The sequence below is a fragment of the Conger conger genome, chromosome 8 (assembly GCF_963514075.1).
Source record: "Conger conger chromosome 8, fConCon1.1, whole genome shotgun sequence".
NCBI classification, from domain to species: domain Eukaryota; kingdom Metazoa; phylum Chordata; class Actinopteri; order Anguilliformes; family Congridae; genus Conger; species Conger conger.
Window position 1 is genome coordinate 63,029,528 of NC_083767.1, and position 72,089 is coordinate 63,101,616.

Below are 72,089 nucleotides of genomic sequence, written 5' to 3' on the forward strand. Positions count from 1 at the left end.
TGTTTTTGTAGACTTCTAAATTCATCCTGCTGCTGCCATCAAGAGTTATAGCATCAATAAAGATGAGTGAGCCTCCAAAATAAAAGGAAGACACTTTGCATATTGCGAGAAATTGAGCACTACAGCAAAATAAACCTAAATTAGAAGTTGACTGTCATTTTCTTTTAAGTAACAGGCTATGTAGCTGAACTTCAATTAATTGCCTGTGCTTTGATTAATTTAGCAAGCTGGGATAATGGTAGCCAGCTAAGTAATGAGCTGTAAATTGATCTACGGGGCATCGTTGCAAATTGGCTTGCTATGCTTACCTTGCTTAAGGTGTCCAGGCAGAGCGCAGATTGTAGCCACGGTCACTGCAGAACCACACTACCAAACATCACACAGTTACAGCACAAACTACCAAACATCACACAGTTACAGCACAAACTACCAAACATCACACAGTTACAGCACAAACTACCAAACATCACACAGTTACAGCACACACTACCAAACATCACACAGTTACAGCACAAACTACCAAACATCACACAGTTACAGCACACACTACCAAACATCACACAGTTCCAGCACAAACTACCAAACATCACAGTTACAGCACACACTACCAAACATCACACAGTTACAGCACACACTACCAAACATCACACAGTTACAGCACACACAACCAAACACCACACAGTTACAGCACAAACTACGAAACATCACACAGTTACAGCACACACTACCAAACATCACAGTTACAGCACGAACTACCAAATTCTACAGGCCCTGGAGCATACACGTCATCGTGAACACCAGTACGGACCAAAATATTTAAATAACAAAACAGTGCACACACAACCGCCCTCCCAATACACTTACGATACTTCCATTTTCATTTAAAAATTAAACTTTTGAAAGCATTTCACTTGTGATTATCTGCATATATAAGTACGCACATCATATCATGAAATATTAAGTGTTTATAGACAAGTGTAGGCTAGCTATAGCATTTAAAGCATTTTTAATAATGAAAAACTGGTTTAAGCAGGTGGGTGGCTGATCGGTGTATTTTATTTCCGTAGTGTAAGCAGTGAATTGTCAGAGCTGTGGAAGACTAAAGTCTGGCAAAATAGCCTAGCTGTTGTAAACTCTTTCGCAAGTAGCCTAACACGCACTATGCAACAGGTAAAAAGAAAATGGTTTCACATTTGGCACGTTCCTTCCCACAGTGATGTCAGCAAGGCAGCCGTTTAATAGAATTTTGTATACATATTAGTACTTCGGTAGCCATTTTTCTTTAATGTATTTTTATGAAATGTATCTGTATTTATGTTACTGAGCTAGCTAGTTTGCTAAACCTATCGCGATTATTTTGGGCTGGAGGAACGCATTGGCACATCATAGGAGATGTTATCTGGAATCTCACCATTGGGTGACAACAATAGCCTATCGCTACATTTCCCCTGTCCTTGTCTAACAGGTGAGAAATTGCCTGAGTCCGAGGTGGCATTTGAACCCCGGCCTCTCACTTTGTCCAAATATTTGTTGAACGAACGCGTTACCAGTCAGCTAAAGACGAACTCGCCTCTAGCCAAGGGCAACAATGTTCTTTTGAATTTGAGGGTTACGTCATCGGGGAGTGTTATCACGATAACCTGCTACCAGCCTTCACTTTCACTGCACTTCACCATGCTTACTAGCGAACTAGCTGAGCTAACCATGCTACACTTGCAGAGAGCCAGGAGGTGACAAAAGGCTCAAACCAAGTGATTAGGGGGCCATGCTTCAAATCTTCTAATAAAGCTGTAAATAAACGATAGCAACGAAGCCTAACGCTATTAGAATGAACAAATTAGCTCCTTCCGACAGGGAAACACAGTTCACATCTGACATTAAATGCGAGGCAAAAAACAAATCAGCCACATGTCACACCACTTCTATAGCCTACCATGATGTTGAGGTGAGGGGGTCAAGTGATTAGATCTGGTGGGGAGGTAAATGGTTGGCATTTATATCGTGCCTTTATCCAAAGCACTGTACAATTGATGCTTCTTATTCACCCATGCATACATACACACACACCAAAGGCGATTGGCTGCCATGCAAGGCGCCGACCAGCTTGTCAGGAGCATTTGGTGGTTAGGTATCACTTCGACACAGCCCAGGTGGGGATCGAACGGGCAACCCTCCGACTACAAGACGACTGCTCTTACTGCCTGAGCCATGTCGCCCCAGGGAGGTAAAACAATGTGTGTCTAATGATAATCTATGCCAATATGGGTCTCTATACGATTTCATATATTTTTATGTAACAATAAACTTTGCCAATGCATTTTATATGGCGCGGGACAATCGTGGTTGTAAGATTGACATCGTAAATCTTTCGCTGAAAGCAGGATATTTTCACTTTCAATATTCAATGGATAAATAGCCTAATGATAATATATTGCTTTATTTATTTTTATGTAGATACCGCATAGTGGAAAGCTATGTTCAGTTATCTGGTAGTTTAAATTTGCATGTTAACAAATAAACACGGATGAAGAAGCACCATACAATAAGCCGTAAGTGAACCAACAGCTACAGAAACCTCCTTTGGGTATTTGTAGCCCTCGCTGGCAGTCTGTCGGGGCTTTGGTGTCAACTATTCGCTCTTGCACCAAGCTGGTAAGCACGCGGTAGACCCAGTGTGTGTGAGTCAGGTGCTGGTTTGGATTTCTTTTCTTTTTTTTCTGAGCTGTGTCTTGAAGTCGTGTGTAGGAAACGACAGAGTCCAAATCTCCAATTTGTCGAAAAAGAAATCTTCAGGAGGGAAAAGACACCACGGCAGCAAGCTCTTCAGGAAAATCAGACTTTATTTAGCACAAGTGCATAAAGCTGGACCAAAAACATGGACCTCGAAATGTCATTTTTACACTCATTGTAGGAGTTACTCCTCCTCCAACTCCTCCTCAAACCTCATTGTGGCAAATCACCCACACTGTTCTTATCTTAACTCCTCCCACAACTCCTCCCCCCAACAGGTGCAAACATCATTGTGGCAAATTGGCCAAAGTCTTCATGGTCTGCCAACTGTATACAACTGTATACAAAGTTCAATCATGCTCTGCCAAATCTCTATAAAGTTCAGGGCGCCCCCGCCCTCGCGAACTGCCTGCTAACACACACGTCATCCATGGTTTTTTCTGAGCATACTCGTCACTCTGTATTTTTCCACATATGGGTCACTTTTCTATCACGATCTTATGAGCAGTAAATCATTATACAGACATACTAAACATTTGAATAATATTCTCTTCTAATATTCTTTTCTAATATACAGACATACTAAACATTTGATTAATATTCTCTTCTAAGTGAGTAAATGTACGTTGCATTCTTTGCTCTCATTTCAACAGTTTTCACTGTGGTTTCTTGCGTTTTCATAAGCTCAGCTATAATTAATGTTCTAGGTTCATTTGATTTGATAACAAACAGCGTACATGTGATATATTGATTATAAGTCACTTGCATATAGATACACTTCTGGCATAATTCATCGAGAGTCCCAGAGAAACCAGCTGTACAGGCATATCTTACTCTGCCCACTGTCCTTGACTACACAGTTCGAGATGCCCCCCCCCCCCGTTTGAAACTATACAGTGTACTGTTATGTCCCAGGCCAGAATAAGTACCGGAGGACACAAGTGTAGGTTTTTCTGATTCCTAAATGGCCGGACAGGTTATGATCATGTGCTAAACTCAGGACTTGGGAACGGAACGGCTGTGGCAGTAAAATTTGGCACACGGACTCATGCGTAAAACCAGAGCTAGGAGACCAGCGGCGCATCAGAACACCCTCATCAACAAAGTAAGACACAGACTTATCACATGTCGGGTTTTTCACAAGAGATACACAAGCAGACAATGTAGGATCACTTTTCTGTGCTCTAATCAGCTGTTCTCTATCTACGGAAATTGTCAGACTTTCATCATCAGGCTTTAGCTCAACAGAGACAGGCACATCTTCATCACATACTGAAAGTGAGCTTGGTGGATCGCAGGTACTCATAAAAGAGTCACTAAGATCCACCAAATCTCCAAATTTTCGTGCCTGAGCACGGGTTACCGCACACACAGGAAAAGGGGACGAGTTTGGCACAGCGGAATCAGAGGCACACACATCCACAATCGGATGGTCAACTACCTCGGGAGAGGGAAAAACTTTTCCGCCGGCCAAATCATTTCCGAGGAGAAGATCAATACCGGCTATCGGTAACTGAGGACGCACAGCAACTTGGAATTTCCCTGACACGAATCGAGATTACAACTGAACAAAATGCAAAGGCGCACGCACAACGCTTATTTAACTCCCCACGCCAAAACATCTGAGCCACAGTAGGACTGGGCTGAAAAAGGAAGGACGCCGTCACGAATTAGTGATTGTTTTGCGCCTGTATCCCGCAGGATAGTGATAGGGACTGGCTTTTCCTCACCCCTCCAGAGAAACAAAGCCTTGCGAAACAAATGGTCAGAAAACCTCATCAATTTCGTCTTTTACCGGCTCTGTCAAATTCACTCTCTCCGTGGAGTGCGGTTTGGTTTGAATGAAACCGATTGGAGACGAAGTTGACATTTTTGAACTGCTCTCTTCTTTTAAGAACTGGACAAGCAGCGATGGGGTGGCCCTGCTCATGGCGGTAAAAACACTCACGCGTTCCCACGGCGACGGCAGCAGTGGGGTTACGGTAAAAACACTCACGCGTTCCCACGGCGGCGGCAGCAGTGGGGTTACGGTGAAAACCTTTGGGGGATTTTACTTTCCGGTCAGCAAAAACTGGGTCACGACGAACTGGGGGAGAAAAAACAGTCTTGTGCGTTAACGTGAACTCATCTGCCAGGACAGCAGCGTCAGTAAGGGATGTGACTTTTTGTTCATTTAGATAAATTTCTATTTTTTCAGGAAGCTGATTCTTAAATTCTTCCATCAAAAAGGAGCTCACGCAGATCGTCTGCATTGTTCACCTTACTGGCCTTGCACCACTTGTCAAAAAGCGCACATTTCTCCCTCGCAAACTCTACATTGGTCTGGTTGACAGTTTTTTCACAATTTCTAAATTTTTGCCTGTATGCTTCGGGCACTGGCTCGTAAGCACGGAGGACAGTGGCTTTCACGATATCATAATTTAAACTGTCTTCAATTGTCAGAGAGGTACACACCTCCTGAGCTTTTCCCACCAATTTACACTGCAGTAGCAGAGGCCACACACTCTTTGGCCAATGTAGAGTAGCAGCTATACGTTCAAATGCATTGAAATATGAATCTACCTCAGACTCTCTGAACGGTGGGACTAGCGCAATGTGCCTACTCACATCAAAGCCGTCATGGGGTGTATGAACGGTGGCCTGAGAGGTTACAGGACTGGCAGCTGTAGCGGCTCCGTGCTCTAACTCCAGAGCCTTTACCTTTAACAACATGGCTTCCACCTCCAACTCCTGTTCTCACCTCCACCTCCCTGATACGCAGAGTTAATGTCAGTTCCTCTGTTGTCATGGCAGGTTTACTCGGAGGACTTTCTTGGAGTGGGGCAGGAATACCTGTTGGCTCACCAGCCTCATCTCCCCCTGTGGGAGCAGGCTTAAACAAACCCCTTTCACACAGCTTTGCAATCAGAAGCTCTTTTAACTCCTGCTTCTTAATTGGTGTGGGCACTTGCACATCATAGAATTGAGCAACCAAGGTTAAATCCTTTTTCCTACATTTCTGCAGTTGGATCAATGGAAAACTCCAGTAATTGAAATGACATGTTGCCACCACCACAAAAAGACAAAACTGACAGCCAGGCATGTAGAGAAAAAATTACAAAACTCACTTGACACAATGACAATGGGAAAAAACTACGAACGGACGAGCCCCCAATTTATGTTATGTCCCAGGCCTAGGATAACCTGGGCATAGCATGTGGTGTGGCCCCAACTCTACTGTTCCCAAGTAAGACCATTAAACTGATTTATAATTAAACAAGCAGCCATTTATCTTCAGTTTTCCCAGTTGAGCAACCCCAACACAACAAACAAAAATGTACTTAGAACCTTAGCCCTAAAAAACTTCCCTATAAACATAAAATAAAAGTCAAACAAAAAACAGGCCTCTGACCTAACTCCTAACGCCAAAACAGGAGAAAACTGTAAACAAAGGAAAAAGGGTTCTCAACTTACATTGGGCTGCAACTGCCAACATTACAACCTTGCATACTGAGTTGACAAAGGTCAGCTGCGAAACCACTTTTTACAGAAACACACAGGTCTTGTGTGGGAACAGAGGTAAGGGCAGGAAGTGGCTGTCAGCTGCTATTTAAATAGGTGGAAGCAGTCTCCTGGACCAATCAGCAGCCAGCAGTCTCGTCAGGTGCTCCAATCACAGGAATCCAGCTGCCGCTCCTCTCCACCTGTTAACTCTCTCTCTCTCACACACCCAACAGGCTATAGGAGGAGAGATCACCGTACAAAATTAACACATTATTTACAGTCGTAACAGTACATATCATACTTTAATATGGATACATTGATACACTTTTAGCACACATCGTCGAGAGTTTTGGAGGAACCAGCCTGCTCACTAAGGTGGAGCCTTAGTGATTTTGATAGAGGTGATTTTGACTTGTGATTGTTTTACTATGCTTTTAGGAGGGAGATCTTTTGTTCTGCGAATTTTCCCCTACAGTCCCCGGTCTGGGGTTTCAGTGCTCGTCACTAGCACTTGTTTTGGTTGGGTTGTTCACCCCGTTTTTAAAGGGTCACTTTTATTTTCTTATAGCCGTTTTGGGCTTACCGTCTGATTTGGTCAGAGTTTGTCTCTGGGTTATTTTCTGTTCCCCTTCCTGTTCCGGGAGAAGTCTCCCTCTGTATTGTTTTCTCCCTGTTCCCTTATCTCCCGGGATTTTGTGGCGACCACGTTAGCGTGACCGCTAAAAAGGTACCATCCTTAGTCGCGCCTGGTTCTCCGCCAGTCCCCTCCGTTATAAGCGGGGCCATTTTTTCTTAAGGCAGTCCGCTACAACGGTCACCAGTCCATCGCAGGGTACACACACCATTCACTCAAACACTCATACCCACAGGCAATTTAGACTCTCCAATCAGCCTAACCTGCATGTCCTTGGACTGTGGGAGGAAACCCACATGCAAACTCCACAGAGAGGCCCCGACCGACCGATCGATTCGAACCCAGGACCTCTTCTATCCCCCTTACAAAACTTATCCCCTCCGGGGGATTAGGATAATAGGACATTAGGATAATAGCTCATTAGGACATTAAGAGTTCTAACCATGTTCAAGTTTATAGACTCATCAGAATTTAATCTGTCACACACCGCGCAGAAACAACTTCACAGAGTTTCTTGCACCAAGTGTGAAGTGGTTACCCGTCCCCACCCTCCTGTATATAGCTATAATTTTTGGGGAAAAGTAGCAAAGGTATGTAGTATCTTGACTTGGCCGGGGAGTGGTTGTGTTTTTTTGTTATGTTATTTATTTATTTATTTAGCGAGAATATTATTTGGTGGAAAAACCACGCGTCCTTCCACTACATTGCTCAACCGGAAGTCCCCGTACCTGAACTACATTTTCAGAATAGGCTACATCTCCCAACGCTTAATGTGCGAATCGAAGCAGTAGACATACCGGACAAGCTTGAGTCACGATCTGCAAGAGCATGATTTCTAAAATTACGTATAATTTGCATATAAAAACCGCTAGCTGCCGAATATGTCACCATCGATGATAAAATAGCTAGCGGGCTAACGGCACAACTAACATCGGAGAACATAGCAATACATTAACAGCGCAGGCTACGTCTTCGTAATAAGTCTTCAGACTGGATACTGGATCTTGTTTCATGAAAGGAGAGAAACTATTGAATTTTTGTGATTTTTCTGAGCTGCAAGAAGTTCCATTTGACAACATAGTTTATGTGCATGTATTATATATTATATCAGAGGTCAGAATCAAAGATGACACCCACATTTCTGGCATGTGAAGATACATAAATTAACATAAATCTGGATTTAGGATTATTAGAGTTCATCCAGATCATTTTTCAGACATGAGGAATCCAAATGAATCTTCAGAATCCACTTGTGGGAAAACCTCCAGTTGCACACTGTGTGAGACCATATATATATGAGGCTTTGTGTGAACATACTTCCAGTGAACATGGTCATCATCGTTTTACCATGTTCAGATGAATCAATCTCTGAAGTTCTTCATGTGTTGCATTGTGGGTACGTTTCTGCTTTGAGGAAATATTTGTTTTGAGCAAATATGACTGACTCATGATGCTCCTGCCCCAGTGAGTGTTGAGTCCTGGACTGGCACACTGCCTCTGACTCCACCATGTGCACAGACTCCAGTCCGCTGAGTCCTGATGTAAATCCTGCTTTACTAGAAGATTCAAGCTTTCAGTTTTAAACCCCTTTCATTAACAAAAGTATGAAAAACCTTTCCGGTGCAGGTAATGAAATTGGATGCATGCATAATTTTTAGCTAAAACTTTTAGCTAACTGGGACATAAGGTCAAGCCAATAAAGTATATGATGCAATTTAATTCTTTGCCATCTGGTGGTGGGATGAATATACTGTCTTTGGGAAACTCAGTTCAAGGCAGTGAACAAAAAATAAAGGACTGTCCATTAAGTTCAAATCAAATTAAGCATTTATTATTGATGTGATAGTGCCATTTATACAATTAATAAAAATTTTTTGAAATACATGTCTTTTGAAACACATCAGTTGCACAAAGTGCAGAGAGGCTAAACTAATTTTGAAACCTATTTCAAAAAAGGTGAATGTAGTTTATGTGCAGAATTGTATTGAGTAAACCCACACTTATTCTATTCCACTGAACTTGGCTGGGGCTTTATATGTGCTTAACCATTATGAGTTGTCTGTGAGGGAGAAGAATAGGGCATAAACATTCACAAACTACAGCAGAAGCCAGAATTACTAAAAGTAATAAATTACTAAAATGAAAAGTATCTGATCCATGGAGCAGAATTTTCCTAATAATAAACTTAATCATTAAGGTGATGCCTTAAACTGTTCTATTCTTATTTGGCACACCACAAACTAACTGGGACAAAAAGATGACATGATTTAAACATCATACACAATTTGTATTTAAGAACTGTAATTTGTCTGTTGAATTAGGACTATGTCCAAATCAGGAGTCAAGACATGTGGATATATTATTTGCTCGCTGCTCTTCAGGTTGTTCAGGTTGCCATGGCACCTTCAAGCGTATTGATCTTCTTCCTCATCTTCCTTGGATGCGATTTCAACTGCCTCCTGAATTTCCCTTTTCTTCTCTTCTGATTCTGGAGGTAGCACAGCCATCAGCCCACTCTCGATTTTCTCCAGCCTTTGCATGGTCTTCCTTTCAAAGTTATCTTTATTTTTCATCACAAGATTTCTTATTCCTTTTTCAGCTACCTCACAGGAATCTGCAAATTGTAATCGCTCACTGTCGAACTCTGTGTTTCCGACCTCCAAACACATGAGTTTGCTCAATCTGCTCACTGGATCCATCAGATACTTGTCAGACACCTCAGTGTATGTCCCTGCGATCATATTAACCAGGCTGGCAATGTTGGACGCATAGAAAGCCTGGCTGTAGATCATGTCTTTCAAAAACATTTTTGAAGAGTATTTCAATGTTGTGTTGGATGCCTTCTCACCTGTTTTAGCGAAATCTTCCAGGGACTTGGTCAGGCTGGTTTTCATGAGGTTGGAAACCATCTGGAAGAAGCGCACCAGCTTCTGCCACTGCTCCTTCACCTTTCCCATCGCTTGAAGACCCTCAGACAGAATTTTTATGGTTTCGGAGAAGCCTATCTCTTTGACTTTACAGTTTCTCATGGTGACAAGAATTTCAGTCATCTCTTTCCTGTTTTTCTCCATGTTGTCAGCACACTTCTCATATATGTCCCTCACTTTGTCAAGCTGGGCTCTGCTCTGCTCTATTCGAAAGCGGGCATTATCTGAGGCCATCTGGCCTGCAGACTTGGAGCCTGAACTATTTTCTCGAGTTTGAGATATTTGTGGTAGTGTTACAGGGAATGCTGAGGTATTCGTCGCAGATTTGCTCTTGGTATCAAAAACCATCGCATCTTTCCTCAGAGTTTTCATCAGCCCTATAATCTCTGCTGTTTGGGCATCATTGCGCTCTGCTTTAGGTGCTTGTTTTTCCAGTTTACAGCAGATAGTGATGGCCGAGGTGCACAATGCCAAAGCCTTTTTTTTTGCGCCGCATTGCCTTTCCTCTTTTATTGATTTTTTGATTTCCAGAAATTGGTCCTTTAACCAATTGGTATTTGGTACCTTAGTTTTGTCATCAACTATTTCAGACCAATAGATTTCGCCTTCATCAAAACAACCATCAAGCCTGCCCACTAAGGACATGATATAATTTGATTTGGAATAAATATTGTTTTCTGAGATTTGATCATTTTCTGTTTGCAGTAGTTGCGAAGATATGGTCTTCCCAATATCATTATATATCTTTTTAGGAAGTGCCACTGGGGCAGTAATTATGGATGCAATCCCGGAAAAAACTGATGTGACACTGTCAGCCATTGCTCCTGCAAAATCCATTCCCATAATTGTCCAGCCATCTGGCATTGAGGCCATTGATGTTTTGAAGCTCTCCTGTGCCTCCTCCAGCTGCTTGCTCATGTTATTGAAGGCCAGCTCGGCACGTTTGTTGGCCTCCTCTGAAGCTGCTTGCCTTAGTTCTGATTCGTCAATCTTCTTTCTGACTTCCTCCAGTTCAGCCCCATACACCTGTTTTGCACTGGTGCAACTTTCAAGGAGCTCATGGATGAGTTCAATGACCTCAGTGAACCTTTCCTCTGTTGACTCAGCCAGTTGCAGGCAGTCATCAGCTATGTTCTTAATGTTATCCAGCTGGTCTGGGAGCATGGCCTGCACAAGGTTGTCATCATCCTGGAGAAGTATCTTCACTGCCGTCTTGATGTAGTTTGGTACACTGTTGGTGTAGAGACGAATCTGGTCCATATTCTTGTGTGCCTCATTGAATGCACGCCACCCAGAATTGCACACTTGCATGAGGCAAGCACGGAATGAGTCAGGGTATTTGGCATATTTGAAACCACCGTCTGGGCCCCCTTTACGAACAGAAAAATCTGTCTTGGAGGAGATGAAGATCAGCTCTCCCAAAATGGCTATGGACATTGGTGCTGGTGTCAGGTACTCCTCCCAGTTGGCATACGGCTGCATCAGGAGTTTGGTGTCGTCTCGGCAGTCTGCTGCTTTAGTGAGACCTTTTGTCACTTTAACAATTGAGGTTTCCATAGTTTTTTCCTTCCTAGAGAAACAAAAAACAGTTTGTTACCAACCTGTTAATACAATGCTTGTGTATGTGTGGCCACCACATTGTGACTTAACCATTGGTTGTATGTATAAAGCTTGTTTGTGAAAAGAAATTAGTTTATGAAATGGGGTTGCTGGATGCATGGCCAACTATACAACTTTATAGCTGTATCTAGTAAAGTAGCAACTGAGTCTGTTATTACACTAGAGTTAGACTAGATGTTTGTCTTGTCATTAAATTGTGCCTATAGTTCCCACTGTAATCACCAGAGACGATGGCAAATCACCAGGTGGCAAATGTGAGCACTCTACTGCACAGCTGTTGTGAGCCCACCCTTGCCATCGTGATGGACTTAATTTGCCTAGGCCTACAATTTCTACCCTTTTCTTGAAATATTTTAACTATCTTGTTTTCAGTTAAATTATTATGAATTTTCACACGGTATCACGGTAGCTAACCTACATTGTGACGAGAGTGTTAACCATGTGTTTTACACACAGATTTGCTAAATCGTAAAAATAAAAATTACACAAGGGGCGCAGCCTTTCACAATTGTAGGTCGGAATCTTTTAGTTAAAAGACCTCTGACCTCAAAGCATTCCAGGTTCACGTGCAGCAGGTTAGCTCTGTGCTCACATCTAAGAATATAGTTCTAGCCAAATCAGTAGCTAATCAGCAAAAGTGTGGTCAGCTGTATTTCCAAATGCTTTCACATTTTCTTTTGGTATTTTTTACATTCCCAAATAACTTATGTGCAGCGAAGATATCTTTCTGAGATAATTTACCCTAACCAGCTAGGCGACAACATTGCTTACCAACATTGTTTTGCCATCCATTTACATGCAGAACAGATTTTACTTTATAATAGGTCCCTGTATCATTTATAACTTAATTTATGTTACACTGAAAAACAAAACAAACAAAAAAACATTTTTTTTACATTTCTCCTGTTGCAATGGATAACCTGGTAACCAGAAAACAATGATAATGTTCGTTTTGGCTTTGGGTTTACTGTCTTGTGAAAATCTATCACATGATTGTCCTGCTTTGAACTGGGCTTGACCTATCGTGTTCAGTTTTGTGGTTGCCTTACTTTCAGCAGAAGATAGCTTTGCACAAAATAACTATTTCACCTGAAAGAGTACAGTCGGCTATGTCTACCTTGCTATCTTATCTGCAAAGTTTTGCCGTCGCCAGGTGCAATGATTGCGACGATTATTTATTTTTAAATCCATCCAGGTAGCGTTGCTACCTTTTCCTCCCGGTCTTTTTATCCTTTCTTTTCTGCGACCCACTTTTGTGCTTTAAGGGCATTTTTACACCACGCAGGCGAATGGAAAGAAATAGACCAGACCAGTGAATCCGGGTACTTCTACGTACACGCCGTTCTTGGGGGCAAGTATAACACAGCGGGAATAGGGTATTTCACTTAAATTAGTTATATATTTTGACAACGATGTCCGATATATTGTAAATTATATTTCCAACAAGCTGAAGGTCTTTTGAGAATTTCCTTTCTAAGTTTACCTTTTTACGATCAGTAGTATTTGAGAACAAAAGCTTTATTATATAGGCTACAAGACACGGAGCTAGCTAGCTGGCTAACGTTACTTGACACTGGTGCTGAGGCAATCTGTCGATATATCTACCTATCTATACAAATTATGGGCTATACAACACACGGAGATAGCTAGCTATCAATCGATCAAAAACTACTAATCGTCAACTTAGAATGGAAATACTCAAAAGACTTTCAGCTTGTAAGAAATATAATTTAAAATATAATGGATATTGTTGTCAAAAGATATATTTAATTTAGGTAAAATACCCTATACCCTATACCCGAGAAGGGGTGTGTACGTCGAAGTACCCAGATTCGCCGGTCTGGTCGATTTCTTTTAGTCACATATGAATGTAGAACACAGATCTTTGCATTCGGTGAACCTTAAAATATTTCGCGTTATGGTTCATATTAATAACCTCACTGACATCACAGACTGCAATGTTGGCCTTCCAATACAAACTTTAAAATAACAAATAAAAATGTATCAATATATTTCTTACAATATTGGAGATTGGGGTTGTGTAATTGTTTGCTCATAAGACGATACTAGATGATTAAGTTTCTTCTATAAGAATAGAGGCTGTTTCTAGTCCTAAAACACGCCGCCCATTTTCATATCCCCTGTCATTCAGTTTGCAGCTGAATAGTGGATCAGACACATTCGCACTTGAGCTAATGGTGGGGGTGTTTCTCATCTCGCGCAAACACTAGACTTGTTAATTAGGCTAGCATAAGACTCGGCTCCCGTAGCGTAGTTGATGTCTACTCACTTGCGAATGATCTAAATCAGAAAAATGAAGAAAATTCTGTGATTGCAAACCAAGATGGTTTCCATGGAAAACGGAAACTTTTATTATTTTTTACAATGCACATGCGTAGCCTGTAGGGCCACATTGTCTCATCGTTAAATGTCGAGGAACAACCTGTCTTCCGCAGAAGTTGATTAGGCTACTTTTCTCGATGATCAGAGGAAACCAGGGAACAACATAACCCTTTTTGTTTTTTGCTGAACCTAAAAATATATACACATATAACAGAAAATATTCTAACGATGCATGTCTTTGATATGACTATAGACCATCGGTAGGCGACAGTTCTAGGACATTCCTGACAAAAGTAGTGAGAGCGATTAATTCGTACAATTTCAAACCAAACTGTCTGGGAATGCCATGACTGAGAGAGGAGGCATAGATGTACAACATATTGTAGTCCCGTACTAAAGACAGACTCCGTATAGCCGCAGGTTGTGTAAATCCCAATGGGGAAATTCATTCAGGAAATGTTCTTTCGGCACTGAACTCAGCAAAAGTGATGTCACTCTTCAGCTCTCTTTGTTGGGTTCTTATTCAAAGTCGCTTCCTCCTGAATTTTGACTAGTTTCATAAACATAGGCTACATACGTGATATTCCGTGTAAATATCTCAAAACCTATTTACTGCACACACATGGTTGAAGACTTAGATTAAAGAAGAAACTTGTACCATTCAGACACTTGAGACAGACCAAATTGATGTCAGAGCATGTACATACAGCGTACAGAAAAGTTACACTAAAATACAAATAAGTAGTTTAGCAAATAATATCACAAAATATGATAACGGCGTAAAAACCGGCGTCTTTTCTTTCCCAAAAACACCGCCTTTTACGCCCAATAATTCCCCAAAAAACACTGCGAGATCCTGGTGGGACTGTTCAGCCTTTGATATTGAGAAAGAACTCACCTGTGTCCAAAATGCAGAAGCGCAGACTATTTCTTCGTAAGTCTTCACCCTGAAAGCATATCAGTGGAGCAGTGGACCTTGAGGACCTTCAGGTGGATTTATACTGGGGTCTGTACTCGTGGTGGGAGTGGCTGCCTGCATGAGAAGGGGAGGGGGCGCAACGGGTGTCCTGTAGATGAGACGTGATTTCTCGGAACGTCTTGTTGATTTACATGATATGTTGGTTGGTTGATGGTTATGATCATCACGCTCAAAGTGCACACCAAAAGTGGGCTGAAAGACCCTACAGGGAAGTACAATTTCAAGGGCTAACAATACATTCCCCTGCAGACAGCCGCAGCCTCTCACACCCCGAGAACAGATCCCAGCATCCAGAGCCACCCACAGGTCCACTGCTCCAGTGGTGCGCTTCCAGGGAGAAGACGAACGAACAAATTATCCCACACTTCGATATTACGGACCTAGGTGAGCTCTCTCATTATTAAACAGTAATATCTTCAGTCAAAGGTGTAGTGATCAAGTGTCACCTACAGTGCACTGCGTAAGTTTTTCTAACTTACTTATTTCACATTTACCCTTCTGGTGTATATTGTGGTGAACAGACTTAATTTGGCCATTATACTAATGAAATGGTATAATGTTGCCTTTATTGTGGTGGATACATTGCCACAGAAGTAAATAATTTCAGACAAGTACATTTAATGGCTTTTTGAAAGAAATCAGTGAACTTGTTTTTCGCTCACATGAAACTGGGAGGTAACTCTCGCAGATCAATTGAATATAAGTTCCTATATTTTTTTAAGTTACGGGAAGTGACCGCTAAGGAAGCTTCATGAAATAAGACATAAAAGAACGTCTGTCTATTGAAAAGGCGTTTGAGTAATTTAAAAAAAAGTTTGGGTAAAATACGGCGACACATTAGACCATTTAATTTCAGCATTTTGACCGAGTTTAATGCTTGCTAAACTACCTACCGTCAATGCAGCAAGTGTACTGTCCTGTCCTGCAATCGAGAAGGCGACATTTGGACTGAAATAATGTGTTCTTCGTATTTCTATTCGGGAAACTAAGCAGTTTCCCTTTTACACTCAACAAATCACCTGGAAATCTAACATCCCGCACTCAATATCGTTGTGCACCCAGATAGTTTGTTTCATCCACATACTGAGTTTATTTCAAGGGTAACTTTTGAAAAAAATACAAAGCCATGCACGTTAGCCTGCAAAGGAGCATGTGTGCTCAATAATAATTCATATACACGGCTTTACGCGAATATAATTGTCTGATTACAAATCTATAATTGTGTAGTACAGGGGAAAAAAATATGGAGCTCACTGCATTTATAAAAGGTGCTGTAATTTCTCATTTGAATATGCTTTTCATCCACAGAGACAATGCAGGATGCACAACAGCAAGAGCAGAATTTCATCAGGGCTGTTATCCCACAGCTCAAAAATGGAATTGAGCATTTCGAAACCGTTGCAACCATTCTGCTGGCCTATGATGAGTCAAAGACACTAGCGCTGCAGCACGCTATTGTTCAGGCCAAACAGAGCCTAGAATGGGCAGAATCTGCTGCGTCCAGTCAGCTGTCGCAGGTGGATGCACTCACAGAGAGTCTGACCGCCAGGAAAGGAGAGCTGGACCGTGAGCAGATAAATAAAGTGAAAGAACTGGAAAACTTGGAAACAGAAAGCCAAAGCATAGCTGACTGCATGGAGACGTTCAGAAAGTCTCTAGATGATGCTCGGAGAGCCCGGGATTCTGCTCAGGGAATTCTTGAAGACCTTGAAAGAAAGCAGAGGCAGACTGAGGCCGTGCGGGATGTTGCAATCGGAATAATGTTCATCCCCATCATCGGAACCATCCCTGGTGAGATACTGTAGGAAAATGAAGTGCATTTTTACAATGCCAGTTTCAGTTACTGTGGAATTTCCCTTTTTTTAAATACATTTATTTAAGATTTTTCCCTTTTCTACAAATTTGGTTGCCCTATCTAATCCAATGAGTGTTAGCTGGGGATACACCGCCCACACCCCGTCCCTATGGCGATCCGAGAAGAACACGGGTCTCTTCAAGCCGTCTCGTCTCGTGCTCGTGACCGTGATTCCGAGGCGGCCGGGGTGCTGTTGTGCACAGCGATCCGCTAACCCTGCCGAGTCGCTTGGATTTTTGGCATCTCAGTCTGTTGCACCACCGCGGCTCCAGAATTTCCCTCTTCAACACCACAAACTCGACCAATTATATTTCTGTCTCGTTAAGCATGTGCACCATTGTTGTGTGAGGGAGATTTCTGATTAGAAATTTCAGACACTACTACAGAACGGTGGAAGTATTTATTATAAAATGGAATGTATTTCTGATAACACACTTGCATAACATGCATACATTTGGCTGGGAGCCATCTTCAGGGCAGTATTACAGTGATTACTGCCCTGAAGAGGCAGTATTTGTCACGGCAGGGGAGACAGAGGAACCAGAAGCTGACTCAGGGGTGGTTTAATGAGCAGGTGGATAAGGGGCAGACAGAGCATAGTCCAAACAGGCAAGAGTTCAAAACCAGGTAGGCAGTCCAGAAGCAGGGCAGAGGTACAGAGTCCACAAAACAAGAGAAGAGTCTAGGGAAGCAGGCAGGGGTCATACACAGGAATCCAGAAGCAAAAATCAACAAAACAACAAGACAGAATGCCACAACGGCAAGAGCTTGGGAACAAGGGGTTAGGGTTAGGGTTATGGTTAGGGTTAGGGGGGCTAAAACAAGGGGGCTAGAAAAAGGGGGCTGGAATAGGGGTAAAGGGATAAAGGGATAAAGGGCTCGGGACTCAGAAAACAGGAAACAATGAACTAGCACCATGCAACTGAAAAGGACAGGTATAAATACAGACAGACTAGGGAGTGAGGGTGGTCTGACAAATAAACATCAGGTGAGACACATGAAAGGGTAATATTACAATAACGAGGACTGGATTCACAAAGACACACATATCATATAAACGGCACCGGACTAGGGAGTAGACAATTGCACAGAATCAGGAGATGTAGAGATACGGAGAGACAGGTGCGAATACTTTGCTGAAACTAAGCAAGTAATCAGTGATAGCATAGAAAGACAGAGTTATAGAACAGCGTGGAAAACAAAAAACTAATAGTCACTTAATTTGGGTAGTTTAGATTTAATCATGTAACTAACTGACTAACATTATTACATTACATTACAATGCCAATAATGTAATGTAATGTAATAATGTTAGTCAGTTAGTTACATGATTAAATCTAAACTACCCAAATTAAGTGACTATTAGTTTTTTGTTTTTTTTTGCGTTTTTGTTGTGTCACATCCGACTTGGAATGGGGTGGAATATAATGGTAAAAAACTTCAGTGGCAAGTGCCATAGCAACCTACGGAGAACAGCCGTCCTAAGAACATTTTACTGTTGTGCTCCCATCCAATATAATGATCTACCATCTACCATGATTCATGTGTGAATGCAGCATTAGTCCTAGGTTTTTTATATTGATGGTATGTAACAAAGAGGATAATCGGAATGGAACTGCCTGGGTAGAATTGTAAAACCCTGTACACCTCTGGTGGTTAAAAACAACCTTGTCTTTGCAGGTGCCATCATTGCTGTGGTCTCTCAGGTACAGTTGGAGAATGCCAAATCAGCAATACGTACAGCAGAGGAAGAAGTGGAAAACTCTGAAAGAGAAGTTAATAATTATTATTATAAGTTGGAACAAAAAAAAAGCCAATGTACAAAAAAGAAGGATGAGATTGCACAGTGCAGCAGGACCATAGAGCAGATTAAGCAGAGCCTAGCGCAGGTTTATACACAGCGCACCAACATCGCCCGAGCGCAGGAGAAACTCAGGAACGCCCTCTACATGTTAAGCACCCTGGCTGGTAGAGTGAGCGTGGCTAAGACCCTCACTCAGCGCACCAACATCAACCCAATGCAGGAGATACTCTGGAGCGGCGCCAACATGTTAAAGACTCTGGCCAGGAGAGCGAGCGTGGCTACAACCCACACTCAGCGCACCAACATCAACCCAATGCAGGAGATATTCTGGAGCGGCGCCAACATGTTAAAGACTCTGGCCAGGAGAGCAAGCGTGGCTAAGACCCACACTCAGCGCACCAACATCACCCAAGTGAAGGAGATATTCTGGAGCGGCATCAACATGTTAAGGACCTGGGCTGCAAGAGCGAGCGTGGCTACAACCTACACTCAGCGCACCAACATCAACCCAATGCAGGAGATACTCTGGAGCGGCATCAACATGTTAAGCACGCTGGCTGGAAGAGCGAGCGTCTCTACGACCCACACGCCGCAAGTCATCTGCCTGCCCCCTGTGGTGAACATACTGGGAGAGATCATTGAACTCATGCTTCAAATGCAGGGAGATAGAAGATATGAGCTCCTCAGTGATCCACAAGTCAAAGCTGCCATCCTTAGCCTGCAGGAACTCCACCAGAAAGCTTCAGCCATCGATGACGAGCAGACATTAAATGAAATTCAGTTTTATTGATTGAGATGTACACCCATGACACATTCCCACAGGGTACACATAGTGAGCTCCAGATTTATCACATGCAGTGGGGTCTAAAAGTCTGAGACCACCAGTGAAAATGCTTCTATTTTTTGCATTATTTTCTAATTTAATACAAACATTTTCCTTCCAACTTATATTACCAGCATAACAATTGGAGTGAAAAGTTAAATCTTTGAAAAATGTACATGAATTTCTGAATTTCTTAGTATTTGGTATGCCCCCCTTTTGCTTTAATGGCAGTGTGCTCTGGAGCTGGCACAGACTCCACAGGATCCATGTTATTCCAGCCTGACAATGTTCCAAAGAGCACCTTGTGATGTTACTGAATGCTTGGCTTTTGTCAGTCTTGAAGTGCCCCCATAAATATTCACTGGGGTTGAGGTCAGGTGATTGTGGATTGTGCTGAACTTCTTTGAAGTAACTTTCATTTGTTTAAAAATTTTCAAAATCCTAAAACTTTCTTTTCATTTTCGTTATTGCAAGATCAGACGCATTTCCACAGGCTTCACATACATCAGACACATTCCCAGAGGCTACACAACATGTATAATGGTCAATATTTTATGTTCAAACATATGGGAAAATGATTTACTTTAATGTCAGTACATTTCCACTCATGTTTCAATGTTTTTGATTTAGTGATCACTTATTTTCTGACAACCACAGGTGCCGAAATTGCGTCTTCATTTTATGTGTTTCCCAGGATGTATTACTGCTCTTATGTGATGTTTAAATGTAAAAAAAAAAAAAAAGGAAGAAAAATAAAAGTTTTTCTGTATTTTGGACACCGGTGGGCTTGCACTTCTTCATCATTTTGTGAATTGTTCCCAGTTTTATCCAAAGATCTTGTGATATTAAGAGCGGCCAGCAGGCAAGCAAACAACTGAGTCCATATAGTGGTATGCTACATTTATATAGTGGTATGACTTAAAGTGTCCACCTGCTCCCTACTTGGTGTAAAGTCCTTCCTGAAATAGCCGTTGACATAGCGCATCGATTTGAAAGACGGATAAACTTGTTTGGAGGAGAAATTCAGTGCCGTATAAACTAGGAGCACAATAAGTGACCCCTTACTTAGCTAAGATAGCTATGAGTATGAGTTGTAACAAGCAACTAGTTCCAATGTAACATTTAGTGTGGACTTTATGAGACGGGTGCGTGGGGGGTTGGACCCAAAATGCACGACTCAGACAAAAGGGATGTAATGAAGTCCCCTCAGGGCTTTATTCAGGGAATGTCCAGTGACCGTAATCAAAACACAAGCAAAGTCCATACATGTGAAATCCAGCCAAAACCAAAGTACAGTACCGAGGGAGAAGGCAGTCTTTTAATTGGTACACCATGAAAAAAGTCCAGGAACCAGGAAAGCTGTCAGCGGGGCAGAAGTACAGGCGGACGGTAGGCAGGCTCAGGGTCGATGACGGCGCAAGATTCAAGACCAAAGTCTGCTCCGCGGGGCAGAAGCACAAAGACAGCAGGCAAAGTCGTGGTACAGGCAGGCAATGGTCAACAAAACAGAAGTCAATAACAATGGCCAATAAACAGGCTTGGCTCTTAACGGGTAGGCAATAGCTTGACAAATCCACTTAACTGTGCACTGACAAACAAGAGACAACAATTTCACAAAGACATGACATGAAACTGAGCTTATATGCAGGTGTAGACAGGTGCAGACAATTAACTTGAGAGCAGCATGCAAATAGAAATCAGGTGTGGAGGAGATAACGAGATAATTTGTAATCGTTAGTAATAAACCTATCCTGCCCTAGTGTTAGTAAATTAGTAAATGACATGCACAAGAAACGTAAGATAAACATGCACACATGGTTAGAATGTTAGTATTACCCAATCCTGATCTAGCGTTAGTAGATTAGTAAGAAGACAAGGGAAATTGAAACAATTAGGGAAGCGTGAGTGAGTGACAGAAATTGATGTATATATTACAGTAGTATTGTGATTTGAGAAGTCTCCAGAAAAAGCAGATGTATCAGTCTACATTTGTCTTTGGCTCACTACCTCACACAGTCACACAGGGGGAAGGGGAAGAATATTTACGCCTCAACAGGAGGATACAATAGTTGGGATGGTCATTGCCAACAAAAGCATCAGGCTAAGAGAAATACGCAACAATATAATCGCAGACAACAACATATTTCCAAACATTGACAGTGTAAGCACTACAACCACATCAAATACATCAGACCAGGATGAAACAGTTGTATACTGTCCCCTTTGTAAGAGACCCCCCAAATACACCCAAAAAAAAGTATCTGAGAGGCGAAGGAAACGCGTGTAGTCTGACCAATGCTACTGGAACAGGGTTCATTTTATTTTGTTCTCGTTTATCTGACTCGAAAAGATAAGTTCAACTGCTCCACTGTTCTAACAGTTCAACAAAAGGAACTGCAAATGTCCGCCAATGGTTTGGCTCTATATGATCGCTATCTATTTGTATAGACACGGACGTGCCTGTGGCCTGTATAGCCTACAATGATACACTTGTATGTATGTATCTTGTGACGGCACTGGTGTATAGGCGAGTGACTATGGGGTGCAGGTATCCGAGGTTGTCTGTCTGTTAGGACTCTAAACTGCTAAGTGTGCAGTGGTGCGAGCCAAGAGGATGCAGGTTCAAATCAATACAAGTTACTAAACAATGTGCATTGCAGAAATAGAATGACAATGTGTTACAAGAATTACAAGTTGTAATATGAATGGCTATACGCAAAAAATGTGTACGAGCACTGTCTTTTCATCAGACCTTGCTGACCCTGTGTCAATATGAAGTTTATGAAGGTATATGTGAAGGTTTATAACCACCACCCACATGACCAGATGTCACTTCTAGATGCAATGGCTGATGGGTGTATGGACATAACAGTGGAACACATCCAGGGCTGGATAAGGCACGCAAAGAGATGTTTTCCTCGGTGTATGGAGGAAAACACACTTTCCACTTACACACACACACACACACACACACACACAGAGAACAAGACTTTCCAAGAGCCCCACCCTCTGCATTCACTCTGAATCACACCAATGCAGGAATGTGGTCCTGCTCCACCCAGAATCCCACCTGAAGCTGCAGCACCAGGAAGTAAACAGAACAGGTGCCACACCTGCCCTTCTGAGAAAGCGTGCATAACCAGAATAACCTGCTATGTCTGCAAGTTACACACACCGACTCTCACAGTCTTTCATGTGCAGTGTGAATCGATCACTTTCTGCAAACCCACAAGTCCCCCCATCCATCCATCCATACAGTCATGCTGCTCAATAATAAAAATGTGCCAAATCTGAAAGACAGATCTGGCAGTGTGTGCAGTAAGAATAAAACTGTTCATTTCATTTTTTCATATTGTGCCATTGACTAATAATGAAGCTTTCTTTCATGAAAAAATGTAAATGTGCATGCATGCTAAAACAGATAATCAAACTAATCAGTTAGATACTGCAGAATGTACTTTATTAGTTCAACAAGTAGTATTATTAATGTGATCCAAACAACGCACAAAACTATAGTTGTAGACGACTGACTAGGTGGTCGATAAACCAAAGCAGATCCAAACTGACATAACTGATGCAACTGATATTTGAACATAACAGGATGGTTATAAATTAAGTACTGCAGCTCTGTGAATTATTGGTGTCCACTATCAGTCGTTTGAAAAGATACAAATATCAGCACTGTGATCTCTGAACTAATGAGACAGGGAATGGGCCAAAATAATAAAATCACAAGGAACGGACGAGGAACTGTCAGGAGCGGGAAAAGCACCAGCTGATTCCACGGTCCTATTATTCTCTGTACAAAATCCTCCCACCACAAGGAGCTCAGGACAAAGCAAGCAAAAGGCAACATTTTTATTTCATTGATTTGTAAAAAAACAGAGCACGCCACAACCTCGCACCACCCCCGCCCTACCTACTCCCCCCAAGTCCCCCCTACTAAGCACCCCCCCTCCCCCACAGAGCCCCACGCAGGCAGGAGCACACACACTCAGCACAACACACAAAGCCACTGAGGGTTACCCCTCACACGTGCACACGCCCAAAAGTTTAAACCACAAGTGTCCCACTCAAGCCACCCCTGCGCCACAGCCCCACCCAGAAGGGGGGGACCTCTACCCTCTAACTGGGGGACTCTACCCTCTCACTGGGGGACCTCTACCCTCTAACTGGGGGACTCTACCCTCTCACTGGGGGACCTCTACCCTCTAACTGGGGGACTCTACCCTCTAACTGAGGGACCTGTACCCTCTCACTGGGGGACTCTACCCTCTAACTGGGGGACTCTACCCTCTAACTGAGGGACCTGTACCCTCTCACTGGGGGACTTCTACCCTCTAACTGGGGGACCTCTACCCTCTAACTGGGGGACTCTACCCTCTCACTGGGGGACTCTACCCTCTCACTGGGGGACCTCTACCCTCTAACTGGGGGACTCTACCCTCTAACTGGGGGACTCTACCCTCTAACTGGGGGACCTGTACCCTCTAACTGGGGGACTCTACCCTCTAACTGGGGGACTCTACCCTCTCACTGGAATCTCCAAACTCAGGCGGGGTCTCACACGCACTCCCACCTCACACTCCTGCACACACACACACTCACACAAACACACTCCCGCACACACACACTCACACACACACACAAACACACTCCCGCACACACACACTCACACACTCACACAAACACACTCCCGCGCACACACACACACACACAAACACACTCCCGCACACACACACACATACACACACACACACACACACACTCAAACACACAGACACACAAACAGTCTTAAGCACAGAGCCCTCACACACACTCACACTCACACACACACTCACACACACTCACACTCACACACACACACACTCACACACACACACACACTCACACACACACTCCCGCGCACACACACACACACACACACAAACACACTCCCGCGCACACACACACACACAAACACACTCCCGCACACACACACACATACACACACACACACACACACACACTCAAACACACAGACACACAAACAGTCTTAAGCACAGAGCCCTCACACACACTCACACTCACACTCACACACACACTCACACACACACACACTCACACTCACACTCACACACACACACACACACACACTCACACACACACTCCCGCGCACACACACACACACACACACACAAACACACTCCCGCACACACACACACACACACAACAAACAAACACACAAACACACAAATAAGGCAATAAAAAAGGTAGTGAGCCCACACCTCCTGACTGTGCCTCACTACACAAAAAAAGAAAGGAAAAAAAAAGAAAGAAAATAAGCCCAACAAAATAACAAAACACTTCCCCTCCCAGGCGCGCTGCCTCCCCCTGTCCTTCGGTCGGTGGCTCCTGGCCCGCGGCCCAGACTGTTCTAATGGCCGCTGCACAAAAGTTCAGTTCTGTAAATGGTCGGCATTTATATAGCGCCTTTATCCAAAGCGCTGTACAATTGATGCGCTGTACATTCATACACACACTTACACACCAACAGCGATTGGCTGCCATGCAAGGCACCGACCAGCTCGTCAGGAGCATTTGGGGGTTAGATGCCTTGCTCAGGGACACTTCGACACAGCCCGGGCGGGGGATCGAACCGGCAACCCTCCGACTGCCAGACGACTGCTCCTACTGCCTGAGCCTTGTTGCCCCATTAACCATTAACCAAGTCATGGAAAGCCTGGAGAAATTGTTCAAGATGAAAACATGAGATTAAAAGAAATGGATCATTCAGCCCCTGTTTTAGTATGGCTGATTATGATCTTCTGAGTGGAATTACAGTTTTTTACAATCGTTTTCACACTTGTCTCAATACCATGTCCACTTTTTCAAAACACTTAACACATTCACCATATCATTAGACTATGTGAACTAAACTGTGGATATTTTTGCATTGCTTTCATACTAAAGGCATTCAATCACCACTTCTTCCAAAATTCATGAATACCTCTCACAGTCAGTGTTCACTACCAGCAAAAGTTTGTACAAATACAGCAAATTTTGCAGACATTTAGATACTCTGTTCAAAACAGTTAACTTTCAGTTCAAAACCCAATAAAGTTCTGATCATTGTGGAAGGAAATATGCTGCATTTTGGCAGAAAAATGTAACTATAAGCTTGAAATACGTAAGACAGATCATTCTGATTTGAGCAGAAAGTTTATTCAGTTTATTATTATTTTTTTGTTTGCAGCCTTGTTACCATCTATACATCATACTTGCATTGAAATGTGCATGTATATAGGGTAAATATAGATGTAGTTGTCACTGAAGAGATTTTTCCACTATTGCTGCTGTATATCTACTGTTGAAACACCTGGCTGTCATTTCAGTGAACAACCTACCCAGGTGTTTGTTGTTTGTGCCCCGTTACCACATACACAAAAGGGGCCACCTTTTTGATCATGTGGTAAATTATGGTCTGTCCCTGAGGGAAGATCCACAGTGGCTTCAATAGTGAGGCAAACCAACAGGTACTATACAGTATTTACAGCATTCTGACTGAAGGAGTTCAATTGATGTGTATATTACAGCAGTACTGTAATTTGAGAAGTCTCCAGAAAAAGCAGATGTATCAGAGCACATTTGTCTTTGACTCACTACAGGACCCAGCAGTTACCTCACACAGTAACACAGGGGGAAGGGGAAGAATGTTTACACGTCAACAGGAGGATAAAATAGTTGGGATGGTCATTGTCAACAACAGCATCAGGCTAAGAGAAATACGCAACAACATAATCGCAGACAAGAACATATTTCCAAACATTGACAGTGTAAGCACTACAACCATTTCAAGAGTGCTACAGAAACATCAGATCAGGATGAAACAGTTGTACACTGTCCCCTTTGACAGGAACTCTGAGGGGGTTCAAGGAACTCAGGTACCAATATGAAGTTTATGAAGGTATATGTGAAGGTTTAGGACCACCACCCACATAAACAGATGTCACTTCTAGATGCAATGGCTGCTGGGTGTATGGACATAGCAGTGGAACACATCCAGGGCTGGAAAAGGCACGCAAAGAGATGTTTTCCTCGGTGTATAGCAAGAGACAACATTTGGAGCGATGCTGATGAAAATCTATGGCCAAATGCAGAGGACAGGATGGATGGGCCAGGCCAACAGTAGACTTCTGATACTGATAGGCAGACAATATATGTGCAAATTACTGTATATAGTGAAAATATTGCTTTTTGGTATGTATTTGTTATTGATTGCAAAGTATTTTGAGTAATTGATTGTATTGTATTTTTCTTTTCTGAATTACAGTATATTGCACTGTGAGAACAAACGTCAAAATATTGTAAACCCTCTGAAGAATACTGTTGCTTTGTGATTTGTTTCTTTATCATATATTGTTTTACATTACACAGTAAAAATTGTTATTCTGGGTTTCCAATATAGTAAAACATTCATTAATTTACAGTTTAATGTAAATTCACCACACTCAGTCATGACATCTATTGTGAGCAAACCAACAGATCAAAAGTTTCTTTAGCTGCTTGGCTTGAAATATTTGTGGAAGCAAAAATAGAGGAAAGGTTAACACATAATATATGTTTTTAGCAATGCTCCAAGTTGTTTGTGTTTTGTAGTTCATTGAACTGTTTTTTGTGTTCATTGTGACAAAATAGTCTTATGGGAGAAAGCATATGCTATAGTTATGGCAGCATGAGTCACTTTTGGGTGAAATATTAAGTGTTTTGGTGGTTGAAGTGCATTTTGCACCAAAGGTTAACTGATGTGCTCAGGTGTGTGTTTCAAAAGCACACTGTGTGAAGAGTTTTAAAAAAGTGGACATGGTATTGAGACAAGTGTGAAAATGATTGTAAAAAACTGTAAATAGTCTCCTCACAGGTGCAACTCATAATACTTAAGTACTCACAGGTATAGTCTCCTCACAGGTGTAACTCATAATGCTTAAGTACTCACAGGTATAGTCTCCTCACAGGTGTAACTCATAATGCTTAAGTACTCACAGGTATAGTCTCCTCACAGGTGTAACTCATAATGCTTTAGTACTCACAGGTATAGTCTCCTCACAGGTGCAACTCATAATGCTTAAGTACTCACAGGTATAGTCTCCTCACAGGTGTAACTCATAATGCTTAAGTACTCACAGGTATAGTCTCCTCAGAGGTGCAACTCATAATGCTTAAGCTCATACAGAGCTCATGGCCATCGGCATGAAAGACTGCCGGTTTCCTGCACTACAAATAAAACATTTTAAAATGTTTAATTAAATCCTCACTGACATGGGCACTCCTGCATTTCTGTCTTTTCTGATTCTGGTTCTATGACAGATACAATCAGCCAGTCATAAAAAAATCATATGCATTCTATAAAGTGCTTTTGCCTCCATCATGACCGGTGACCATTTATCTGTACACACTGTCTCTGAATTAGCATGGCTTGTACATTATTCCATTGCTGTGGTGCATAATCTGGGATGGTAAATTGACATTTTAACAGTTTGTTTTATGTGTGGCAGGATGAACGGTGGCGGAGTGGACAGATGAGGCCAAATGATTTCCAAAAGTGTTATTTCTTTTATTTTCCTTTTTATTTGTCTTTTCCGAAATATGTGCAAATATTTACAGAGTAATAACACTCAAAAATGCAAAATCAAAAACTGATCAAAATAAACAGGCATATAAGTTCACCAGGTTATATCTCTCTAGACCCTGTGCAACAACAGCCAATTTTCATACAGACACGTTACCTTGTCCACCTCTCTCCCAAAACCCAGGCCATGGGGCCTAATACAGCCTAGAGATAGCTGTAGCCCCACCTACTGGACAACCCCACTGTCTAGCATGAATCAATTAACTCCATAATCATATTGTTACTACAAAAAAATAATTAAAAGAAACAAACACAAAATAAACAAAAGCACAAAACCATTTTCTTTCACCAAAATAGCTTCTAAACAGATACAAACCCCATTTCACCAAAGAATATCAAAACACCCCAGTCAAAATAGTCAGACCCAACATCACCCCGGGAAACCCTTCTACTTTTACCGCTAGTGGTACAGTCCCTCGGTTTCCCAAACAGGAAGTAAAGTGCGAGGTGGTACGGTGGTGAGTAAACTGAATACGGTGATGTAATTGTAAAGTTTTAACCAATAAATGAGAATGTTTTAACAGCCAGTACAGTTGCATTTCCTGAAAGTAGATAAAGTTAATAAAGATGAGATATGGAAATAACAATGAGTTTTGAATGAACGTTTTGAATGGAATATAAAGGTCAAACATTTGCTCTCTAAATATGCCGGTAAATGGCTGCCTGTTCGCTATGCACTGCGTAAGCATCAGCACTCAGTCTGTGACATGCATACTCAGGGATGTTAAATCAATCTTTCCCATCAGTATCAATAAAGCACATAACCTTCATCAGTGCTTGCTTGGGTGTCTGAAGAAATAAATTATTTGCTGCCTTGATGATCTGTTTTATGTTAGTCGGGGGTGACATGGCTCAGGCAGTAAGAGCAGTCGTCTGGTAGTCGGAGGGTTGCCGGTTCGATCCCCCACCTGGGCTGTGTTGAAGTGTCCCTGAGCAAGACACCTAACCCCCAAATGCCCCTGGCGAGCTGGTCGGGGCCTTGCATGGCAGCCAATCAAGTGTGTGTATAAATGGGTGAATGGAAAAGCATCAATTGTACAGCGCTTTGGATAAAGGTACTATATAAATGCCTGCCATTTACCATTTAATAACTAAACATGATGACTGTCATTTTTCCATTTAGAAAGCTGAATTTAAATTTTGTTTTGCATCTCTGCACTTAGTAAAGCTGATGTATTTCACCAGACATGTTCACATTAATAATAAATGTTTAATTTGATTTGAATCAGGAATGAACAGTCCTTTATTTTGTTCACTGCCTTGAACTGAGCCCAAAGACAGTGTCTTCATTCCACCACTAGATGGCAGTGAATCCTGTTAACATCATACCAGTCACTGCTGGCCTCACCTTCTGTCCCAGTTTGCTCTAAATGCACAATTGGCACATGAGCCAAATGTAATTACACTGGGAAAGTTATTCATACTTATCAATTAAAGGGGCATAACACTGAAAGCTTGAATCTTTTAGTCTAACACTCACCCAGGATTTACATCAGGACTCAGTGGAGTGGAGTCGGTGCACATGGTGGAGTCAGAGACAGTGTGCCAGCCCAGGACTCACTGGGGCAGGAGAGTGATGAGTCAGCCATTTTAAAAATGTTATCAAAGCAGAAACTTACCCAGGATGCATCACACATCTCCTCCAACAGAGGGGGGAAATCAAATGCTGTTCCAAAACACTCAGCAGGTTCCACAGTCCTCACACATTTCAGACCCACACACACCTGTATCATAACTCACACTTGTACACCCAGCAGCGTGGTTCCAAACACACACAGAGCTACTGACGGGAGCAGGGAAACCAGCCTGTCCCTTGGGGAATAAATCATTCAGTCAGGGGACAGGAACAGGGTGATGAAACCACAAAACCAAGAGAGGCCATCCCTGCCCAGGTGGGGCTTATGGGCCCACATAATGATCAGAGAGCTCCCCTGCTCTCTGATCAAAACATGAAATAAACTCAGTAAAGGAGACCACCCGTCTCAGTGGCACCCGTTTCTACAAATGACATGCACACGATTACAACAGGTCATAACAGGAAACACAACGTGATCAAACATCAGCTAAACATGCTCGCTGATGTAGCCTACATTATTTTCAGATTTTCAAGGTTCACCGAAGATCTGTGTTCTACATTCATATGTGACTGTTCAATAAAGAAGGAAATAGACCAGACCAGCGAATGCGGGTACTTTGACGTACACGCCCCTTCTCGGGGGCATTATAACACAGCGGGTATAGGGTATTTTACCTAAATTAGCTATATCTTTTGACAACAATATCCATTATATTTTAAATTATATTTCTCACAAGCTGAAAGTCTTTTGAGTATTTCCATTCTAAGTTGACATTTTTACGATGATCTTTGATCGATTGATAGCTAGCTATCTCCGTGTGTCGTATAGCCCATAATTTGTATAGATAGATATATCGACAGATTGCCTCAGCACCAGTGTCACGTAACGTTAGCCGGCTAGCTAGCTCCGTGTCTTGTAGCCTATATAATGGCTGGTGTCAAACAAAGCTCTTGTTCTCAAAAACTACGGATCGTAAAAATGTCAACCTAGAACGGAAATGCTCAAAAGACTTTCAGCTTGTCGGAAATATAATTTACAATATATATTATGTTGTTATCAAAAGATATAACTAATTTAAGTGAAATACCCTATTCCCGCTGTGTTATTGCCCCCAAGAAGGGCGTGTACGTAGAAGTACCCGGATTCAGTGGCCTGGTCTATTTCTTTCCATTCAGATGCGTGGTGTAAAAATGCCCTTAAATCATGATGTAAATCAGGGGTGAGTGTTAGACTAAAAGATTCAAGCTTTCATTGATAAAGAATGAATAATTTTCCCAGTGTAATTACATTTGACTCATGTGTAAATTGTGCATTTATAGCAAACTGGGACAGAAGGTGAGGCCAGCAGTGACTGGTATGATGTTAAAAGGATTCACTGCCATCTAGTGGTGGAATGAAGACATTGTCATTGTCTTTGGGCTCAGTTCAAGGCAGTGAACAAAACAAAGGACTGTTCAAATTAAACATTTATTTTTAGTGTGACCATTTCTGGTGAAATACATCAGCTTGACTAAGTGCTGAGATGCAAAACAAAGTTTGAATTCAGCTTTCTAAATGGATAAGTTAGTCATCATGTTTGTATATTGTAAAAAGTATTCTCTTTCAAACAGCCCATATGGCGAAGTTCTCAGCATAAAACAAACTGTTAAAATGTAAATTTACCATGCCAGATTATGCACCACAGCAATGGAATAATGTACAAAGATCAGCCATGCTAATTCAGAGACAGTGTTTATTGATAAATGGTCATCGGTCATGATGGAGGCAAAAGCACTTTATAGAATGTATATGATTTTTTAAACCAGAATCAAAGAAGACTCGCTGAAGGTTGCAATAAAACTTAAGCATTATGAGTTGTAAATTGTTCAGCTCGACTGAACCAGGGCCTGTATATTGTTGTATCATCTGCATACGTGGACACACAGGCTTTTTCCAAAGCAAGTGGAAGATCATTAGTAACAACAGAAAACAGCAAAGGGCCAAGCAAACCTCATTGTGGAATTCCACACTCAACATGTCTTGCCTCTGAAAAGCTTCCATTAAAGAAAACACTTTGTGTTCTATTAGATAGATAACCTTCAATCCTTGATAAGGCAGATGGAGCAAAACCATAAGACATGCGTTTTTTTCAAAATAATCACTTATGATCAATCACATCAAAGGCAGCACTGAAATCTAGCAGTGCTGCTCCCACAATATTCTTTTGATCACCTGTCATTTGTGTAAGCGCTGTGCATGTTGAGTGACCTTCCCTATAAGCATGCTGGTAGTCACTTGTCAAATTGTAAACGGAGAAATAGCATTGTATCTGGTCTAATTCAATGTTTTCCGAGAGTTTGCTGAGAACAGGTGACAGACTGATTGGTCAGCAGTTAGAGCCAGTAAAAACAGCCCTAGCATGCTTGGGTAGTGGGATGACTTTAGCTTCTCTCCAGTGGGATGACATTAGCTTCTCTCCAGTGGGATGACTTTAGCTTCTCTCCAGTGGGATGACTTTAGCTTCTCTCCAGTGGGATGACTTTAGCTCCTCTCCAGTGGGATGACTTAAGCTCCTCTCCAGTGGGATGACTTTAGCTCCTCTCCAGTGGGATGACTTTAGCTTCTCTCCAGTGGGATGACTTTAGCTCCTCTCCAGTGTGATGACTTTAGCTTTTCTCCAGTGGGATGACGTTAGCTCCTCTCCAGTGGGATGACTTTAGCTTGTCTCCAGTGGGATGACTTTAGCTTCTCTCCAGTGGGATGACTTTAGCTCCTCTCCAGTGGGATGACTTTAGCTTCTCTCCAGTGGGATGACTTTAGCTTCTCTCCAGTGGGATGACTTTAGCTCCTCTCCAGTGGGATCACTTTAGCTTCTCTCCAGTGCGATGACTTTAGCTCCTCTCCAGTGGGATGACTTTAGCTCCTCTCCAGTGGAGTGGAGACTTTAGCTCCTCTCCAGTTTTGGGGACAAACATTACTCACAAGGCTCAAATTGAATATATGGCAAATGCGAGTGGCAATCTGCCACCATTCTCAGTAGCTTTCCATCTAAGTTGTCAATACCAGGTGGTTTCTCATTATTTATAGATGTTACAAACCCCTCTGGCTGCTGGGAACTATACCTCAAACTAAGCGCATCAGGTGCTGGCTGAGCCGTAATGCTCCTAAAAGTAATAAGACTTACTTTTCCAAGAGATTGTGTTCTGTGGGCCGAATGGAAGAAGGAAGAAACAAACTTTTGAAACCATTTGTTGGCACAAAATTGGCACACATGAAAACACTTGAACACCAATCAGAGAGAGAGAGAGAGAGAGAGAGAGAGAGAGAGAGAAATCACATGATCTATAGGAAGGTGGTTGCGCCCCCTCCCTTTCTCATGTAGCCACCCGTTCCTGCAGATCACATGGTTTCTCTGAAACTGCATTCACGGAAACCACATCTTCAAACTTCATGTGAAACACAAACCGGAATCTAAGCTCAAGAGCATGTATCCAGATCATTTAAAATTATCCTCCACGTTATTTCCGTGATCCAGTTTTGAGGTGCCCTGTACACGGTTCCACTTATGAGCAGCGTAATTAAGCAGCTTTCCTTTCCAGTCCACATTTTCATCTCCTCCCTGTTATGGTGTTATTACCCTATTATGTTTCCCCACCTGTTGTCTATTTGTTTAGCCCACCTTCTCCCCAGACTCTATGTTTATATAGCACTTTCCTCACACTCTAAGGGGGAGAGTGAGAGAATAATTATTCTGGGAATTTATCAAGGACACCAGGGAACCCCCTACTCTTTCCGATGAGTGTCATGGGATATATATTTCATTTTGATGTCTCATCCGAAAGACGGGATCTCCTACACCTCAATGTCCCGATCAATGCACTGGGGTTTTTTCACGATCGCTATTGTTCGGGTAAAATGCCCTTTTTAACATTTCATGGGTAAGCATCGTCTGATGAAACAGATCCCAGTAAAAACAACGATAGCTATACCTGAGTTTAACTTTCATATTTATTTGCAAAGAAATGACAGAAAGTGAGAAAGCTTACCGGCTTTCTGATTTGAATCAGACATAGTAAGACTCTTCCTGAAGGGGGTTTACCAAAACAAAAAGACATGAAGCTGGCCACGAACATTTGTCAGTATTTTTTCTTCTGAATACCCCTTGTTGACCTTGCTGTAAGACCAGAATGTGCTAGCTGAGAAGCAGAGACATTAAAGTCAAATGTTGTCTGTCTGCTGGGAGAGAGACAGAGAAAGACTCCTAGTAAGCACTTAATTCAGAAAGTGGTCTAATCGTAATGAGGATTATCACGAAAAGGTTATCTGTAATAATGTGATTGTCTTTATGTTAACACACATTGACAATTAAGAATCAAGTAAGAAAATTACCCTTATACTATAAAACATTTTTAAATACTTTTAACACTTTTTCTAAACTCTTGATGCACAAACACACCTACAACACAATTGGAAAACTTTTAATTTCATGCTCAAAATCACACATTATAAACAGGTCAGGGGCAAGGAAAAGGGACATCATCCTTGGATGGACATCAAACCAGGCTGTGACTGCAGGGTGGAATGCCACATTGTCCCATGTGATCACATATTGGCAGGTGGTCCCCCACCTGTCCCCTTTCTGCCCCAGCACCAGTCTTTCGTGCTGGTCTTCTAAAAACAGAGAAGGCAGTCAGTGTTGTAGGGGCTAATCTCACATTTGTAGAGGAGCGCACCATTGTTGGAGATTGCGACGCACATGGTGATGTTGGCTCCTCTCTGGCCCAGTGCACATGGTGATGTTGGCTCCTCTCTGGCCCAGCGCACATGGTGATGTTGGCTCCTCTGTGGCCCAGCGCACATGGTGATGTTGGCTCCTCTCTGGCCCAGCGCACATGGTGATGTTGGCTCCTCTCTGGCCCAGCGCACATGGTGATGTTAGCTCCTCTGTGGCCCAGCGCACATGGTGATGTTGGCTCCTCTCTGGCCCAACGCACATGGTGATGTTGGCTCCTCTCTGGCCCAAACGCACATGGTGATGTTGGCTCCTCTCTGGCCCAAACGCACATGGTGATGTTGGCTCCTCTCTGGCCCAAACGCACATGGTGATGTTGGCTCCTCTCTGGCCCAGCGCACATTGTGATGTTGGCTCCTCTCTGGCCCAGCGCACATGGTGATGTTGGCTCCTCTCTGGCCCAGCGCACATTGTGATGTTGGCTCCTCTCTGGCCCAGCGCACATGGTGATGTTGGCTCCTCTCTGGCCCAACTCACATGGTGATGTTGGCTCCTCACTGGCCCAACGCACATGGTGATGTTGGCTCCTCTCTGGCCTGGCCTGCCAATTATGTGTAAACCAGTCATAAGTAACATTTCGTCTCATGCGCTGGTCAGCTTGCTGACTTCCCCCTCCTGGAGAATGCATTGTTAGCCCCCACCTTTTGGCACACATGCCTGTGGGGGAGAGCTAGAGAAGGATTCTTAGAGGCGCCTTCTTGGGCCCTGGGGGCTCCCCTTGTCTCACATTCCTTACAGGTTAGAGCACAGGAATACTGGAGATGGCATAAAGATGTTTCATGATAATCCCAGGTCAGAATATAGTGATGTTTGGTGTTATTCTGATTGGTTCAGTGCGACTGGTGTAATGGTCTAGTTTTTGTAACAGTCTGCCTTTGATATCATAACCATCCAGGAGCCAAGGGGAAACTGGGCAAAAGCTGTCTCTGTAGAAGCCATGTGTTTTAGCCCCCTGACCACTGCCTGGTGGGGGTTGGCAGTAAATTACAGATGGGTGACTCACTTTTAGGGTCAAGAACTAAGGCCTAGATTTTGGAGATAAGGAGAAGAAACCAAGCAATCTGGGGTTTTGTCTCCTTTCCTTTAATTCACAAAAAACAGGTTTATCCAAAAGGTATATTACCATGAGAGGCACAAATACATATTTACAGCCTAAGGGGCCGTGTCCACAGAAAGCGTTTTTTTCATGGCAGAGCGCTTTGGACATTAAAATCAAAAAATTCCCAGAGCGCTTCCAAAAGCACTCAGAGCTCAGTGCACTTTTTGTTGCTAGGTTACAGTCGTCGTTTCCGTCATTAATACAAATAACCTAACCGAAATAACGACATAACGGTAAACATGAATACCAGAAACAAAATCCTCGCAATTGCTGTAGCAGCGGATCTCAATGAAGATCCCGCTGTCAGGAGAAGGGCTAGAAGTGTGTGGGTGTTAAGATAATGCTAACTGACAGTTGGTTAGTTACCTGACTTAGCTAGCTAGTTACCATAAAGGGCTATCACGACCAAAACATAAAGAACAAAGCCTGGAGAGATGTCTCTTATATATTTTATTTATTTTTTATATAACTACAAGGTAAACAGCAAGCTAACAAGGTCATACGAACTGACAGTTGGCTAATCTCTGATGGTTAGCTAACGTTAGCTAGCTAGCATAACTACAAAAAGCAGAGATCTCTCCAGGCTTTGTTCTTTATGTTTTGGTCGTGATAGCCCTTTATGGTAAGATCGTATATGACCGGGTTGTCGGACACCGCAAGAACCAGCCTCTCCTCCGCCATGTCTGTTGATCTTTTTTGGTCCCACCTCTTCCTCGATTATGATTGGTCGGTCAAAAAAAAAGTGACATTGATGAGCGCCGCTCCTCTCCAAAAGTTGAACTATTTTCACCTCAAGGCGCCCAGAGCGCTCCGCCAAAAAACGGTAGCTGCCGAGAGCACTAAAACGCTAGGCACGCCGCTGGGAAGAGGAGCGCGCCTAGCGCGTCTTTAGCATAGAAATGAATGACAGAAAGGTGCTGGCAAGCTCAAAAAACGCTTTCTGTGGACACGGACCCTAATGCAGTTATCATGAAAACTCCCAACTACATCATTCATAGATATGATGGGGCGCCTGTAGCATAGTGGTTAAGGTAAATGACTGGGACACGCAAAGTCTAATACCGGTATAGCCACAATAAGATCCGCACAGCCGTTGGGCCCTTGAGCAAGGCCCTTAACCCTGCATTGCTCCAGGGGAGGAATGTCTCTTGCTTAGTCTAATCAACTGTATGTAACAGTGATGATTTGGTTTCTTCCACTTGCAAGCTTTCTGTATAATTTTCTATACTACTATCTAGACATGTAACACTGTTGGGAGAATACTGGCCCCTAGAGGATAAACAGGTAGAACTGCGTGGCTCTCGTCCCAGTTCAAAAGGATTAGAGCCACAGTAAATTGTGTGAAAAAGCGCTCCTGGAATATTATTTTACAATTCTACAACTGAACGTTCTAAGTTAACACTAACTACTAAAATGTGTTCTACATGCGTCCCTTATGTAAGCAGTGTATTTTGTGTTACACTTTTGCACATTGAGAGCTATTTTTTATTGAAGTTTATAACAACACGTGTGAATAGCTAACATTTCATCTCCTTTTCATATTAGCATGCTGTGTTGATCCATGCCGCCTTGCTACGGAATCCAACGTATTGTCTTTTGCGCCAGGTACATGTTATGTATTTCATTTGGATATTCTTTCTGTACTTTTATTGAACTTATAAAAATAGCGAGCCCAGTTCAAAAGGATTAGAGCCACGCATGCTGTGTTGATCCATGCCGCCTTGCTACGGAATCCAACGTATTGTCTTTTGCGCCAGGCTAATAAACTGACGAACTGGTCCCACGTCTCCTGCCTTTCATTGAGACACAACGCAGACGAATAAATGAGGTTACAATGGTGCCGTGACCCGGATCTGGGTGGGAGTAAAAAATAAAATAAAATGGTTGCTGTGGAGTTTCACATGGAGGGGAAGTTAAAGGGGGGGGTGAGTGTAGCATGGTTAGCTCAGCTAGTTCACTAGTAAGCACGGATGGTGCAGTGAAAGTGAAGGCTGGTAGCAGGTTATCGCGACAACACTCCCCGATGACGTAACCCTCAAATTCAAAAGAACGTTGTTGCCCTTGGCTAGAGGCGAGTTTGTCTTTAGCTGACTGGTAACGCGTTCGTTCAACAAATAATTTGGACAAGTGAGATGCCTGGGTTCAAATCCCACCTCGGACTCAGGCAATTTCTCACCTGTTACATGTACATCACTCTGGATAAGAGCATCGGCCAAATGCCTGTAATGTAATAGAATGTCTTGTAACCTTTTGGACTGGACTGTTTAGACTACCTTTGGGGGGTTTTGGGCCATCGGCGCCGAAGGAGATAAGGGAAAGATGTATGAGTGGACCAAGGGCAGTTGGGTCATGGGGAAAGAAGTCTCCAGAACATTGGTGACCTCCCTATGACCCCATACCTGGTCACTTCCAAGGGGGAAGACTCCGGACAATGCCACAGTGCCCTCATTCGGGCATTGCTGTCATTACACCGGTGACTGCTCTCCTTAAATATTCAAAACTGCTATTGAGATAGTAAATATACCCGGTAAAACCTTGAAAACATTGTCCATGTGATCCTTGTATTATTGCATTTAGTCTTATGTAATGGTAACAGGAATTGCATGTAAAATGGGTAATCAGGAGGGAAGTTTCATGATAACTGCAACATAATAAAACATAAGGGTAATCTGTTTGGTGTGGATGTGATCCGGTAAAATCAAGGAATTGGATGAGATACATTTCATACCAAATGGAGTTTAATAAACCATAGTTTCAGTAACTCAAGGGAAAACCTGCATGTCCTCTTTTGGTAATCATCTCATTTTCCCTACTTAACAACCCCCAAGGGTGGGGGTCTAAATTCCAGATTTGACCACCCCTCCAGGTTGATTTATGGCACTGCCGCCTGGTTTCAAGCATATGATTTGGCATAAAAGCAAGGGAGACAGACTAATCTGGGAAGATCGTATTCGACTTCCCACACAGCATATTGTACGTATATGTAAGTATCAGGAAGATCGTAACCGGCTTCCCACACTCTGCATGTTCTACTCTTTGTTTGTGTGTAGCCAACGCAGGCTAGGCATGATGATTTACTCTATCTCTATTCTTAATTTGTGTATTCTGTAATTGACTATTGCTAATAACCTACCTATCTGCAAATAAACTATTTTGTTTGTAACTTGCGTGATCTCCATTACTCTAATTCATTTTGTACCTTTTCAGCCTAAATGACAACTGAATACTCAGGGGGAAATGGTGGCTAAAGACCGACTGATCAACAGCTTGGTACATTTGTGGTAGTTCTAAGCTGAGAGGCCATCAAGTTCGGCCCATAAAAGGATTGGTGGTGCATGGCTCTTGTAATTTGGTGTGAAGGGAACCCATGGGCGTTACGACGCTGGTTCCTGTCAAATTAGCTCTAAGGAGCCCATTTAATGCACGGCGACCTGGGCTCGCAACTATCATGTCAAATGTAGTGCATGTATTGTGTTGGCTATACCCTCAGCCTCTGAGTTCTCCACCGAACTGAGATTTCAGCAATAAATGCTAATCCCAGGAGCATATATTGAGTAATGGTGGCGCAGGTAAGAGTCGAGTGTAATCACTACCGAGGTTCGCGTATGTTTCAAACCCAAATTTCTAAATTCTAATCTTAAATGGAGTCAGATAAACAAGTAAAACTATAGTAACCACTAAGCTTACAATATGGCCCCGTTTGAGAATGGAGAATATTAAGAATTGTACTGATCCGTTTCAGGCCAGCCGTAAGCGGGATATGGGGCAGGTCAATCCATATCCGACCCGTGGCAACAGACCCAGTATATTCTTAAACGTAATTGTGCTCTGTTCTTGGACGGAGGATAATAATTAACCCTACTAATATTCTCCCTGCAACACCAGAAGGACAAGCACGCAAACCCCTTCGGCCTTCGCTAAATTCCGTCATTGGGTTAGCTGTGGGGTTTTAAATATGTTTCTTCCCCGGCGACGCCTTTTCACCGAGTTGAAGCCAATGTCAATGTAGATCAGGTTGTGTGGGGCTTGATTGGCCTCCAACTCCATGACTCTCTGAAAGTAATCAAACACAGTGTGTGTAAATGCTTTGCTGTATACCTACTGTACCCCAGGTCTATAGAGTAGTTTACTGCAGTGCACACTACGTATAGTACAGTAATCACTGTACTGGGTAACCTTACCCGGACATATTGGTGACAGAGTACTTTGATGCGCTCACTGTTCCTTTAACTGTATACATTTATACAGTTGTTTCATTCAGACTCTGTGTTTAGCCAGAGAAATGGCTGTTATGCTGATTCCATCAATATTCCCAAAGACAAGGTTGTCCTCTACAACTCTGGCCTGAATTTCCTTCAGTTTTATCTCAATTTCAGCAATCACCATGTTGACTATAGCAAGCCCCTGTTATTTATTTAGGAGTTTTCCTCTGCCCCCTGAGGGGGGTAGACATTGAATCCTTAGAGGAACAAAATACAGCTACATATTAGGGACTGGAGGCATACAGTTACTGTAATACATGGAAAGATTATTTACACTCTGCAGTCAGAGGAGCCCTTATACGATACCCTACCTGTTGGTTTCTCAAAACAATCCGGACAATGGATGCCACTATGTCCCGGCTGAGAAGCCTCTCTGAATGATAGCCCATGGTTAATGACACAGTCTATGATGGCAGCTCTTATCTTGTCTGTTACCCTAGCTCTGGCCCCTCTTTGAGCACCACCACACATTCTAACTCCTCTCCCTAGTCCTGGTACTCGTCTTCCTCTCTTTCTGTTTCTATATTTTTCTCTGTTCACACAAGATCAGCCCAAAGAGGTCCCCTTTTATATTATATGGTCATGCGATTGAAAGAACCTCAACACCTGAGTGTGTTCCTAGACAGGAATCAACTGTTTGTATAACTTCAATCAGCGGTTTCTCAATAGTAATGAAAAAAAAATACAGGACATATATATGGGCCGGCACGGATGGTGCAGTGGGTAGCACTGCCGCCTCACAGCAAGGAGGTCCTGGGTTTGAATCCCGGTCGGCCGGGGCCTCTCTGTGTAGAGTTTGCATGTTCTCCCCGTGTTTGCGTGGGCTTTTTCCGGGTACTCCGGTTTCCTCCCACAGTCCAAAGACATGCAGGTTAGGCTGATTGGAGAGTCTAAATTGCCTGTAGGTATGAGTGTTTGAGTGAATGGTGTGTGTGCCCTGCGATGGACTGGCAACCTGTCCAGGGTGTATTCCTGCCTTTCACCCAATGTATGCAGCCTCCTTGGTTCTTAGTGTTGCAACTGTGATGTTTGGTAGTTTGTGCTGTAATTGTGTGTTGTTTTAATAGTCTGTGCTGTAACTGCGTGATGTTTTGGTTGTTTGTGCAGTAACTGTGTGGTGTCTGGTAGTTTGTGCTGTAACTGTGATGTTTGGCAGTGTGTGCTGTTACTGAGGTTTGGTAGTGTGTGTTGTAACTGTGATGTTTGGTAGTTTGTGCTGTAACTGTGATGTTTTGGTAGTGTGTGCTGTTTTTCTGTTTTATCAGAAATACATTCCATTTTATAATAAATACTTCCACAGCTCTGTAGTAGTGTCTGAAATTTCTAATCAGAAATCTCTCTGGACCTCATGCAACAATGGTACACATGCTTAACGAGACGGAAATCAAATTGGTCGTGTTTGTGGTGTTGAAGAGGGAGTTTCAAGGTGTCTGAGAGTTCCCTGAGCAGAATCCCGGGCTCTCCGAGCATCATCTAGAGACTTTCTGAACGTCTCCATGCAGTCAGCTATGCATTGGCTTTCACTTTTCAAGTTTTCCAGTTCTTTCACTTTATTTATCTGCTCACGGTCCAGCTCTCCTTTCCTGGCGGTCAGACTCTCTGTGAGTGCATCCACCTGCGACAGCTGACTGGACGCAGCAGATTCTGCCCATTCTAGGCTCCATTTGGCCTGAACAATAGCTTGCTGCAGCGCTAGTGTCTTTGACTCATCATAGGCCAGCAGAATGGTTGCAACGGTTTCAAAATGCTCAATTCCATTTTTGAGCTGTGGGATAACAGCCCTGATGAAATTCTGCTCTTGCTGTTGTGCATCCTGCATTGTCTCTGTGGATGAAAAGCATATTTAAATGAGAGATTACAGCACCTTTGAGCTCCTTTTTTTTTTTTTTTTTCCTGTGCTACACAATTATAGATTTGTAATCAGACAATTACATTCGCGTAAAGCCGTGTATATGAATTATTATTGAGCACACATGCTCCTTTGCAGGCTAACGTGCATGGCTTTGTTTTGTTTTTTTAGTGTTTTTTTCAGTTACTCCTGAAATAAACTCAGTATTGAAAATCAGACTTTATTAGCACAAGTGCACAAAGCCGGATCGATTCTGCAGAATTGAACCTGGATTGTTTGTTTCATACACATTTTATACACTTCGTTCAACATAACTCCTCCTAAAAAATACCTGCTGATCTCTGACACGCCACAATGATTTGGGCAGTCGCCCAAATTATAATTTCGCTTGTATGCTATTCTCTAAAAATAAATGTTTTCTTTAATCATGACGTTTGTTTTGTTTCTTAAAAATAATTGTTATCACATCGTACAGGCATACAAACTGCCCTTGACAAATGTTTTCTTGTCAAAAATAATTGACATGACATTTTACATCAAAAGCTCAAAAATAACTGACATTTTGCATCATAGGCTTTTCTTAAAAATAAATGTTCTTTTCGCATTGTACAGGCATACAGCTGCTCTGCAAACTGTGCTTGCCAAAGACAGCCCACCCCCACCACACTAGACTTCCTGCCCTGCACGACTCATATGTGAACTGTCCTTGACAACATCCTGCCCTGTAAGTTGTCTAACAAAGAAGAATCATAAAAAGATGAATTATGCAAAACATGGTCTTATTCGGTACTTTTCCAACTTTCCTTTCAAGCATACACATTATTTTATTCAATTCAGGTTACATATGGGTCACTATACTTCCAGCACAAATGAGCAGTTAATCAGTTTGAAAATATATATATACTTAATCGTACTTTAACATTTGATTAATGGTGGTTTTTTGCATTTCCATAAGCTTATCTGTAATTAATGATATAGGTTAATTGGATTATAGGCTGCGTACATATTGGTATACTTTTTGGCATGAAGCTTTAAGAGTTTTGGAGGAACCAGCTTGCCCAACTCTGACAGTTTGACATCTTGTCCTGTGAATATAAGTAAGTTAGAAAAATGTACGCAGTGCACTGTAGGTGACACTTGATCACTACACCTTTGACTGAAGATATTACTGTTTAATAATGAGAGAGCTCACCTCGGTCCATAATTTTGAAGCGTACTTCGAACCTATTACACGTAGCAGTGCAATGCATATAATCATGTAGATACCAGTCAGGAGCTTCAGTTAATAATAACATCAACCATCAGAATGGGGGGAAATGTAATCTAAGTGACTTTGACCATGGAATGATTATTGGTGCCAGACAGGGTGGCTTGACAAGGCGGCTCGATAAGAGCGTCTGCCAAGTGCGAATAAAATTACAAATTAAAAAATTAAAATGAATTGTTTTGCTCATAACCATCAACCAACCAACATATTATGTAAGTCAACGAGACTTTCGGAGAAATCACATGATCTATAGGACACCCGTTGCGCCCCCTCCCCTTCTCATGCAGGCAGTGCAGACCTCAAATCCACCCGCTCAAATCCACTGCTCCACTGATATGCTTCCAGGGTGAAGCGTAAGACTTACGAAGAAATAGTCTTCGCTTCTACATTTTGGACACAGGTGAGCTCTTTCTCAATATCAAAGGCTAAACAGTCCCACCAGGATCTCGCAGAGTGTTTTTTTGGGAATTATTAGGCATTGTGTGATGCATGAACACGGCGTAAAAGGCGGCGTTTTGGGGAAAGAAAACTGCTCTTTACGCCGTTATCATGCATCACACTTTGAGATATGAATTGCTAAACTATAAAAACACCTTTTATTTGTATTTTAGTGTAACTTTTGTGTACGCTGTACGTACATACTCTGACATGAATTTGTTCTGTCTCAAGTGTCTGAATGGTAAAGTTTCTTCTTTAATCTAAGTCTTCAACCATGTGTGTGCAGTAAATATGTTTTGAGATATTTTCACGGAATATCACGTATGTAGCCTATGTTTATGAAACTAGTCAAAATGCAGGAGGAAGCGACTTTGAATAAGAACACAACAAAGAGAGCTGAAGAGTGACATCACTTCTGCTGAATTCAGTGCCGAAAGTCTGTCTTTAGTACGGTACTACAATATGTTGTACATCTATGCCTCCTCTCTCAATCATGGCATTCCTAGACAGTTTGGTTTGAAATTATATATATATATTATTCCTATTTTACACTTTTGTATGCCCGTTGGTAAGTGATCTCGGTTTATTAATATGACGTTTGTTTTGACCCTCGAGAGGCGAAATCCACTGCATAGGAAATTGGTTGTGTACAGTCAATCCTGCAACTCGTCTTGTTCTGTGATGGCAAGTTTAGGAAACGAGCTAACGGTTGGTGTAGAGTTAAACTATTGTTTCTATTTTGGGGGGAACGTGTTGATTATTACTGGGCACTGAGAGGGTTTTTTTTAACCGTATGTTCGTATATTTTGGGTGCCTGCCTCACTTATATGTCTGTTTTAGTCATTCATATTTTCTCTGTCGCATACGTGATCGACGGCTCATACAAATATATTCCAGAAACGAACAGAGGGGTCTTCTATTAGGCTTGTGAGTCGGAACGTCATAGTAAGTGGCACTCTATTTCAGACATCAGTTGTACTGGTGATTGTTTATGCCCCGAATTGGGACAACCCTGAATTTAGTGATTGCTCGTACCCCAAAATCCTCACCCCTCTGCTATGTCGAAGACATGGTCTTCCCTCATTTTTACATTAACATGTTTGTCATTTGGCAGACGTTTTTAATCCAAAGCGATTTAAGTGCATAGTGCATAGGTTCTTCCACAAGTTAAAGCATCACATCCATAACTAGTAAAATACACACGAAGTGGTCAGTTGGGCTATGCAGATCCCTGGCGCTTTCTCAACCCGGCTTTTTCTACTTCTCTAAGGTGCATCAAGATTACTCGCGCAACGATTATTTTTTTATTGACGGGGCTCTTTTACCCTCTGTAAAATCTACAGAATAGTGCGCGATTGTTATTTCTGATCACGCCCCGCACTTTGTAGACTTAACATTCTCACCTAATACTAAGGGTCAGTGGAGGTTCAGTAGAGAGCTACTAGGTAATGAGGGATTTTGCGAGATAATTTAATATAGGACGCATATTACTAGAAAAAATAAGCAAAAACACTGGGTGTAGGGCTCCCTCTAGTGGGAAAAGGAGGAACATGCACTGATGCACTGTTGGCAGTAGCCTGTATGCAGTTCCTGATTGTATAGCTGTGTGTGTTTACATAAAAAATAATAACACGAATATTTATTAACAAAAATGGTATTCACAGCCAATACTACCATGCAGTATCCATACACTGTATTTTGAGTAAAATAAACATTTTGATTCCATAAATGTGGCTGTTAAATGTCAGAATTATACTATACCGTAGGTCTAAGTGACTATCTGCTTGAAGTCTCTTCATTACAGTTGACAGAAATTTAAATGGTTTTGTATTATTCTAGGTGCTGATTTGTTTGTTTATTCGTTTATTGCAGTGGGGAGGGCCCTGAGAGAGAGGGGGTCCAGAGGGGAGCACAAATGGAGGTATATTGTAATATAATTGTTATTTTATTGCTACTGAAAACTGCTCTCAAACCTTTGTGACATTGAAAGTAAATAAAGTGCAACTTGTTTTGGTGACAAGTTCACACTTTTCACCAGTATTTCACATGTGAAAAACTAATATCAAATTTGTTGTTGCTAAAAGTGGTGACACCGGATGAGAAAGTCATTAAGTAGATTAAAGGTTTATCGAAATGTAGTGTGCTTAAAATCCTCTGATGATAATTTGTATTTTCACTGAGTGTTGACTACTGGGTCCTCAAAATATGTATCGACTGAACTTACTGCAGATGGTCCGACGTCCTCCACAGTATTTCCCGACAGTATGGTGGAAGTGTCTTAAGACCTCTGCCCTTATAGTAAACCCCCCTCCCCCTCTTCCTCTATGAGCTATTGGACCCAAAGATGTCTCCTGAATACACTCCACAAAAACACAGGAATGTGTACATAATCTGGGCTTTTACGTACACTACATTGAGTGAAAATGTTGCCTAGTCAACAACTTTCTCATGCAGTGTACTCATGGTCTGCATTCTTGAGCTCATTGCATACTAATATAAGTAGGCAGTGTGTAAGAACGCCAGTACCACATGAACATTGTAACTAACCACAATGGCACTGTTACGGCCAACTCACTGCCAGCAGACGCATGTGAATTTCTAACTAACCACTAGCCTTACCTGCCAACCAGAACAATACACCGCCAACACACTAATCATCCATACCACTACTGCATTGAGCATCCATGCTACCACACAATAGTATACACCATGTTCAGACTGCCAGTCCCACGCAGACCATAGCAAACCACAAACACCAAATTCCAAAAAGGAGCGATGTTGCCCCGAACGCTCCTAGTGTCTAGATGTCTTGCAAATGCTTTCCACCCGCATTCCCTCACCTCTGCAACCTGTATATTTGTCTGTATATTTTAGCTTCTTCTCAAACGCTTCCTCAATAGCATCCTCACCTGCTACTTTTAACTCAATAAATTAAGTTATTTGCTCCTTCATGTATAAAAGCATATCAGGTCTCAAGGAGGTTGATACAATAATCTGCGGAGCCAAACATCTGTTACTAACTAACTTCTTTTGCCTTTGCCCCATCAACCAATATTCTTAAAATGACTCATTCCTTCTGACAGGCCAAAATTCCTTTGTTTCAATGCCCCAAGATTTCATTCAACCTTTGAAACCCTGAAATAACAACAACGTGTTTGCCACGGTTTTATTATGTGGTATAATGCATTTAATTATTCTGCAGGAAACGGAGTCAAGAGAAAGTGAGGCTGTAGAAGAAAAGCAGCAGACAGATCTTGGTGAAGTGCTACGGAAAGCAGGTCTTGACTGGAGATACTGGACCAAAGTCTTCAAGGAAGAACGGGGTGTTGAGCGTTCAGAGCAGCTGCAGTATTTAAATGTTACTGATTACCAAGTCCTAAAGAAGCATGTGCACCATGAATGGGAAAGCAGAGCTCTTCAAAAAATGCTCGGGATTGAGGAGAACCATCTGCAACCTGAAGAAAATCCAGCTTCACAGAATGAGGAAAACCAGGTCGAACAGAATGAAAAACAGAGACAAGAAAAACAGAGAATTAACCGCATTAAGAATAATCTTGAAGAGTTAAAGAAATTTCACCAGGAATTCAGAGACCAAAATGACACCAAAGTTAAGCTAAAGCTTGATGAAATTCGCTCAGCTCTTGATGTGCTTGAAGGCAACTGGTTGCCATCAGGTACACCTTTACAAGATATCATACAACCTTTGTACGAAAGGCTGTGCTCTGTTGAAAAGGGTTTAAACTCACCAGCAGAAATGATCCCTGATGAACAGGTTCTGAGATCAGCGTCCGGTGGCCTGGCCCTAGAAGGAATGTACAAAACTGGAAACCTGGAGGACCTGCTGAAGAAAAGACATCAACTGCTTGAAGTGCCAGATTCATTTAGGCTTCATGGTCCTGAGCACAAGTATTTTTATGAGAAAAAGGAATTCAATTCCCGGGAATCTCAAACAAAGTTTCAGAAGGTCATAGAAAAACTGGGTATAAGTTTCAGCCTTTCAGGGAAAAGTCCAATTTTAGGTTTTGAATTTGAGGTAAACGCCGAATATGAACATTCTGAAGAAAAGACAAACAAATCTTCTTCTGAAAACACATACATTTTAAACACACAATATAACTATGTGCCACTGGCCTCCTGCTTCATTGAGAGAGATAAACTGAAGTTGTGCCACTTTGCCTTGAATGAGCTGAAAAAAATTGAATCAGTTTTGCTGAATGTAAATGAGAAGAATAACCCTCAGTTGCTAAAGGAGGTTGTTGGTTTCTTTCAGACTTTTGGTTCACATGTAAATCAAGGTCCTCTTCACTTTGGGGGGATATTCTGGTGGACAGCCTCAGCAGAGGGCTTCAGCAACAGTGAGCTGTCAGAAGTGAAGAGTCTAACATCTTCTGCTTTGAGTGCATACGCTGGATTTGGGTCCATTCTTGCAGGTTCGGGTGGGATGAGAGCTTCTCTCTCTTACTGCAAAGGCTCCTTTGAAGGAGAATATAGTGCCAGTCTTGTCAGTAAAGTTCAGCTTTCTGTCAGCAAGTCCGGAGGACCAGTCGAAACCGATAATCCCTTGGAATGGAAAACGGGTCTGGTGACTTCCAACAAAAGTTGGTGTGTGATTGACAGGGGATATACCCTGGTTCCAGTTTGGGACATCATCCTATCTTCCCACAGAGACGAATTTAAGAATGCGCACAAACTCAGCAAATTCATCCAGGAAGCATATACAGGGATCACGAAACAGGATGTAAAATCTATGTGGGGACAGAATGTGCTATCAGCAGTGATGGAAGCTCAGGAAATGATCCGGTTAGTGAAGTTGTGGTCTGTATCGAAAAGTCAAAAGCATTTGAGTAAATTACTAGAAATCAAGAGAACACTCGAAGAAGACACAGACACCACTAAAGCATGGGTTCGAGAGTGTCTCTCTAGCCGAGACCTTCAAGACTTTTTGACAGAGATCACGAATCAAAACACTGATATCAGCTTGAGGGTGATGATGAAGTCTGTAATGGATCAGTCGCTTGAAGTTGATGACTTCCCAAATCGTGCAAAAATTCTAAAGTGGACAGAACACACCGAGAAGGACTTACTAAAAGTTACATCTGCCTCTGAATTTTCTGACCTGGAGAAAATACTGACGGAGGTCAAAGATAATTTCTACAATCTACAATGTGAGTCTGGCATGTCTCCTGAGGAAAACGCTACTTGCAAAATAAGCAGTGCCATCAATTCACTGTGTAAGACTCTGAAAACAAAAAGTGAAACAGACATAGAGCTGTTGATTCTTTCCTTCGTCAATGTTCTAGGATACAGGGAGGGTACATTTTGTCCACCACTAGGTGTAGAGGAGATAGACTTTTTACTGAGCACTCTGCATCAGTGCTATGAAAAATACTCTTCTCTCAAGGAGCAGAGTGAAGAGAGGGCTGAGGCATACTTGCTCCTGACAGCACTGACTGTGTCCAGAAACGAACAGAGAATCTCCCCAGAAGACAAAGAAAGACGGCTGAAATTCTTTACATCAAAAGCTGGGAACATTTCACATGTTTCTAAACTGATTGATGATGCAGATAAACACAAGGACTGGACAAAACTAGAGCGGGAACTCCACATGATTATCAATGAGACAGGCCAATCAAAAGAGCAAGATATACTGCTGAGGAAGTTTCAGGCCGTGGGTAAGTTCATGAAACCTTTGGAAAGGAAACCTCATCCTGGCCAACAGGATGTCTCAGGCAAAATGAGAACAGAAAAACACCGTCCTGTAAATGACTGGAAGATGGGTAAATGTGAGGGTTTACTCCAGAGACTGGGACTATGGGAGTCATACCACAGGAAGATAAAAATGGAAGATGTCCTCCTCGTAAGTAACATATCAAGTGCAAATCCGAACACAGTGGGAAAAAGCTTGTATCAACAGTATATTTACAAGCTTATGATGCTGGACTGCAGCGCCAGATATTTGTGTTTGAAAGCGACTGAATCGTCAGGGTCTCAACCACACACTGCTGAAGATGCATGTAGCAGTGATAGTGATAGTGATAGTGATGGTGATAGTGATATTGATTCAACTGTCCACCCCATGGATATTCATATGGCAGTTTTCCATTGTTCAGATGATTTTGTGAGGCAGTACATTTTTTCCAAACTCTCCACATGTCAGTTTGCTTTACCTCTCCTGGTACCAAACCCCTTCACGGGTGAAATAGAGTTCCCTGTGTGGGCACTTCGACAAATCAAAAAGACCTGGCAGAATAAACAGCAGCCTATCTTCAGTGCACATGTACCTATTGTGTCCTTTGTGAGGCTGGGGAAATCCTCAAACTCAAAATCTCACATCCTGAGCAACATCATCAGCCAACGCAAACACCCAGTGTTTTTCAACAGACAATGTAAAGGAAGCGTGAGGCACTGTCTCCTGATGGATGGGGTTGTGGAAATCACTTGGTACTGTCCAGGATCCAATGAGGGAGACATTTTTGACAACTGTGTAGCTTTTGCGAATCTCCATGGCGATGCCAGCCATCACCCCAGACAGCTCCGATTTCTGCAGGAAGTGAGTGCTTCCACTGTACTACTTCTGTCAGAGAGCCCCCTGGAGGAGGAAGCAAGTAAGACTTTCAAAGAGCTAGAAAGCTCTCCAACGCTAATTACGCTCCTCTCTGCTAAAAAAAAAATTGGACGAAGTCAGACCAATGTTAAAATTGCAGCAAAGAACAGAAGTGAAGCTGAACTAACTGAAGAAATCATCTCCAGTGTCAAACAGTGCCTTTCAACTAAATTAGAGAGGCCTAGCTTAGCAGCTTGCTTGGAGGTTGCCAGAAAGAGCCAGTTCAGAATTGATGAGGACATTGAACAATGTAAGGAGGGAAAAGAGCTGGCTCAGCATATGATGAGTTTGCTTAAGGAAGAGAAGAGAGAAGGCAGAAAGGAGGAAGAGGAATTGATGAACTTAAAAGGGAGGCATTTGCCTTTGCAAGGTAAACTGTGGGAGAATTGGTGCAGGAAGGACAAGCAGCAATACCGTCTGCACAGCACCGGTGAGAGAAACAACGAGATGGTATTGAGTGACATAAGATCTGAGAAACAAGCCATTCGTGTGGAACAACTGAATAAGGCTTTCCAGCTCAGTGGTTTCATGAAGTCATTTCTGCAGTGCTCGCACCAGCCAAAAGAAAATAAGTCCCTCTATATGTTACAATGGCTTCATACATTTCTGGAAGAATACACCACTGGCACACATGCCAAACTCCAGGAGAAGTACCACTCAATATGGACAGAAATCCAAGCTAAACCGAAAAGCGAACACGTAAAGGAACTTGTAAAGAAACTTGAAAAGGTGTCTGAGGAGATCATAGCAATGTCAGTGGGGCTACAGCATCTTATGAGAGAACTGGGTCAGCTCTATGAGGCAGTTAAGTCTGTAGCTGTAAGTGAAGACTTCACTGATATACAATGGGTTGACACTCTTCCCAGAATTGGAGCAGAGCTGCTGATGGCAGGATACCCTCTGGAGCTCATGGACGGAGATGTGGCTCACGTGCCTCTTGACTGGATCAGGGCTGTATTTGACGCAGTTATACACACACTTGGAGACAAAAGGGTATTTGTCCTCTCTGTCCTGGGTGTTCAGAGTTCTGGCAAGTCCACTCTGCTGAACACCATGTTTGGCCTGCAGTTTCCAGTGAGTGCAGGAAGATGCACCAGAGGTGCATTCATGCAGCTGCTGACCGTTGATGCAGAGATGAGGGAACAGCTGCAGTTTGACTTCATCCTGGTGGTGGACACTGAAGGCCTGCGTTCACCAGAGCTCAGCTCTGAAACCACCCTGGCCCATGACAACCAGCTGGCCACCTTCATCATTGGTGTGGGAAACATGACTCTCATCAACATCATGGGAGAGAATCCTTCTGAGATGCAGGATATTCTGCAGATCTGTGTTCAGGCATTCATGAGAATGACATCTGTCAAAATAAAAACAAGCTGCATATTTGTGCACCAGAATGTTGCAGAGACGACAGCTAATGACAAAAATAAGGAAGGGAGAAGACGTCTTCAAACTAGACTTGATGAAATGGCTTGCATTGCAGCAAAAGAGGAGAACTTGGACATTAAAAGTTTTTGTGATATAATTCATTTTAATGTGGATTCACACGTGTTCTACTTCAAAAATCTCTTGGAGGGAGACCCCCCCATGGCTGCTCCTAACCCCTCCTACAGCCAGAACGTTCAGAAGCTGAAGGACAAGCTGCTCTCTATTGCTGAATGGCAGCCAGACTGTCGGCTGCCCTCACTGTCTGAGGTCAAAGTACGAATCCAAGACTTATGGGATGCTCTGCTGCGAGAGAACTTTGTTTTCAGTTTCAGGAACACCTTGGAGATTTCTGAGTACAGTAAGCTAGAAAAGTCTTATGGGCAATGGTCATGGCGCATCAGAAAGCATGCTCTAGAGAAACAGCAAACCTGGTGCAACAAAATAAACAGCAAACAGGTGAAGGAAGTTTACATGCCAGATCTTATAAAGGAATTTGATGAGATCTACAGACAACTGAAAGATGAGATTGAAACATATTTTACAGGTGAGGAACACCCAGAAATCCTGGTTAACTGGAAAGGTGATGTTGATAGAAGATTTGAAACCCTGAAGGACCAGCTCATTGAAGACACACAGAGGAAGTGCAGGGATTTGCTCAACATCAGAAAGTGCGGCTCAGAACTAGAGGGGAGGAAGATTGGCTACGAGGGAGAATTGCTCAGGATGAGTAGATCTTTAGCCTCAAAACTAAAGGACAAAAAACTGACCAGTGATGAAATGGGACCACAATTTGATGAACTGTGGACCAAATGGTTGACAAAAATATCCTCTGAGAAAGGTCCGGAAAAACAAGTCGACATCCAGGCAGTTGTGGAAGCCATCCTGAACGATCAATTTAGAAAGGAAAAACACATTGCCCAAAAAATTAGCAAGGCAATGGTCTCTTTTCAGTTCCAGGTCGACAAACATGTTTCGCTTAAATGGTTAGAGAAGCTTTCGAAAATGTTTCATTTGTCAGACACTGCAAATATTGAGAAAGAAGGTCAGCGACTTACAGAAGAAATAACTACTAATGTACAAAAGTACATTGAAAGGAAGTCAAGAGAAAATGTGGACTTCAATGAAATATTTTTTCATGAAATACTAGAGAGCATATCAGAGACTTTGGACAAGTATGAAAAAGGAGAGAAGCACATGAAGCTCTTAAAGGAGTATAAAGTTGACATCTCCATTTACACGTGTACAAAGGCAGTCAAAATGTTCAACAAAATGCACACAGATTTCAAGAGGAAAAATGATCTGCTGACCTGCCTCGGTGAGAAAAAGAAGCAATATTTCAAGTATTTTAAAGACTCCTGTGATGGAGCAACTTCTGTCAAGATTTTTGCCAATTTCCTGGGTAACCACCTCGGATCAGCTATAAAACAAGCAATGTACAGCAAAGTCAGCCTTCAGATTGTGGACAAAATGAAAAGTAACTGCCCAGCTTTCAGTGGAAACCGAGCTAACCTGGAGGACCACATACTGAAAGAGCTTGCTGAGAGGGAGAACTTTGACCTGTATGTGGAGTACCTGGAGCGTCCCAAGGAACACTTTGAAAAGTTCATTAGGCGAAGGGTGGAGGAGTACTGTGGAGACCACAGTTTAACATCAGAGCTCCTCAATAGGAACTTGAACATTTTGGTTGACAAGACTTTGACCGAAAGTTCCATCGTGACTTCAGAACTGAAAGAGAGAGATGGCACTATCTCAATGTGGCTTGACAAATTCTGCTCTAAACTTGGGGGTGTTTTCCCCATCACAAGAGAGAGTTTCAGAAACGTTGAATGCGAAGGCACTGGTGATCTGTCATTCCTCCAGGACATGATGGCCCAGTCACTTTCAGACATGCAGGAAAAGGCAAAGGAAAAAATAGAAACCTCAAGCCTTGACTTTGACATGTTTGAGATTAGACCAGATGACATTCTAATTGATCAGCTCAGTGGGTGCTGGGAGCAGTGTCCCTTCTGTAAAGTCATCTGTACAAACACCATGGCTGACCATGACACTGACCACAGCGTGAGATTCCATCGCTCTAAAGCTCTCGCTGGCTGGAGGTATGTGCATTCCACTGAGTTTTCAATTGACTTTTGCACCACATCAGTCAGTAGTGATTCATGTTTCTTAAATGCTGAAGGTAAATCGACACCTCATAAGGAGTACAGAAAAGCAGGCCCCCCTTATGACAAATGGTCAATCAAGCCAGATTCTTGTGAAAAAAAGTACTGGAAGTGGTTTGTGTGTGTCTTCAGGAATAAGCTGCAGGATAAATTTGGAGTGAAGTTTGAGGACCGAGGTACAATTCCAGATGATTGGGAAAAAATCAGTCAGGACAAAGCTGCTGTGGTGAAAGAACTGGGTGTCTGAATATGAATCCAAGTTCAGACCAGCAATCATTCAGCCCATTGAAGGATACAGACAGTAACTCCAAAAATGCCACGTGTACCAGTACCAATCTGTCCATTCATCCATCCTTCCATGATCTGACTCACTTCTTCCTGGACCTCATCTGAAATGACATACTTTCCTACTTTTGCATACATACAATGTAGGAGAAAATTCACAGAACAAGGTGTTCTTCCTCTGTTTTATGACAAATCAATCACAAGTCAAAATCAGACGAAACTGTCAAACTGTCAGAGTTCAGCAAGCTGGTTCCTCCAAAACCTTAAAGTTTCAGGCCAAAAGTATACCAATATGTATGTGGCCTATAATCAATGTATCACATGTATGCTGCCTATTACTCATATAATCAAGATGCAAGCCAATGAACCTATATCATTAATTACAGATGAGCTTATGGAAACGCAAGAAACCACCATTAATCAAATGTTAAAGTATGATTAAGTATGCCTATATATTTTCATATATATATTTTAACTGCTAAATTGCGCTAGAAGTATAGTGACCCATATGTAACCTGAATTGAATAAAATAATGTGTATACTTAAAGGAAAGTTGGAAAAGTACCGAATAACACCATGTTTTGCATAATTCATCTTTTTATGATTCTTCTTTGTTAGAAAACAGTTTACAGGACAGGATGTTTGGCGTTGTGGGGGTGGGCTATCGTTGTCAAGCACAGTTCACGTATGAGTCGTGCAGGGCAGGAAGTCTTGTGTGGCGGTTTTGCAGTTCGCAGAACAGCTGTATGCCTGTACAATGCGTGAAGAACATTTATTTTTAAGAAAAGCCTATGATGCAGAATGTCAGTTATTTTTGAGCCTTGGATGTAAAATGTCATGTCAATTATTTTGGACAAGAGAACATTTAAGAACAGCTGACAAAACAAACGTCATGTTTAAAGAAAACATTTATTTTAAGAGAATAGCATACAAAGCGAAATTATAATTTGGGCGATTGCCACAATGATGAATCATTGGGGCAGGACAGAGAGCAGCTGGCATTTCTGAGGAGGAGTTATGTTGAAAGAAGTGTATAAAATGTGTGTGAAACCAACAATCGAGGTTCACTTCTACAGAACTGATCCGGCTTTGTGCACTTGTGCTAATAAAGTCTTGAAGAGCTTGCTGCCGTGGTGTCTTTTCCCTGTGGCTTTGCAACAAATTAGAGATAGGACTTAGAATTCTGTCGTTTCCTAGACACGACAACACTGAGTACACTGCAAGGAAGTTGTTTTGAGGCAAAAAGTTTCTCGAATTTTGGTGTTGATGATTTACCAGGGTTTCGCTGAGTGTGGATGTGCCAAAAACTATTGTCTTCAAAATATGTGCCGCAGACTGTCCAAAATGTCCTCCATGCTAAATCCAGCATGCCCCAGTTATTTGAGTATTAATCACTGAATAAACTAGGACTCTCTGTAATATTAATGTTGTATTATGAAACCTTCATCATATTAAATGTAATTGTTTGTTTACATTATCCTGAAAAAATGCTGATATGATTAAATATTAAAAAGGAAACCTGTTTTATTCTGTTTTTCTGGTCAGATTTCTCTGTAGATGGACATTGCATGGTGCATGGCACTGTGGGTGGGTGGGTGGGATGGCACTGTGTCATAATATGAAGTCATTAATCAGCATTACCCAGCTATGACTCTCATTCAGGCCCTCAGTTCATAATCCTTCCCTTTTACACACGTAGACAAAGTCAGTCTGGAATCTTTCTTTGCAATCTTTCTTTTGCTTTCCATACGTATAATTGTAGATGGCACATTGTTAATTGTATATTTCTGAATAATAATTATGATTTGTTTTGTGTTACATTAATCCTTTCCGTTTCAGTGGCCCCACCCAAATCCCAAGACTTTGGCTGAGAATATTCATTAAGGTCGACATTTTTATTTTACCAGGAAATAATCCCATTGAGATTTACAAGGGAGTCCTGGCCAAAATGGCTTAAAATAGATGTTGCATTACACACAGCAAGACACAGAAGAACATAAGACACTATACAAATAATTTAGGCAAGGTAAAACAAGTGCATACAGTGTCCATTGTATTGCTGATAAGCAGTTAAAATTTTCTAAAGGTGTCAGTGTATTAATGAAGGATTGAAATCTACGCAAATAAAATTATTCAAGGAGCTCTTGTGTATAATAAAGAGAAAAATGCATTATATGTATGAATTAATTGGGACTCATTTTAAACCAGTTTTCAGTTAGTCTTCCTCAACAGGTTCCTCCTCAGAATCTCCTCGGATCACAGAAACATCAGATTCTCAATGATTACAGCACACCTCTCTACCCTGGGCCCTATAACACACCTCTCTACCCTGGGCTCTATAACACACCTCTCTACCCTGTGCTCTATAACACACCTCTCTACCATGTGCTCTACATTACATTACATTACATTATTGGCATTTGGCAGACGCTCTTATCCAGAGCGACGTACAACAAAGTGCATACCCATAACCAGGGATAAGTTCGCTGAAAGACCCTGGAGGTAAGTACAATTTCAACTGCTACCTGTACAACAAAGAGAAGGACAAGGGTTATTTTTTTTATTTTTTTTATTTATTTTTTTTATTTTTTAAAATTTATTATTATTATTTTTTTTTTTTTTGAACAAACAAACAAACAAACAAGAGCAAAAGTGACCAAAGTTAATTATCCAAACACTGCTTACCTAGCCAACTAAAAATACCGATACACAAAGCAAGTCACAGAGACAACAATTAAGGTTCACAGGGAGGTAGGGAGGGATGGGGAGAGGTGCTGCTTGAAGAGGTGCGTCTTCAGCTTGCGCTTGAAGGTGGGGAGAGATTCTATAGTTCTGACCTCAACGGGGAGTTCGTTCCACCACCGTGGAGCCAGAACAGACAGTAGTCGTGAGCGTGAGGTGGAGGTTCTGAGAGGGGGAGGTGCCAAGCGGCCTGTGGAGGCTGAACGAAGAGGTCTGGCAGGGGTGTAGGGTCTGATGATTTTTTGCAGATAAGCTGGGGAAGACCCTTTAACTGCTTGGAAGGCTAGCACCAATGTTTTGAATTTGATGCGAGCCATGACAGGCAGCCAGTGGAGGGAAGTAAGCAGGGGGGTGACGTGTGAGTATTTGGGAAGGTTGAAGACCAGACGAGCTGCTGCATTCTGGATGAGTTGGAGGGGTCTGATGGCGGACGCTGGGAGGCCAGCCAAGAGGGAATTGCAGTAGTCCAGGCGGGACAGAACCATCGCTTGGACCAGGAGCTGGGTCGAGTAGGGGGTGAGAAAGGGGCGGATTCTCCGTATGTTGTAGAGGAAGAACCTGCAAGACCGGGTCACCGCCGCAATGTTCTCGGAAAGGGACAGTCTGCTGTCCATCACCACGCCGAGGTTCCTTGCACTGGGTGACGGCGTGAGTGTGGTATCCCCGAGAGAAATGGAGAGATCCAGGTGGGGAGAGGTATTAGCAGGGATGAATATCATTTCAGTTTTACCTGGGTTGAGCTTTAGATGGTGGTTGTCCATCCAGCTCTGGATGTCCCTCAGGCAAGCAGAGATACGGGCTGAAACCTGCGTATCAGACGGCGGGAACGAGACGAAGAGTTGGGTATCGTCCGCATAGCAGTGGTAGGATAGCCCATGTGCAGTGATCACAGGGCCAAGGGAGCGAGTGTAGAGAGAAAAAAGAAGCGGGCCAAGGACTGAGCCCTGGGGAACCCCTGTGGCGAGGGGCCGAGGTGTCGATACCGAACCAGCCCAGGCAACCTGGAAGGAGCGACCAGAGAGGTAGGACTCAATCCAGTCCAGGGCTGTGCCACAGATGCCCGTTGCTGACAGGGCAGACAGGAGGATGGAGTGATCCACAGTGTCGAAGGCAGCAGAGAGATCTAGAAGAATGAGGATAGAGGAGAGGGAGGCTGCTCGTGCGGCATGAAGTGACTCACTGACAGAGAGGAGCGCAGTCTCTGTCGAGTGGCCCGATCTGAAGCCAGACTGATGGGGGTCTAGCAGGTTGTTGTTAGAAAAGAAAGAAGAAAGTTGAGTAGAAGCAGCTCGTTCTATAGTTTTAGAAAGGAAAGGAAGAAGAGATACCGGGCGGTAGTTCTGGATGATGGAGGGATCCAGGGTAGGCTTTTTTAGCAGCGGAGTGATGTGGGCCCTCTTGGAGGATGCCGGAAAACAGCCAGAAGACAGGGAGGAGTTGACAAGGGAGGTGACAAATGGGAGAATGTCAGGTGTGATAGTTTGGAGAAGAGAAGAGGGGATAGGGTCAAGGGCACAGGTTGTAGGGCGGTGGCAGAGCAGGAGTTGAGAAACATCAGAGTCCGTAAGGGGGGAGAAAGTGGAAAAGGAAGGGATGGGCCTAGAGGGGGGGAGGGGCACAGTGAGGGGGGTGGTGGTTGTAAAGGATCTGCGGATGACTGTGACCTTCTCATCGAAGAAATCAGCAAAGTCATCAGCAGCGAAGGAGGACTGAGGAGGAGGAGGCGGTGCGTTGAGGAGAGAGGAGAAAATGGAGAAAAGTTTCCGGGGGTTAGAAGCAGAGTTCTGAATTTGCGTATAACATACCTCTCTACCCTGTGCTCTATAACACACCTCTCTACCCTGGGCTCTGCTCTATAACACACCTCTCTACCCTGTGCACTATAACACACCTCTCTACCCTGTGCTCTAAAACACACCTCTCTACCCTGTGCTCTATAACACACCGCTCTACCCTGGGCTCTGCTCTATAACACACCTCTCTACCCTGTGCACTATAACACACCTCTCTACCCTGGGCTCTATAACACACCTCTCTACCCTGTGCTCTATAACACACCTCTCTACCCTGGGCTCTATAACACACCGCTCTACCCGGGGCTCTATAACACACCTCTCTACCCTGTGCTCTATAACACACCTCTCTACCCTGGGCTCTGCTCTATAACACACCTCTCTACCCTGTGCTCTATAACACACCTCTCTACCCTGGGCTCTGCTCTATAACACACCTCTCTACCCTGGGCTCTATAACACACCTCTCTACCCTGGGCTCTATAACACACCTCTCTACCCTGTGCTCTATAACACACCTCTCTACCCTGTGCTCTATAACACACCTCTCTACCCTGGGTTCTGCTCTATAACACACCTCTCTACCCTGGGCTCTATAACACACCTCTCTACCCTGGGCTCTATAACACACCTCTCTACCCTGTGCTCTATAACACACCTCTCTTCCCTGTGCTCTATAACACACCTCTCTACCCTGGGTTCTGCTCTATAACACACCTCTCTACCCTCTGCTCTATAACACACCTCTCTACCCTGGGCTCTGCTCTATAACACACCTCTCTACCCTGGGCTCTATAACACACCTCTCTACCCTGGGCTCTATAACACACCTCTCTACCCTGTGCTCTATAACACACCTCTCTACCCTGTGCTCTATAACACACCTCTCTACCCTGGGTTCTGCTCTATAGCACACCTCTCTACCCTGGTCTCTATAACACACCTCTCTACCCTGTGCTCTACAACACACCTCTCTACCCTGGGCTCTATAACACACCTCTCTACACTGTGCTCTATAACACACCTCTCTACCCTGTGCTCTATAACACACCTCTCTACCCTGGGCTCTATAACACACCCCTCTACCCTGGGCTCTATAACACACCTCTCTACCCTGGGCTCTGCTCTATAACACACCTCTCTACCCTGGGCTCTGTAACACACCTCTCTACCCTGTACTCTGCTCTATAACACACCTCTCTACCCTGTGCTCTATAACACACCTCTCTACCCTGTGCTCTATAACACACCTCTCTACCCTGGGTTCTGCTCTATAACACACCTCTCTACCCTGGGTTCTGCTCTATAACACACCTCTCTACCCTGTGCTCTATAACACACCTCTCTACCCTGTGCTCTATAACACACCTCTCTACCCTGGGCTCTGCTCTATAACACACCTCTCTACCCTGTGCTCTATAACACACCTCTCTACCCTGTGCTCTATAACACACCTCTCTACCCTGTACTCTATAACACACCTCTCTACCCTGGGCTCTATAACACACCTCTCTACCCTGGGCTCTACTCTATAACACACCTCTCTACCCTGGGCTCTATAACACACCTCTCTACCCTGGGCTCTATAACACACCTCTCTACCCTGTGCTCTATAACACACCTCTCTACCCTGGGCTCTATAACACACCTCTCTACCCTGGGCTCTATAACACACCTCTCTACCCTGGGCTCTGCTCCATAACACACCTCTCTACCCTGTGCTCTATAACACACCTCTCTACCCTGTGCTCTATAACACACCTCTCTACCCTGGGCTCTGCTCTATAACACACCTCTCTACCCTGTGCTCTGCTCTATAACACACCTCTCTACCCTGGGCTCTATAACACACCTCTCTACCCTGGGCTCTATAACACACCTCTCTACCCTGTGCTCTATAACACACCTCTCTACCCTGGGCTCTATAACACACCTCTCTACCCTGGGCTCTGCTCCATAACACACCTCTCTACCCTGTGCTCTATAACACACCTCTCTACCCTGTGCTCTATAACACACCTCTCTACCCTGTGCTCTATAACACACCTCTCTACCCTGTGCTCTACAACACATCTCTGTACCCTGGGCTCTGCTCTATAACACACCTCTCTACCCTGGGCTCTATAACACACCTCTCTATCCTGGTCTCTATAACACACCTCTCTACCCTGTGCTCTATAACACACCTCTCTACCCTGGGCTCTGCTCTATAACACACCTCTCTACCCTGGGCTCTATAACACACCTCTCTACCCTGGGTTCTGCTCTATAACACACCTCTCTACCCTGGGCTCTATAACACACCTCTCTACCCTGTGCTCTATAACACACCTCTCTACCCTGGGTTCTGCTCTATAACACACCTCTCTACCCTGGGCTCTATAACACACCTCTCTACCCTGGGCTCTGCTCTATAACACACCTCTCTACCCGGGGCTCTATAACACACCTCTCTACCCTGTGCTCTGCTCTATAACACACCTCTCTACCCTGGAATCTATAACACACCTCTCTACCCTGTACTCTGCTCTATAACACACCTCTCTACCCTGGGCTCTATAACACACCTCTCTACCCTGGGCTCCATAACACACCTCTCTACCCTGTGCTCTATAACACACCTGTCTACCCTGTGCTCTATAACACACCTCTCTACGCTGGGCTCTGCTCTATAACACACCTCTCTACCCTGGGCTCTGCTCTATAACACACGTCTCTACCCTGGGCTCTATAACACACCTCTCTACCCTGGGTTCTGCTCTATAACACACCTCTCTACCCTGGGCTCTATAACACACCTCTCTACCCTGTGCTCTATAACACACCTCTCTACCCTGGGCTCTGCTCTATAACACACCTCTCTACCCTGGGCTCTATAACACACCTCTCTACCCTGTGCTCTGCTCTATAACACACCTCTCTACCCTGTGCTTTATAACACACCTCTCTACCCTGGGCTCTGCTCTATAACACACCTCTCTACCCTGGGCTCTATAACACACCTCTCTACCCTGTGCTCTATAACACACCTCTCTACCCTATGCTCTATAACACACCTCTCTACCCTGGGCTCTGCTCTATAACACACCTCTCTACCCTGTGCTCTATAACACACCTCTCTACCCTGTACTCTATAACACACCTCTCTACCCTGGGCTCTGCTCTATAACACACCTCTCTACCCTGTGCTCTATAACACACCTCTCTACCCTGTGCTCTATAACACACCTCTCTACCCTGGGCTCTATAACACACCTCTCTACCCTGTGCTCTATAACACACCTCTCTACCCTGGGTTCTGCTCTATAACACACCTCTCTACCCTGGGCTCTATAACACACCTCTCTACCCTGTGCTCTATAACACACCTCTCTACCCTGTGCTCTATAACACACCTCTCTACCCTGGGTTCTGCTCTATAACACACCTCTCTACCCTGGGCTCTATAACACACCTCTCTACCCTGTGCTCTATAACACACCTCTCTACCCTGTGCTCTATAACACACCTCTCTACCCTGTGCTCTGCTCTGTAACACACCTCTCTACCCTGGAATCTATAACACACCTCTCTACCCTGGGCTCTATAACACACCTCTCTACCCTGGGCTCTATAACACACCTCTCTACCCTGTGCTCTATAACACACCTCTCTACCCTGTGCTCTATAACACACTTCTCTACCCTGGGCTCTGCTCTATAACACACCTCTCTACCCTGGGCTCTATAACACACCTCTCTACCCTGTGCTCTGCTCTATAACACACCTCTCTACCCTGTGCTCTATAACACACCTCTCTACCCTGGGCTCTATAACACACCTCTCTACCCTGGGCTCTATAACACACCTCTCTATCCTGGTCTCTATAACACACCTCTCTACCCTGTGCTCTATAACACACCTCTCTACCCTGGGCTCTGCTCTATAACACACCTCTCTAACCTGGGCTCTATAACACACCTCTCTACCCTGTGCTCTGCTCTATAACACACCTCTCTACCCTGTGCTTTATAACACACCTCTCTACCCTGGGCTCTGCTCTATAACACACCTCTCTACCCTGGGCTCTATAACACACCTCTCTACCCTGTGCTCTATAACACACCTCTCTACCCTATGCTCTATAACACACCTCTCTACCCTGGGCTCTGCTCTATAACACACCTCTCTACCCTGTGCTCTATAACACACCTCTCTACCCTGTGCTCTATAACACACCTCTCTACCCTGGGCTCTGCTCTATAACACACCTCTCTACCCTGTTCTCTATAACACACCTCTCTACCCTGTGCTCTATAACACACCTCTCTACCCTGGGCTCTATAACACACCTCTCTACCCTGGGCTCTGCTCTATAACACACCTCTCTACCCTGGGCTCTGCTCTATAACACACCTCTCTACCCTGGGCTCTGCTCTATAACACACCTCTCTACCCTCTGCTCTATAACACACCTCTCTACCCTGGGCTCTATAACACACCTCTCGACCCTGTGCTCTATAACACACCTCTCTACCCTGTGCTCTATAACACACCTCTCTACCCTGGGCTCTATAACACACCTCTCTACCCTGTGCTCTGCTCTATAACACACCTCTCTACCCTGGGCTCTGCTCTACAACATGCCCTGTGCTGGCTGGAGTAGACTGTGCTCCCCTCAGTTCTGGAGTGATTGGGGGGGAGGTGTGTAGAGAGGTGTGAGATTGGGGGAATAAGGCACCCTGGGGTCGGGCAATAAAAACTGGGAAACGCAGTGATAGGACACAGATCCATCAGTGGAGCCTTCCCCACACTGAAACATGCTTTTGGAAGCTGAATAACGTTCTTTGTGAAATGTGAATTTGGGTGAACTCAATGAAATGGCCAGTAAAAGACTTACTGTAGATGGTTTTCCACCTGAAAAACGGCTTGCGCTGATTTTTTTAAGCATGATGATATTTTAATCACTGACCAAACTCGATATTTGACACACAATGTTGTCTGATTGATTACATGAAAAACATGGCTTTTTGTTTAACTGATTACGGGCTTTCAGTTTTATGAAGGCGAGTGAATGAAGTGACGCTTTAGGGGCCCAGTGCTACACAGTTGCTCCTCTGGGCCCAGCTCCATGGAATGGTGGATTTTACCCCTCACAGGGCTGATGTTTGATCACGTTGTGTTTCCTCTGTTATGAGCTCCTGACATGCACTGGGGGAGGAAGTGACATCATAGTCAGGTGTTCTAGAATGCTGTGGTGCAGGCAGAGGTTAGGGGTTGGTGGGCGTGGCGTGGGTTTATCACATTCTCTGTTGTAATCGTGTGCATGTAATGTGTCATGATAGAGGTAAAAGCACTTTATACAATGCGTATGATTTTTTATAATAACAGGCTGATTGTATCTGTCATAGAACCAGAACCAGAGAAGACTCGCTGAAGGCTGTAGAAATGCAGGAGTGTCCATGTCAGTGAGGATTTAATTAAACGCTCACATTTTAAAATGAGTGTTTTATTTGTAGTGCAGGAAACCGGCAGTTCTTTCATGCCGATGGCCATTAGCTCTGTATGAGCTTAAGCATTATGAGTTGCACCTGTGAGGAGACTATACCTGTGAGTACTTAAGCATTATGAGTTACACCTGTGAGGAGACTATACGTGTGAGTACTTAAGCATTATGAGTTACACCTGTGAGGAGACTATACGTGTGAGTACTTAAGCATTATGAGTTACACCTGTGAGGAGACTATACGTGTGAGTACTTAAGCATTATGAGTTACACCTGTGAGGAGACTATACCTGTGAGTACTTAAGCATTATGAGTTACACCTGTGAGGAGACTATACCTGTGAGTACTTAAGCATTATGAGTTGCACCTGTGAGGAGACTATACCTGTGAGTACTTAAGCATTATGAGTTGCACCTGTGAGGAGACTATACGTGTGAGTACTTAAGCATTATGAGTTACACCTGTGAGGAGACTATACCTGTGAGTACTTAAGCATTATGAGTTGCACCTGTGAGGAGACTATACGTGTGAGTACTTAAGCATTATGAGTTACACCTGTGAGGAGACTATACCTGTGAGTACTTAAGCATTATGAGTTGCACCTGTGAGGAGACTATACCTGTGAGTACTTAAGCATTATGAGTTACACCTGTGAGGAGACTATACGTGTGAGTACTTAAGCATTATGAGTTACACCTGTGAGGAGACTATACGTGTGAGTACTTAAGCATTATGAGTTACACCTGTGAGGAGACTATACCTGTGAGTACTTAAGCATTATGAGTTACACCTGTGAGGAGACTATACCTGTGAGTACTTAAGCATTATGAGTTACACCTGTGAGGAGACGATACCTGTGAGTACTTAAGCATTATGAGTTGCACCTGTGAGGAGACTATACGTGTGAGTACTTAAGCATTATGAGTTACACCTGTGAGGAGACTATACCTGTGAGTACTTAAGCATTATGAGTTGCACCTGTGAGGAGACTATACGTGTGAGTACTTAAGCATTATGAGTTACACCTGTGAGGAGACTATACCTGTGAGTACTTAAGCATTATGAGTTGCACCTGTGAGGAGACTATACCTGTGAGTACTTAAGCATTATGAGTTACACCTGTGAGGAGACTATACCTGTGAGTACTTAAGCATTATGAGTTACACCTGTGAGGAGACTATACCTGTGAGTACTTAAGCATTATGAGTTACACCTGTGAGGAGACTATACCTGTGAGTACTTAAGCATTATGAGTTACACCTGTGAGGAGACTATACCTGTGAGTACTTAAGCATTATGAGTTACACCTGTGAGGAGACTATACCTGTGAGTACTTAAGCATTATGAGTTACACCTGTGAGGAGACTATACCTGTGAGTACTTAAGCATTATGAGTTACACCTGTGAGGAGACTATACCTGTGAGTACTTAAGCATTATGAGTTACACCTGTGAGGAGACTATACCTGTGAGTACTTAAGCATTATGAGTTACACCTGTGAGGAGACTATACCTGTGAGTACTTAAGCATTATGAGTTACACCTGTGAGGAGACTATACCTGTGAGTACTTAAGCATTATGAGTTACACCTGTGAGGAGACTATACCTGTGAGTACTTAAGCATTATGAGTTACACCTGTGAGGAGACGATACCTGTGAGTACTTAAGCATTATGAGTTGCACCTGTGAGGAGACTATACGTGTGAGTACTTAAGCATTATGAGTTACACCTGTGAGGAGACTATACCTGTGAGTACTTAAGCATTATGAGTTGCACCTGTGAGGAGACTATACGTGTGAGTACTTAAGCATTATGAGTTACACCTGTGAGGAGACTATACCTGTGAGTACTTAAGCATTATGAGTTGCACCTGTGAGGAGACTATACCTGTGAGTACTTAAGCATTATGAGTTACACCTGTGAGGAGACTATACCTGTGAGTACTTAAGCATTATGAGTTACACCTGTGAGGAGACTATACCTGTGAGTACTTAAGCATTATGAGTTACACCTGTGAGGAGACTATACCTGTGAGTACTTAAGCATTATGAGTTACACCTGTGAGGAGACTATACCTGTGAGTACTTAAGCATTATGAGTTACACCTGTGAGGAGACTATACCTGTGAGTACTTAAGCATTATGAGTTACACCTGTGAGGAGACTATACCTGTGAGTACTTAAGCATTATGAGTTACACCTGTGAGGAGACTATACCTGTGAGTACTTAAGCATTATGAGTTACACCTGTGAGGAGACTATACCTGTGAGTACTTAAGCATTATGAGTTACACCTGTGAGGAGACTATACCTGTGAGTACTTAAGCATTATGAGTTACACCTGTGAGGAGACTATACCTGTGAGTACTTAAGCATTATGAGTTACACCTGTGAGGAGACTATACCTGTGAGTACTTAAGCATTATGAGTTACACCTGTGAGGAGACTACACGTGTGAGTACTTAAGCATAATGAGTTACACCTGTGAGGAGACTATACCTGTGAGTACTTAAGCATTATGAGTTACACCTGTGAGGAGACTATACCTGTGAGTACTTAAGCATTATGAGTTGCACCTGTGAGGAGACTATACCTGTGAGTACTTAAGCATTATGAGTTACACCTGTGAGGAGACTATTTAATATTAATTCCACTCATCATAATCAGCCCGACTGAAACAGGCTGTATGATCTATTTTGTATTTTGTCTTTTTTGTATGTATGATTTATTTTAATCTCCTGTTTTCATCTGGAAGGTTTCCTCCAGGCTTTCCATGGCTTGGTCCTGGGTAATGTCTCTCCATTGGGGGGGATGTCAGCAGGCTCAGCTTCATATTCCTGGGCAAACTGCTTGCTAAACCTGGTGAAGATGTACTTCCAGTAGTCTGAGGCCTGGATGCTGGTGTCAGGCTGGAATTGCCAGTCAGGGAAAATGCTTTGATACTACTTGTATGGATGCCATTTCCCTCTGTTGCAGCCAACCTGAATTCTTTCCTGAAATTTGCCTCACTGGCAACATCGGTGGAGCAGATCTCACACGCTAATTTCTCAGAGGCTACAAATCTGTATCTCCCGATCCCCTGAGGACGGTGAATGGAGGCAAAGTGCTCTGTGTGGCTCTTGCCACCAGCTTCACAGGGGGCTTCACAGAAGGGACACTGCCTCCCACAGCCAAACACCCTGTTAAACAGCACCTTCTGTGGCTGAAAGGGCAGTGAGGTCAGCCTGGCCCTCACATCCCCACCTTTCTGAAACTCTGCGGTAAAGGCCTGCTCCATTTCATCCACAAGCACCTCCAGACACCGGGAAAAGTCTTCTGGCTTGGCAGAGTTTAAGGCCAGGACTGCTCTGAGTGGGTCTTTAGGGATGACAAGCTCCTTCTGTAGGTAAGTACAGATGTCCTGAATGAACTGCTGAATGTGCTGGGCCTCTTCCCCCTTTCTTACCACTTGTTTACTGGCTATCTCTGCATTCTTTATGGCTTCCTTTATTTTTTTTACCTTTGCCTTCAGGTGCCTGATCTCAATGTTCCTGAGGCCATCTCCCTCTGAGAACTGCTTAAACATCCGCTCCAATATCCAGTCCTTTACAAAGGTCTCGTAATTATTTATGTATCTCACAAAGTCCTTAGAGTTATCTTCTGAAAGCAGCTGCTTGTGGATTGAGAACCGGAAAAAGGTTTGAGTGCTGAAGTCAATGGCTTTCTGTCCTGTCAACACTTCATCCACAAGGTCAGGGCCCAGAGACTCAGTGATGTATTTCTTCACCGCAGGTGCAAAGCAGTAGAGGGTAAACTCTGTTGCTTTCTTCTGACACTGGTCTTTTTTATGGAACATGTCCTTAAAGTCAGCGCAGTACTGTGCCTTGAACTGTTCCAGACAGTGACGGGGGTCATTTGCATGGATAAAATCCTGATGCATTTGAAGAAACCCGCTTGCTGCATGTCCACAGATGTGGATCTTCAACTTGGCCTGAAACTCAGCACTTGTTTCCAGATCACTGCACCTTTTCAGGTTTTCATCTACCCTGCAAAGCAACTCTGTTTTGTATGTGTTATGGTAATCAGATTTTGTTTTAATTTTCTCATTCAGAAACTGCTTGCTGTCCTTGATCATGTGATCAACCTCTTTTGTCTTTTCCTTCGGAGGCCATATCCAGCTGAAGTTCAAAAACTTCAAAAGCTTCTGCCACAATGGCGTATCTTTATGCTTCACTTCGAATGCCTCTCTACCACATTCATGCAAGTTTTTCACTTCTGACAGTATTTCACGTCCTGCACCGCCTTTTCTCTCTAAGTTAACCCACAGCTGGTTGTAGATATCTTGAACAATCTCTTGTTCTTCCGTGCCAGGGAACTGCCACAGTCTCATTCCACATCTTCTCAAATGCATCCTCCAGCAGTGTATCTGACTGCTCTTTTGCACTTTTCCTGCATTTCTCAATCAGGTCCAGCACCTTCTGCTCAATTGTGGCTGTGTGTATTTTCTTGATTCTCTCTAACTTCAATAAACCCTTTCTAATCTCCACCGCTGCCTCAAGCTTGTTTTTCACAGAGCTCTCTGTCTCCATCCTGATGGTTTTTCCGGTGCTGATGAAGTCTCTCACTACTTCTCTACCAATTGAACATGTCTATCTGGTCTCTTGTAGAATTCAGTGAGGTTGTCCAAAATGTGCTGTTCCTCTCCTGCCAGTTTCACAGAGGCCTCACTTTTCAGACGGATCAGCAAGTCGTCAATATTGGAGAATGGCTGAGTCTGCGCTGCTTCTGTTACAAAGTTTGATATTTTTGTCTCAGCGCCCATTAACCAGGATTACATGTTCTTACTGAAGGCCCACTCCCACTTGTTAAACTTGGTACAAAGCTGAGCATAAGCTTCAGCCACAAGGCTGTTGCGGAAGCTGAAGATGAAGTTCTCATACTTCACTGCTTTCCATAAGCTCCTGGTCCATTCAAGGAACTCTGTGAATGTGTGTGCTCTTTCCAGGTTTTTGTTCCATAAACTTCTCGATCACACTCCTCTTGAAACGATTCACGCACTCACTGTAGCCAGCATTGACAGGTGCCATGGGAGGGTTGCCGTCCTTTTATGGGGAGTTTGCTCGGCATCTTCCTGTCTAACTCTGAAATGACCTTTCCACAGACTTCTGACACTATTCCTTGTACTGTGCCTGGAGCAGTGGAAGGGTTTTGCGTGAGAGGTTGTCCAGGTTGATCCTCATCCACTTGAGGAAATACTTGCGCTCCTCTGGAGAACCGGACTATAAGATTATATTGAAATTGAAATAATCTAAGATCACAAGAAAAACTGTTATCTCTTCAAACTAAATGTAAATGTTTTAAATAACAAGTCAAAATACATTTTCATCACTTACTTGTGTGTACACATACTGAGCTGGTCTTGCTGCAGCTGCCATTTGAAAGAACTGCAGTGATGTTGAAAATATATTCCACCCCAGGTCTCAGATCAGAAAGGACAGCTGTGGTGGTGTTGGGGGCACATTTCTGTAATCTGGGCTCTTCTCCCTCACAGCTGTACTTGATGTGGATCTCATAAGAAACTCCCTCCATGCTGACCGGTCGTTCCCAGCACAGGCTCACTGAGCTGCTCTTCACATCAGTGGCTTCCACCCTCCCAGGGGCACAGGGCTCTATTGGAGAGAACAGAGACGGAGGTTTCAATCTGGGCCGTCATTTCTCTTAGTCTGCAAACATTCTGATTCCAGTATTTTGTTGTTTTATACTCATTGTATAATCACAGGAATTGAAACTTATATAAACACACACAATTCTCCAAGTTCTCAAGTCCCTAGTGGAATTCAAGGCCCTCCCTATCTATCCCTCTTGATCAGTCTTCCAATGCCAACAAGGAGTCGAAATATAGCCTGTAAGTATGGGTGGCGGTTTGTGTGTGTGCGTTTGTCTTTCTCATCCTCTTTCCCTCTTTCTCTCCCTCTGTCAAAAATACAGGCCTGTGGTCTTTGACAGACTTTCATCCCAGGCTTGAGGAAATACAGCTTATCTTATCACTAGAGTGTCTGAGAAGACACTTCATCTTGAATCCTGAAAAACATCAGGCTCTGGCAGGCCAAATAATGGTTTCTGATTCATTACGTTTCTGTGATGTTGACGGCTAGGGCTCACTGTGTGCTCATCCAGTATGCATGCTATATGATAAGGCATAACCAATAATTTACCCTGATATATTTTGCTTCTATGCTTACGTATTAGCCATGTGCTTGGTCATTAGAGTGAGTGTGGTCATTAGAGTGGGAGTGGTCAGCAGAGTGGGTGTGGTCATTAGAGTGGGTGTGGTCATTAGAGTGGGTGTGGTCAGCAGAGTGGGTGCGGTCATTAGAGTGGGTGTGGTCAGCAGAGTGGGTGTGGTCAGCAGAGTGGGTGTGGTCATTAGAGTGGGTGTGGTCAGCAGAGTGTGTGTGGCTCGCACTGACTGGGTGCTCAGGCCCTTTCTGTCGGTCAGAGTCTAACACAGTGGGACAAAACAGAACAGAAACAGAACAGAACAGCAGCCATCACAATGTAGGCAGATTCTGACAGTTAGAGAGTATTACAGGGATTTCCACAGCCATATACAGTCCCCTTCCAAAGTGTTGGAACAGCAAAGCCAATTCCTTTGCTATTGAAATACAGTGAATACATTTGGGGTTCAGATAAAAAGATTTCAGCTTTTATTTCCTGGTATTTACACCTAGACGTGTTACACTACACTACTACTTAATTTTTTTCCCTTAAAGGGGTTTTCCCTTAAATGTCCTCTTCAGGAGGTGAAATGCATGCTCAATTGGTTAAGGTCTGGTAATATATCTGGCCAGGATAAAACCTTCCACTTTTTCTCCCGAAGGAAGTCTTTTGTTGTGTTGGCAGTGTGTTTTGGGTCATTGTCTTGCTGCATGTGTAGGAAAAATTCACAGAACAAGATGTTCTATCTCCATTTTATGACAAATCAATCACAAGTCAAAATCAGATTAAACCGTCAAACTGTCAGTGTTGAGCAAGCTGGTTCCTCCAAAACTCTTAAAGCTTCATGCCAAAAGTATACCAATATGTAAGCTGCCTATTACTCATGTAATCAATATGTAATCCAATGAACCTATATCATTAATTACGGATGAGCTTATGGAAACGCAAGAAACCCCAGTGTCAACTGTAGAAGAAAAAGCAAAAGAATGCGTCAGGCTGAAAAACCACACTTACTCACTTAGAAGAGAACATTAATCAAATATTAAAGTATGATCAAGTATGCCTATATATTTTCAAACTGATACTGTTAATTTGTGCTAGAAGTACCCAGTGAATCATATGTAACCTGAATTGAATACAATAATGTGTATGCTTAAAAGGAAAAATGGAAAATATAGAATAGCACCATGTTTTACATAAATTCATCTTTTATGATTCCTCTGTAAAGAAAGCAGTTTGCGGGGCAGATCTTCTTGCTTTGTAAGCTGTCTTTGCCAAAATAGTTTGCGGGGCAGGTCGTCTTGAACGGCTTACAGGGCAGGGCGTCTTGCATTTGTGCGGGGAAAAAGGCACAAATAAGATATCACAGGTGAGCATTGTCTGATGAAACAGATCCAGTAAAAAACAACAATAGCTATACGTGAGTTTAACTTTCGTATTTATTTGCAAAGAAATGACAGAAAGTCAGAAAGCTTACCAGACATAGTAAGACTCTTATACACACTTTTCCTGAAGGGGTCTTTACCAAAACAAAAAGACATGAAGCTGGCCACGAACATTTATCAGTATTTTGTCTTCTGAATACCCCTCGTTTACCTTGCTGTAAGACTGGAATGTGCTAGCTGAGAAGCAGAGACATTAAGGTCAAAGGCTGTCTGTCTGCTGGAGAGAGACAGAGAAAGACTCCTAGTAAGCACTTAATTCAGAAAATGGTCTAATAGTAATAAGGATTATCACTAAAATGTTATTTGTAATCATGTGATTGTCTTTATGTGAACACACATTGTCAATTAAGAATCAATTAAGAAAATTACCCTTACACAAGACTGTCATTTTCAAGGATAGTTTATGGAACAACATGTCAAAAGATTTCTAAGAACAGCTCACAAAGCGAAACAATATCGCGTGGGCCTTTGCACTGAAGCACCACAGAGACCAGCTGGCTGTGAAACCAACAATCGAGGTTCAGTTCTGCAGAATTGATCCGGCTTTGTGCACTTGAGCTAATAAAGTCAGATTTTCCTGAAGAGCTTGCTGCCGTGGTGTCTTTTCCCTCGTGAAGTTGTTTTTCAACAAATTTGTTCCCTAGACACGACACATGATGTAGTTCCTCCCAATTAGTTTGGATGCATTTCTCTGCAAGTTGGCAGACATAATGTTTTTGTAGACTTCTAAATTCATCCTGCTGCTGCCATCAAGAGTTAGAGCATCAATAAAGATGAGTGAGCCTCCAAAATAAAAGGAAGACACTTTGCATATTGCGAGAAAT

General features: G+C 43.1%; 2 protein-coding genes across 2 annotated transcripts; one reads left to right on the top strand and one right to left on the bottom strand.

Moving 5' to 3' along the window:
• Positions 1-8,782: 8,782 nt before the first annotated feature.
• Positions 8,783-11,331, bottom strand: LOC133135067 (uncharacterized). Its single transcript, XM_061251824.1, has 2 exons — positions 10,487-11,331; positions 8,783-10,033 (listed from the first exon to the last, which is right to left on the bottom strand). Exons 1-2 carry the CDS (start codon positions 11,329-11,331, stop codon positions 9,253-9,255), a joined length of 1,626 nt encoding a protein of 541 aa, XP_061107808.1. The 3' UTR covers positions 8,783-9,252.
• A 35,552-nt stretch (positions 11,332-46,883) lies between these two features.
• On the top strand, positions 46,884-55,136 carry LOC133134559 (interferon-induced very large GTPase 1-like). The gene is made up of 2 exons (XM_061250761.1): positions 46,884-47,867; positions 48,930-55,136. Exons 1-2 carry the CDS (start codon positions 46,884-46,886, stop codon positions 53,562-53,564), a joined length of 5,619 nt encoding a protein of 1,872 aa, XP_061106745.1. The 3' UTR covers positions 53,565-55,136.
• The last annotated feature ends 16,953 nt before the right edge of the window (positions 55,137-72,089 follow it).

Excerpts from the sequence above, each read along its gene's own strand:
- LOC133134559 (XM_061250761.1), top strand. The coding sequence starts at position 46,884 with ATGATCCCTGATGAACAGGTTCTGAGATCAGCGTCCGGTGGCCTGGCC. Across the intron at positions 47,868-48,929 it reads CAGGGATCACGAAACAGGAT|AGACTGGGACTATGGGAGTC; the intron begins GTAAAATCTATG and ends GGTTTACTCCAG.
- LOC133135067 (XM_061251824.1), bottom strand. The coding sequence starts at position 11,331 with ATGGAAACCTCAATTGTTAAAGTGACAAAAGGTCTCACTAAAGCAGCA. Across the intron at positions 10,034-10,486 it reads ATTGGGAAGACCATATCTTC|TTCAGGCTCCAAGTCTGCAG; the intron begins GCAACTACTGCA and ends TCGAGAAAATAG.